This window comes from Chenopodium album, chromosome 8, assembly GCF_948465745.1.
Source record: "Chenopodium album chromosome 8, dcCheAlbu1.1, whole genome shotgun sequence".
Lineage (NCBI taxonomy): Eukaryota > Viridiplantae > Streptophyta > Magnoliopsida > Caryophyllales > Amaranthaceae > Chenopodium > Chenopodium album.
In genome coordinates, this window is record NC_137841.1 from 2,217,943 (window position 1) to 2,289,104 (window position 71,162).

The 71,162-nt window shown below is 33.7% G+C and overlaps 7 protein-coding genes and 1 pseudogene across 9 annotated transcripts; 5 read left to right on the forward strand and 3 right to left on the reverse strand.

The window, feature by feature from the left end:
- Positions 1-2,291: 2,291 nt before the first annotated feature.
- On the reverse strand, positions 2,292-5,658 carry LOC145555614 (photosynthetic NDH subunit of subcomplex B 3, chloroplastic-like). 2 transcript variants are annotated; one of them, XM_081617356.1, is made up of 6 exons: positions 5,330-5,658; positions 5,081-5,194; positions 3,936-3,989; positions 3,570-3,632; positions 3,187-3,249; positions 2,292-2,493 (listed from the first exon to the last, which is right to left on the reverse strand). In XM_081617356.1, exons 1-6 carry the CDS (start codon positions 5,528-5,530, stop codon positions 2,458-2,460), a joined length of 531 nt encoding a protein of 176 aa, XP_081473482.1. In that variant the 5' UTR covers positions 5,531-5,658; the 3' UTR covers positions 2,292-2,457. The 2 variants fall into 2 exon arrangements, with proteins under 2 accessions (XP_081473482.1, XP_081473484.1); XM_081617358.1 differs by having other exon boundaries at positions 5,081-5,184; positions 5,330-5,467.
- Positions 5,659-9,530: 3,872 nt separating this feature from the next.
- Positions 9,531-20,003, forward strand: LOC145555615 (ABC transporter G family member 32-like). The gene is made up of 24 exons (XM_081617359.1): positions 9,531-9,910; positions 10,851-10,971; positions 11,075-11,163; positions 11,273-11,357; positions 11,693-11,852; positions 11,935-12,011; positions 12,101-12,154; positions 12,532-12,622; positions 12,721-13,022; positions 13,124-13,402; positions 13,590-13,906; positions 14,058-14,218; positions 14,290-14,393; positions 14,983-15,139; positions 15,366-15,488; positions 15,567-15,658; positions 15,764-16,096; positions 16,216-16,506; positions 16,959-17,042; positions 17,139-17,272; positions 17,371-17,598; positions 17,679-17,850; positions 18,822-19,076; positions 19,579-20,003. Exons 1-24 carry the CDS (start codon positions 9,618-9,620, stop codon positions 19,849-19,851), a joined length of 4,275 nt encoding a protein of 1,424 aa, XP_081473485.1. The 5' UTR covers positions 9,531-9,617; the 3' UTR covers positions 19,852-20,003.
- A 499-nt stretch (positions 20,004-20,502) lies between these two features.
- LOC145555616 (uncharacterized) lies at positions 20,503-23,069 on the forward strand. Its single transcript, XM_081617360.1, has one exon. It carries the CDS (start codon positions 20,547-20,549, stop codon positions 22,281-22,283), a length of 1,737 nt encoding a protein of 578 aa, XP_081473486.1. The 5' UTR covers positions 20,503-20,546; the 3' UTR covers positions 22,284-23,069.
- A 3,150-nt stretch (positions 23,070-26,219) lies between these two features.
- LOC145555617 (protein TIFY 8-like) lies at positions 26,220-31,358 on the forward strand. 2 transcript variants are annotated; one of them, XM_081617361.1, is made up of 6 exons: positions 26,220-26,470; positions 27,414-27,595; positions 27,687-28,132; positions 28,229-28,319; positions 30,331-30,544; positions 31,023-31,358. In XM_081617361.1, exons 1-6 carry the CDS (start codon positions 26,317-26,319, stop codon positions 31,097-31,099), a joined length of 1,164 nt encoding a protein of 387 aa, XP_081473487.1. In that variant the 5' UTR covers positions 26,220-26,316; the 3' UTR covers positions 31,100-31,358. The 2 variants fall into 2 exon arrangements, with proteins under 2 accessions (XP_081473487.1, XP_081473488.1); XM_081617362.1 differs by having other exon boundaries at positions 26,220-26,428.
- A 7,864-nt stretch (positions 31,359-39,222) lies between these two features.
- Positions 39,223-41,679, forward strand: LOC145642571 (gibberellin 3-beta-dioxygenase 1-like). Its single transcript, XM_081693772.1, has 2 exons — positions 39,223-39,719; positions 41,115-41,679. Exons 1-2 carry the CDS (start codon positions 39,223-39,225, stop codon positions 41,677-41,679), a joined length of 1,062 nt encoding a protein of 353 aa, XP_081549898.1.
- A 732-nt stretch (positions 41,680-42,411) lies between these two features.
- LOC145641554 (uncharacterized) lies at positions 42,412-53,604 on the reverse strand. Its single transcript, XM_081692395.1, has 11 exons — positions 53,477-53,604; positions 52,910-53,030; positions 51,545-51,658; positions 50,851-51,009; positions 49,669-49,748; positions 49,314-49,353; positions 49,113-49,220; positions 47,576-47,656; positions 46,632-46,754; positions 44,675-44,787; positions 42,412-43,028 (listed from the first exon to the last, which is right to left on the reverse strand). Exons 1-10 carry the CDS (start codon positions 53,479-53,481, stop codon positions 44,704-44,706), a joined length of 915 nt encoding a protein of 304 aa, XP_081548521.1. The 5' UTR covers positions 53,482-53,604; the 3' UTR covers positions 42,412-43,028; positions 44,675-44,703.
- Positions 53,605-55,732: 2,128 nt separating this feature from the next.
- On the forward strand, positions 55,733-63,569 carry LOC145641555 (U-box domain-containing protein 4-like). Its single transcript, XM_081692396.1, has 5 exons — positions 55,733-55,871; positions 56,365-56,645; positions 60,588-60,704; positions 60,903-62,939; positions 63,025-63,569. The coding sequence occupies exons 2-5, from the start codon at positions 56,370-56,372 to the stop codon at positions 63,079-63,081; spliced, it is 2,487 nt and encodes an 828-aa protein (XP_081548522.1). The 5' UTR covers positions 55,733-55,871; positions 56,365-56,369; the 3' UTR covers positions 63,082-63,569.
- Positions 63,570-65,011: 1,442 nt separating this feature from the next.
- The window catches only part of LOC145642572 (uncharacterized), an 8,413-nt pseudogene continuing 2,262 nt past the window's right edge, over positions 65,012-71,162 (reverse strand).

The following is a 71,162-nucleotide window of genomic DNA, read 5'->3' on the forward strand; positions in this document are numbered from 1 at the left end:
CGATAATCCAACATAAAATAAGTGGGTTTGGGTCAGAATTCTCGACCCGTTTACATAATTGGGTCGACACAAACACGACATGAAATTAAACAGGTTAGGTTTGGGTTGAAATTTTCAACCCAAAACCGACACGCATAATCTGATTATACAAATGGGTTGAACGACAACTCGTCAATCTAAACCCAACACGCTTAATCTATTAATTAAGTAGTATAAAAAAAAACTGATTTTTTTTTTTAATTCAAAACTTATAATTTTGTAAATTACCCTTACTCCATTAATACATTTTGGTAATTTTTGGCGGTTAATTTGGCGAAAAGCTTTAAACGCTTGTGGTATCTTTTTCTAAACACTAGCTTTAAACTGTTGTAGTATTATTAATGATGTTAGACTTTTTATTTTTGAATTGAATATTAATTAGTTTATTACAATATGTGGGTAAAAGGTTACACGGTAACCCATTTAACAAAAGGGTTAGGTTTGGGTCAAGGGTTTTTAACCCGTTTAATAAACTGGTTAGGTTTGGGTCAAGGATTTTCCAACCTGTTTAACATCGACACGAACACAAACCCGACACGACACGATCCGTTTGACAGTCCTATAACTACTACTATTTTTTTTAAAAAAAAAACAAAAAATAATAAACAAAACAAAAACTACCATCCTTTTTACAAGTAATTTGTTTGTTAGGGAACTCGTATCCTACTATAGCCTTTGACTTCATCAATTTATTTATTATTTTTTTATTAGAATAATGTAGATAGTATTTCTTTTTTTAATTTGAAAATAATGTAGATAATATTTCAATAAAAATAAAAAGAATTGAGGTGGTAGCATGTTTCATGCTTAGATAGGTTGTATCAAAATAGATCAAAAAGTATTGTGTTGGACTTGTGCTATCTTTTTTAATAAGCCCATAAAAAATTTTGGCCCACATGTAACACTGTTTATCTTTAATTGCAAAATTTGATTTTTGACAATTTTCATAAACACTAATATCTGTTTTAATTTATAGTTGCAATAAAATAAATTCATGTGATATTTTTTAAATCGTCTCAACATTTTTTTTTTTTTTTTTTTGGTGTTTAGAGAGCCACAAGGGCGGGAGTGAGAATCGATCCCAAGATTTCCTGGAATCGAGAGAGAAGCTCTGACCACTTGAGTTATTCCTCCCTCTCAATATAGTTATAAGAAATTTTCATACTCTGTATATGTGTGGAGTCAGTTAATACGGGTATATCAAATACATAAAAAAAAATAAAAATTAATTCTTTAATCTAATATATAGAAATAAAGTAGACATTTTTGGAAAGCATTGGGAGCTCCACATAAGAAAAGGTATATTTTCGAAAATTAGATTTCTATTTTATTTTAGAATTAAAAAAATCACTCGCCACCTAATTATGGAGGACAAAGGCACCTTTTCATTTTCTTTTATGTTCCTTTTATTTTGTTATATTGTTGGTTTCATTTGCATTCACCCTCTTGATACCCCTTTGAGCTTATTTAACAAAAATGACGAATGAAATTTTAAATTTTTGCCACGTAGGTAAAAACGACGAATAGTAATTTATTAGAATTTTAATTATTTAAGAACACTAAATTTTATCATTTTTATTTGTTACAAAACTATAAAATATCTTTAGATATTAGGATTTATATTATTTAAAAAACTAAAAATTATATTTTGATATTTAAAAAATATAAATTATCATTTGATGTTAATGATTTTATGTAAATATCTGACGATATGATACTTTCATACAAAATTGAAAATTTTAAAACTTATAATGCAAGAAAAAAATTAAGTGATCACAAAAAAAATATTTATATACAAAATGTATATAAAAATTCGTGCATCGCACGCCACATAAGCAAAAGTAATATTTCGACCAATGAAAAATTAGATTTATATATTAGTTTAGAATTTTAATTTTCAGTCGCCATTTAAGAAAAAATTAACAAATTAAATTTGAGAATTGAAAACAAAAAATAGTAATTTAAGGTTTAAATTGTGAAAAAAAAAATTATTTTTTATATTGTCTTTTACATTAGGATTTATATTATTTTAACAAATAATTAGAAATTAAAAAATATATTTTTATTTAATGATTTTATCTAACTATCCGATGAATGAGATAATATTTATTTCAATTTATAAATTTAAGTTCTATATACGTAAAATTTGAATAAGAATAATTTAAAACTTAACAAAATATTTTACCTTAAATTAATGTTAAAATAATAGAATAGAAAATAAAAACAAAAAATATTAAGAAATTACAAAAAAATATACAAAATGAAATATTTAAAAACCGTGTATCGCACGGGCTTACATCTAGTTTATATTACAATAAGAAAAAATAATACATAGTACAGGAAGATTAGCTATTTGGAATTTTGGATGTGTGCATGCGCAGCACGTGAGAAGTAGACCGTTGAGTTTGCTTGTTATTGTCATTTTTTCCATTGAGGCAAACGTTGAACTACAACCTGAAATAATATAAAATAGTACCAAACTTAGGTAAAATATGACTTAATAACAATAATGTACAAAATTTAAGTTATAAAATGCAATATGAATTTTCACCCCTTCTAAAAATTAAATAAGGTTATACTTCCTCCGATTTGGTTTTTTTTATGGTTGCAACAGTTTGAATTTCACACTATTCATGTGTTTCACTTTGACTAACTTTGACGATTTATACATAAATAAAGATAGTCACGCGGGATCTTGTTAGATTCGTCTCGATTTGTACAATTTTAATACTATCTTCGATTTTATTTAGTTGCAATTTTGGAATATTTTATATCTCTTAAATAATACCCCAAACTTGCAACTAAAAAAAATTGAAGGTGGTATCTAAAATTTATAATTTTACATATTGGTAATCAAAGATATTTAACGATACAAAACATGCATTAACAAGCGTGAAAAGAGAAGTACATTGTAAAATATATATATATATATATATATATATATATATATATATATATATATATATATATATATATATATATATATATATATATATATATATATATATTATACAAAGTTTAGTGAGACAATCTCATATAAAACTAGTCCCACGTTTTAAAATTTTATGATAAATGTAATCTGTACATAAAAATATACCCATTACAGTAGGAAAAAAAAAAAAAAGAAATGAAGAAAGAGAGCCGTACCTTTCCAGAATTCTCTTTATTTCCAACAATTGTTTGGCAAGCGAGCCTCCAAGATTCAGGTTTCTAAACCATATAGTGAGTTCAAACATTTACATTATACGCACAATCAAAATGAAAGACATTTAAAAGCGAAGGGATTATTATATACTCCGTATTATTAATAAAAACATTTAAAAATGAAGGAATTATTATATATTATTAACAAAAATATCATCAAGAACAATTGATTGTTATACTAAGTAGATATTATTCGTTGTTATTCATTATTCATGCAAATTATAAAATTGACATTTCGATAAAACAACCAAATAAAAGTGAAAAAGAGCCATAAAAATATACAATTAATTAATGAGGAAATAGCTAGTAGAAATTAGAAAACTTGCCTTTTTCAAGTATCGGAGTTCAGCATTTGTTCTTTCATTGAGAAGATCACTTCCATCAAGTATCTACAAAATACTTCGTATATTTTTAAGATCAAGTTTATAACAAAATAATTTATTCGAGATAAAAAAATAAAACAGATCAGTAAACAATACCTACAAAATAATTCACAAAATGTGCTTTGCGGTAGGATAAGTAGAGTTGTATAACATAAGAAAACCTATTGTAGGAATAAATAGATATTTATATATAGTATCTTTTACGTAGGTACCTCCTCTGTTCCACAAATAAAGTTCTTCCTAAATTTCATAGAATGAAACACTGAAACACGTATTAATAGATCTTAAGAGTGAGCAATATGTACGTACCTCAACAATGCAAGTTCCACAACTTCCAACACCTCCACAGTTCATTACTTTCCCCTGATGCATGCATAAATTAAATTTGGAAGGAAGATCAATTTAGCAAGACAACATATTCATATTCCTAAGAAAATTTCCAATAATGAGTAGAAACTCATAAATTCAGCTTTATTTGTAACATGGTTTAAAATCTCCTTAGGTTAAGAGATGTATATTTCCTATTGTTCATCATTTTCGTGAAAATTGAGTGAGAGATTAATTGAGTAGGGACATATTCATTGGTCATTTATTTCCTAAAATTGTCATTAGAATTAGTGTATGCTGTTTTTTTGTGTCCAAAAAAAAAAAGAAACCAAATAACTTGGTTAAAGTAATGGATTAGTGCAATTGAATTTCGTCTACTATGTCATTATTTGTCTTTTGTAACTTGCTCTATATATAACAATTACGTAGTAGTATTATACTATATGATTTTCTATTGAGCCAAGGATGATGTAATAACCATAATCCATGATATCAATTAGATTAAATGGTTAAAATTTTATGGTTTCAAAAAAAAAAAAAAATGGTTAAAATTTTAAGGATTTTTTTGACTTTTATCACAAAAAAAATAAAAAAATTGCTTTTTACCACAAAGACTTCTAAAACTTTTATTTTACCATTAAATAAAAATACAGCAAATCACAATTTTTTTTTTTTTTTTTTTTTTGGATAAACCTATGCGACAAAATTACGTCGTTTAAGGTAATGGTTGGAAAAAATAGTTATCAAAAGCTACTAAACAGTACGAGTAATAAACAACTTAATTACCCCAAATTGCAAATTTATTCATCACCAATTTTTTTTTTTTTTACACATTATTCATCACCAATTTAAACACAACATTGTATGTGCTAATTAACTAAAGTAAACAATAATCATGCATCAATCCAAAGCTAAAATGAGTCGAGGCATATACTCCGTAATAACAAACTAGATAAATACTCCGTAATGCATACAATACGGGCCTCACATTTATTTTTAAATATTTATAAAGTTTAAAAATGTATTATATAAAAGTGAGAGTATAAATAATTTTAGGTAGACATAAAACTTCTCAAGAATTAATTTATGCTCGTAATCGAGCCAATTGTAACTTGACAGTAACTTACATAGGTGGCATATAGCTCAATCTTGTTATCCGTCATAATATTCCTAAGCAACTTCTCACCACTCACTTCTCTTGCTCTATCCACTGGATATGATCCATCATTTCCTGCTTTAGGCTTCACACATTTTATCAACCACCCCAAAAAAAAAAAACTTAATTTAATCAATTATATGTGTAACATACACTAAGAAAATAACATACGTACGTATCAAATGAAAATTTAAATAAGTGTATGTATGTATGTACGTACCCCGATAAATTCTAGTTCAATTTCGGGCTTCTTGAGCTCCGATGAGGAAGATGGTTCCGAGGAAATCGAGGCGAAGGAGACCGGTAGAGGCTTCTTTTTGTGTAGTGTTATGGTGGTTGGACCGTAGCGATTACGGTGGCTATGTGTGGTTTCCGGTGGTTTGAATATAGAGGGTCGTGAAATATGCATTGGTGTAGCCATATTACTTCTATTCTTTTTTGTGGTTAGCTGAATTTTGTGTGACGTTTATGTTTTTGGTTATATTTTGAGGTGAACAATAATCAATAGATTGAAGTATAACGACCAAGAAATGTCTAGACCTCACTTTAAAAAAAAAGAAAAAGAAAAAAAGAAAAAAAAAAAAAAAAAAAAGGGTAAGAGTGTAGGACTAGGACCCTAATGCTTATTGTCATATTTGGGCTTTTGGGCCTTAAGCCCTTATCTAAGGGAATCCAAATATTCAATCATCATCAATAATAGTATAATTTTAATTTGTAAAAACAAGTTAACATACTACCTAATTTGATTTACACATATTTTAGTTTAGTAATTATTGTTGTATGCACCCGAGTGCACAATGCTCACTTTGCACTCGATGATGAACGTGTAAAATCATGAAACATAAAAGCTTTAGCAAATGAGTTCAATTGAATGAATATGAACCCCAAAAGCAACAAATGAAAAAAGAATACGCATTGTAGGTGGTTTAAACCCAAAACAAATATTCATTTTTTATCTAAAAATTTAAAGAACATGTTTGTCATTTTGAAAAAGAGTATAAATTAAAAGAACATATAGATTAAAACTAAATGACTTATGTAGTTCAAAATTAAATACCAAATAATTTGTGAGGTTGTTTGGGTAAAGACAACTAGTTTAGATATTGAGGTTTCGCCGTTTCGAGATATTTAAATGCTTGACTTGGTTAACATTAAAATTGACACTTGACGCACAAATTAACATTTTTAAAAGTTTATAGCTAATTTTATATTCTAGTTAGAAAATGAGCATGGCATATGAAGGGGATATTTGATGCATGGCATGGTTAATTAAAGTTGGCACTTGATGCATGCATTAATTTTTTCAAAATTATTATAACTAGATTTATATTCAATACTCTACTCGTAGTATAATGCTAACTACGAATATAACTAGATTTTTTTACTACGTATAAATATTTTTTTTTTTTTTTGAAAAAATTACTATGTATAAATATTTATTATAACTAGATCTATATTCTACTAGTAAATTAAAAAAAAAATAAAAAATTACGAAAATTTTGCTATAGTATATGACTTAATATATAGTTCATACTAGGCAATTCCTTCACTGATCACTTACCCTACCAAACAATGCGCACAATTAATTAAGAGTTAGTTAGAATGATGTACAAGTTAACTAAGTAATTGGACATTTTTGGAAAAAACTCCACTTAATTTTCAACAATAAGATGCTCTGTAATTAGACTACCATTTTAGACGCAAATGATAATTGGTAAACTGAGATTTGGCAGGTAAATGTTAGTTGAAGAGAAGAAATTACATAAACCAATGCTTTATTTAATGTACCTTTTGTAGGTTTATACCTAGTGATATTACATATACAAATTATATGTACTTATTAATGTTGATTAGATTTTTAAGAATTTGCAAGTTAAGGAGACATGTACAAATATTATTTTAAATACTATTGATGAGAGATATACTACCTTAACAAACTCTAAAACTTTAGTTATTGTTAAACAAGATGTTATCTACATTTTCATATGTGTCATTAAGATCATGTTGGATTGTGGTCAAACTTGTGTATTTAAGCATTCTACTCTATATGCCCTAGCTAGTAAGGGTTAATTTAAGCTAAATTGAACTGGGGTATTTATTTATTTACTTGTATACTCCGTATTTTAATACGGAGTATAAATTATATTAGCACAAACTTTATTAACCCTCAAGTTAATTTAGTACTTAACGTTAATTCAATCTAGGTTACTAAATGTACATATGAAACTCAAATATCAGTTCAAGTAATTATGTCCCTGTCTATTATATTTTATATGTCTTGTGTTTAATACAAAATTTATGTTAAATTTTACATATTTTTAAAGATTATCATTGAAATTCAATTAATAAAATGAAGTTAGCCTAATCTCAAAACAGTTTGAATACTATTAAAGTAAGGTTAGAGTCTTAGAGAGGTGTGAGTTAATTATCCAACATTCTCTTGTTTTGAGCTAGTGAAAGAGAGGGAGAGGGGGAAGGGCCGAAGAGGTGCCAACGAGGGAGTAGGATATGAAGTAACTCACATAATACTTTATTTTTAATGGACACTTTAACCGTAACTTGAGGAAGGTTTAACACTTCAAAATTAAGTATATATAAACATCTATTGTATACTTCAATTCATTCAATCGTTTCTTTAGTATTGCTATATGAGAGGGAGTTAATATTTCCTAAAAACCGCATTCAATAATAACCTAACTTTATAAAACTCAAACACTTGAAATTAAAGCTAACTAATTTAGCCAATGCAACTTGGCCTAAGGGTCTTAAGACTCAAAACTTCATGAAAAAGACATGATTAGAAAGTTACACTGTGATAATTTCAGCACTTTGAAGAAGAAAAACAACATACTTTAATTCTGTGGCATGTTTTTTTTTTCCTCATGTTTGGTAAGAAATTAAAAAAGAGTGTACCATAAAAGTAGTAAAATCATTCACTTTAGTTGATGAAAAACCCATAAATCATCCCATTTATTAGCCTCTTCTTTACTTTTATTAAGTGATGTTTGAATTCTTGTTTTTGGGATGGAAAATTGACTTACGTTTCATGTTTATTATAGGTGGTCCATTGCTACTATTTTTTGTTCACTAATCGTTACAAACACATCCAAATTTGACTATGTGTGTTATTCAATGTCTATTTACATGCACAAAAAAAAAAAAAAAAAAAAAAAAAAAGAAGCTTTTGCTACAAGTATATATATATATAGTTAAATTAGATGTTAGATCTCAATTTTTGGGATGTTTCTTGTCGAATTGCTTGGGTAGTAAGATTCTTAACCATACTTATATACGTAGTAATGAATTTATGTATTACTCTTAAGCTGTTTAATATGAGACTTTTATTATTTAATATGCTTATGAATGAACCTCAAGCTTAATTACTTTGTAAAGTAATCTTGTAAGTTTGTACCTAAAATTTGAGACTGAATCTCTTTTAAATCATTGTGGCTTCTTTTTATATATACACTTGAAATTTGTGTGAAGGAACATTCTCAACATACATGGTTAAAGTTCGAAGAACAATAATGACTTCGTGTCTATGGCCTCTCAACCTCATCCCACTCTATAACCACAAGTCCACTGTCCACAATTACCCACTATGTTACAAGCATGGACTTAGGTATCTATGTTTGACACGGGTATGTGCGTGTCTAAGCCTCTAACTTAGCTATTTTGGAAAAGATTTTATGATTTTGAACTAAAATGAAGTGTCCATTTGTCACGACATGGGTACTTGAGATGAAATGGAGATTTCATAATGTAAAATTACTAACAAAGAGTGCCCATTCTCATGATTCGCATCCCATAAGCTAGCTAGGGTAGATTAAATTTACATATGAGATTTAAATGAATACCATGTAAGTACTTGTGTACTAATTAGAGAGAGAGAATTTTTCTACCCCTAAAGGAAAATGTCTAGAAATATTGTGACGAATGCAAAAATATGTAACGATTAAAAACATAAAAACACACAAATTAACATTATTCAATAACAATGAATTGCAGAAGTTCTTACAATACAATAAAGTCCATTTTTATTTATTTATTTTTTATTTTTTTTTATATATATATAAGTATTGATATAATTAGCAAAAACTAACCCAAAATATGTCATTACAACATCGAAAACATAAGTGGAATAAGTCCCAAAAACAAGCCAAACTAAAAAAACCATGTTCACATACCGCATAAAAATAAAATTGTACATACTATGTATTAGGTTATTCGTATGTAGCAAACCGATTCAAGACACATTCCGACATATCGGGTCTATTCTTGACTACCTGATGACTAACTGCATTTCCCGCAGGTTTGAAAGTCCCACCAAATCTTCCCACTTCTCAACGGTCTCTCCTTCTTTTCCCCTGTTTCCAGTACCAAAGAGTACCTCAATCTCACATAAATGCAAGAACCTTTAATTCAATCTTCATTCTCAATGAATCAACTCTACTTTTCTTCCAACCCCATTTCTTCTTCATCTTCTTTAACCCCTTTTCCCAATAAAAATGATGCGAAATTACTCAGAATCAGAAAACCCAATTGCAGAATCAAGCTTAGAATCCCAGAATAATCATGCTCAAGAAGATGATGATTCTCACAAATGGGCTGTTTTACAGCAATCACCCACTTATAATCAAGCTAGAATTTCCCTTTTTAAGAGTGTTTCTGGGGATGTTTCTGCAGTTGATATTACTAAACTTGGAAAAGATGAGCGAAATCTTGTGTTAGATCGTCTTTTTAATGATGTTAGTCATGATCCTGAGGTGTTTTTTAACAGATTAAGACAAAGATTTATTGCGTAAGTTTTGAAATTTGTTTGTTTTGATAATGAACTCTAACTGTTTGTGTTTATTCCCCTGAGAAATATATGTTTCTTTTCTGTTTTTGTTTTGAAATTCTGTAATGCTTCATGTTTTACTGCATGGATGTTCATGGTATGTTATTACTGGTACATAAAAGTAGAAACATTGAATATTATTGTCATGAATTCAAAAATAATACTATCTTTGAAATTTTTTTAATGTTATGCTTAGCCTTAGAGATACAAAGTACTTCAATGCAAAAAGTTTTGGGTGATATAACATAGGATGGAGCGCCTCCACAGAATTTTCTCCGATATAGCTATAAAACAAAGGTGAAAAAAAGATTCTACTTATGTCTTTCAATAGGTTGTTAATTACTAGTACATCACCCGAGACAACAAATTGTCATATAGCTCCAACCCATATTATAATATGACATGAATTTGATATTATTAAAAAGATCATATCAATAGTTGTTCCATTCCTGCTCTTGATCATATTAGGGATATGTGGGAAAGTTCAATCATAATCCATTTATTGTTATTTCAGAAAAGCTAGCAAAAGTATTATGAATAACAAACATAGCATATGCGATTGTCATTTCTAGATGGAGGGAGTGTTTTGATGGGATATTGATTCTTGTGATTCTTTAATAATAACATCATGTATTTACATCTTCTGTATTTGTGTAGCTCTCAAAGGAATTGTTGGGGGAGGGGAGGTAGTTTCCGCATTTTTCTACAATTTTGCAGGCAACACTTTAGTTAGATCAAGTGTTGAAAAGATGTTATGTTTGTCATGGTGCATCTCTTCCTTTGGTGTTGATTTTTTTTATGCTAATATAACATTAATAAGTGGCGTACATCAGTAAATATGTAATTTTTTTCTATTGTATTGAAATTTTATAGATATCGGCTTTCTTATTGTGGTTTGTAGTGTAGGTTTGGAATTTCCTAAGGTTGAGGTGCGATTTCAGAATTTGAAAGTGAATGCTTTTGTCCATGTTGGAAACCGAGCATTGCCTACAATTCCCAATGTTATCTTCAATATGAGCGAGGTAGGCTTTCTGGCTACACCTTCTAATAGTTGATGGTTATCGTCCTAGATTTAAATGTTTCAGCCATTTGAAGATTAACTTTCATTGCAACAAACTACTTTAGGCTTTCTTGGGAAGGATAGGCATATTCCGTGGAAAAAGGGTGAATTTGCCAGTCTTGAACGATGTTAGTGGCATTATAAGGCCTTCAAGGTGCAATTTTTAACCATTCAGCATTGTTATTGAGATGGCCATGTGTTATATTAGGATCCTCCTTTCACTGCTCCAATACAATTTTTTTTTTTTTTTCCTTGCTTTTTAGGTTGACACTGCTTTTGGGACCTCCAAGCTCTGGGAAGACCACTCTTCTTTTGGCTCTTGCCGGACGTCTTGGATGTGGATTAAAGGTATTATTAGCATTGCTTTTCAGTGAGACTGGAACTCAGCATTTTCTATTTTGTAAAATCATTAAAAGGAAAATTTAAATGGAAAAACATAGACTAATCGAGCAAGGAAACGCTTGAAGTAGTTTTTGAACACCATTTTCAGAAATTCAAATCCATTTCTCATCATTTATACAAAAAAATATGGAAAAAAGTTTTTTTTTTTTTAAAATAAAATCACCATGCAGGTCATAGTGATTTTTGGTCTGGAGAGATGGCTGAAAACTTAAGTTTACCATAATACTGTGGAATCTGTTGTTCTATCTTTTCTAACCAATGCAATGTCAACTTTTTTGAAGACATCGGGGAAAATAAGCTATAATGGCTATGAACTAAACGAGTTCATCCCTCAGAGGACTTCTTCTTACGTCAGTCAAAGAGATTGGCACATGGCAGAGATGACAGTTAGAGAAACTTTAGAGTTTTCTGGACGCTGCCAAGGAGTTGGATTTAACCATGGTAACCTGGATACAATCCATATCTTAATAATATGTAATTTTAAATTGCATTATGATTGAAGTATCTATGTTTAATTTCACAGATATGATTTTGGAACTTCTGCGGAGAGAAAAGAGATCTAGGACACAACCTGATGAAGATCTTGATATACTGATTAAGGTTTGTGGCAACAATTTGAAGCTCATGCCCCTTCTATCTTCATGCTTAAATGCTTACATTGACAACAACAATGTGATGCCATTCTGTAGGCCCTTGCTCTAGGAGAACAGAAAACAAGTCTATATGCAGAATATATAATGAAGGTATGGCATTGGTTAATTAATGGTTTCTGTATCTCACTATGCCTTGTTTTCATAACAACATTTTTCTTTGTCATTACTGTTAAGAGTGAGCAATATAGATCCTGTTTCTACAATCTAATTAGACTATAAATAATCAGTTAGTCATTGTGAATTAGTGACAATTCGAATTGAGAAAGCATGCGTACCTACACCAGTCCACGACATTGCCATTTTATTCTGATCATCTGTCAGACTGGAGTCACTGGACTTTGAAAGTTTCTGGTCACTTTATATCTCTATGCTTTTGTAAAATCACTTTATAGTTCCTTATTTGCAATGGAAATATGCATTAAAAGAGGAAGGTGTGTATTCATAAAATTGATGACTTGTGTACAAAGATTTTAGGACTTGACACATGTGCGGATACACTGGTGGGAGATGAAATGCTCAAAGGAATCTCTGGAGGGCAAAAGAAGAGACTGACTACAGGTAGCACTACTTAAAAAGTTTTATTATCTTATCAACCTGGGTATGTGGCTTCAAGTAATAATAATATTGACGCTTAGTCGCTTATGCTAAATTTTCAGGAGAATTGCTTGTGGGTACACCCAGAGTGCTTTTAATGGATGAAATTTCCACGGGCTTGGATAGTTCAACCACTCATCAAATCATTAGATATCTCAGGCATTCTACCCGTGCTCTAGAAGGGACCACTGTCATCTCTTTACTTCAGCCAGATCCTGAAACATATGCGTTATTCGATGATATTATTTTATTGTGTGAAGGCCAGATTGTTTATCAAGGACCACGTGAGGATGCTCTTGAATTTTTCACATATATGGGGTTTAGATGTCCAGAAAGAAAGAATGTTGCCGATTTTCTACAAGAAGTATGCATTATCTACATAACTCTGGAGTGATAAACCATCTTGAATATGTTATCATCATGCATATGGATCGAAATAGCCTTTTAATACCTATTCTGATACAGGTAACATCTGTTAAAGACCAAAGACAGTACTGGTACCCTGATTGTTACTACCAATATGTGCCTGTGGCAAAGTTTGCAGAAGCTTTTAGATCATTTCGTCTTGGTTGTAGATTGTCCCGGGAGCTTGCTATCCCTTTTGATAAACGTTACAATCACCCAGCTGCTCTATCAACTTCTTCATATGGTGTTGGGAAGATTGAGCTTCTGAAGATTGGTTTTTCCTGGCAATTGTTACTCATGAAACGAAATTTGTCTCTATACATATTTAAATACACACAGGTTTAGTCTCTTCTTATGTGTCATTTCTCATGTGATCACTACATCCATCTGGCTTATCAGTTTCATGACAGTTTTAACACATAACCTCAATGCTACAGAAGGATAATACTATGGGTGTAGTGATATTTATATAATTGTTATTGATGTTTTCATTATTCTAATATGGGGTATGATTTATATGTTGCAGCTTCTTTTGGTTCTTTTCATCATTGTCACTGTATTTTTCCGGAAAACTATGCATCATAACACTCTTGAGGATGGGGGTATCTATCTCGGGGCTATCTACTTTACAATATGTATGAATCTATTCAATGGTTTCATGGAGGTTCCTATGCTGATACAAAAACTTCCAGTTCTGTACAAGCATAGAGATTTGCACTTCTATCCTTCCTTGGTTTACACACTCCCATCTTGGATCTTGAGCATTCCATCCTCGTTTCTTGAGAGCGCTGTTTGGGTAGGAATTACTTATTATTTGGTTGGATTTGATCCTGAAATTACAAGGTAAATTTTCCGTTTTAGTATATCTAAAAGATGGTCAAAATGACCAAACATGCTTGGTGTCAAAGCTACTTGAATATGGTTAATAGCTTGGTAAATCCTGTTTATATGACTCCAGATTAATCTCATCTTCTCTTCTTCTGAATTTATGCAGATGCCTGAAGCAGTTCCTTTTAGTTTTTCTTTTGAACCAGATGTCTATGGGCCTCTTTCGAGTAATGGCATCCTTAGGAAGAAATCTAGTAGTTGCTAATACTTTTGGGTCTTTTGCAATGCTGGTTGTTATGGCTCTCGGAGGATTTATCCTATCAAGAGGTGAGATTTAGTTGTTGGTAAACTACATTTTTACGTCACCTTCTGTACACTTACATTACCTAATGTGACAGACAGCATCCCTAAGTGGTGGATTTGGGGGTATTGGGTTTCACCACTGATGTATGCTCAGAATGCAGCTTCTGTCAATGAATTTCTGGGCCATTCTTGGGATAAGGTAGCTACTTTATGCCAATCTTTCCCTTATTTATTACTTATGTACATCACTATAGGATCTTATAATTTGGATGTTGATGAAAACAAAGGTTGGTTCACCCGAATACCAAAATAAAGTTTGTAAAAGAATTGAGTGAAGTGAAAATGAAATTTATTTATCAATTAGATCTCAGGCTGGTTTTTACCAGATCAAGAGATAAATCTTATATGGTTTACTTATTTTGGTTTTGTAAAACAATCTATTTTTCTCCATCTTTGTACTTGCAACACTTTGATTTATGGACTATTCATATACTCTACTTTGACTAGCTTTGATAATTCATAATTAAAGAAAGATACAGTGTAACAGAGATGTGGATCTTGTTAGATTCACCTCGATTTATACTTTCATATTATATATTTTTCTTAAATTATACATATTGGTAATCAATGATGAATAATGATTGGAATAATGTATTGACAACCGTGAACTGAGAAGTGTTGTAAGAAAAAAATAAAAAATAAAAAAGGAAGTTTTATTATAATAATTGGATAATGAAATTGAAAGTAACTGCTTGGCATATTCCTGAATATATGTTTAATAACTGCAGAATGCTGAAAACAGCACCTTATCTTTGGGCGAGATGCTCTTGAAGGCAAGGAGCTTGTTTCCCGAGAGTTATTGGTATTGGATCGGTGCTGGTGCATTATTAGGATATATGATTCTTTTCAACATCCTGTTGACGCTTTTCTTGACATACTTGAACCGTAAGTTGAACATCTTCTAACCTTAGTGCCATTTATGATGTGTCTAGAGTGAGCTAGACAAAATTTCATCTCTAAGGCATGATTCCGTAGATGTGCTAAAATTCCAAATATGCTTACTTTATGTAGACATTTGCACTTTTGTTTCCATCTAAAGTAAAAGTGCATGTCTGTGATTTAATACTAAATGGCAGTAAGATATAACATTTTTGTAAAATGTTCAATGAAGCCCTTGGGATAAGTCAAGCTGTCATTTCAAAGGATAAGCATCAACATCAAAACCAGGAAGAGGAGCAAGAAATTTCTGCTATTGAATTAGGAGATTTTTTGCAGCAATCATTCTCATTTACTGGTCAGTCTTGCTCCGTATATATTCTCTGCTTCAATATTCTATATCTTATTCATTGCTTGCATTTTTGCTGTGTTGCAGGAAGAGATATGAAAAAGAGAGGCATGGTTCTTCCATTTCAACCTCTTTCTATGGCTTTTAGAAACATCAGTTACTATGTAGACGTCCCTGTGGTATAACCATTCTTTTCTCCGTAACTAATGATGCCCTTACATTTTCCTCTTTTAGGACACAGCCTTTATTGTTTTATTTATTTACTGTTTTATTTATTCTTGCAGGAACTTAAACAGCAAGGTGTAACTAGGGACAAGCTGCAGCTGTTGGATGACATCACCGGAGCATTTAGACCAGGAATCCTCACTGCATTGGTTGGTGTAAGTGGTGCTGGGAAAACAACTCTCATGGATGTTCTATCAGGTAGAAAAACTGGTGGAACTATAAAAGGGAGTATATATATTGATGGTTACCCTAAAAAGCAAGAAACATTTGCAAGGATTTCTGGTTACTGTGAACAGTTCGACAATCATTCCCCATGCTTAACAGTGCGTGAATCATTGCTTTTTTCTGCTTGGCTCCGGCTTCCTTTGCATGCTGACCAAATAACACAGAGGGTGAGATTCAATTCTAAGAGTATTTTCTATTAAGCATGCCAAACTGCACAAAACAACTCATTACTGTTAACCTTTTTGTCTAATATGGTGTTTGAATGACTTACTGGTGTGATGTGCAGAGATTTGTGGATGAAGTTATGGAACTTGTGGAGCTAACCTCATTAAGTGGAGCTTTAGTTGGGATACCTGGTGTTGATGGACTATCCACTGAACAAAGAAAACGGTTGACAATTGCTGTTGAACTTGTAGCAAATCCTTCTATTGTATTCATGGATGAACCCACTTCAGGGCTTGATGCCAGAGCTGCTGCTATTGTCATGAGAACAGTACGAAATATTGTTGATACAGAGAGGACAATTGTTTGCACTATCCATCAACCCAGCATAGATATTTTTGAATCCTTCGATGAGGTCTCTAGTTTCTCTTCTTATGCTCACTCTTTTCTTTGTCTTCCTTGTCTACTTACGATCTTAGGTCAATTATTCCGAGTCTCATTTATGCAACTCTTAGAACATACAAGGAAAAATAAATGTTTGCTTTGATAGAAATGTTGAAACCAATTAATTGATGTTGTCAACAACTGTCTATTGCTCCGATGAAGATTGTAGTTTGGGTTTCATGATATCTTAGGAAATTCTGGCTGTTTATCCACTTGAATTTTTCTTAGATAGCCTTGTTCAAAATTTAGTATAAACTCAAAAGTGTTGCTGTATTTGCATTGATTTTATATTCTAGACTCGGCTTCACTCTTCTGGATATCTTATAGTCTCTAGATCAATATTACTAATATGTAGTCAAAATTGAAAGTGAGTAAGCTTCTTGTGGCAAGTTTTGTCACCTAATTTTTTGTAATCACTTGCAGCTCATTTTGATGAAATATGGAGGCAAATTGATTTATGCTGGACCTCTTGGGAACAGATCTCGCGAGCTCATCAAGTATTTTGAGGTAAAGTTAACTTATTTGTCATTTAATGTACCATTTGGGTTTCAAGCATCTGTAAGTATGGCATGCTTATTTCTTGTGTTGCCTTCATTTTAATAGGCCGTTCAAGGAGTTCCCAGAATCCAACCTGGCTACAACCCTGCTGCATGGATTCTGGATGTATCATCTCCTGCAGAAGAAAGTCGCCTAGGAATTGACTTTGCAGAAGTTTATCGATCTTCACCTCTGTTTTGGTGAGTGAAAATAATCCTGCCTGATTATTCTTAAGATGATTTTCCTCATATTTACCATTTATTATTATTATCATATTTGAAACATTTTTGTGTTTCAGGCGAAACAAACAAATGGTTGAACGTCTCAGCAAACCTGACTTGGATTCTCTGGAACTGTGCTTCCCTACTGAATACTCTCGGTCGTTCTTCTCTCAGTTTTTAGCTTGTCTCTGGAAACAAAATCTCTCCTACTGGAGAAACCCACAGTACACTGCTGTTCGCTTTTTCTACACCATCATCATCTCATTAATGTTTGGAACAATGTGTTGGAAGTTTGGTTCGAAAAGGTTTATTCCACTTTGATTTTAACATTGTTGTGCACGATATTCATATGTACATATGGTAAAAATTGGATTGTTTTTTGCAGGGATACTCAACAAGATATATCAAATGCCATGGGATCAATGTATGCAGCAGTTCTTTTTATTGGAATTACAAATGCCACAGCTGTGCAACCAGTTGTCTCGGTTGAACGATTTGTTTCATACAGAGAGAGAGCAGCAAGGATGTATTCTCCTCTAGCATTTGCATTTTCCCAGGTGTGCAGTCTTCCATTATTCTACATTGTTTTGTAAATTTCTTGCATGTCTTATTTTGATCAAGGTCTGAATCTTTTCAACGAAAAAAAAAATTCATTAGAAAATAGTTTTAATCAGTAATTGCATTTGATCAAATAACACAATGGTATCTTTCAAAAACACACACACACACACACACACACTGGTAAAGTAAAAATCACGTTTCAATCAATCAATCAATCAATCAAAGCCTTAATCCCAAAAGTGGGGTCGGCTAACATGAACCAAATATGATTATTCCGTGTAGTCATCAACATAAATCTTTCTCCTCCATCCCTTACGATCCAAAACTTCATCCTCACGTAAATCCATGCACTTCATATCCTTCCTCACTCCTTCCAACCAAGTCATTTTTGGTCTCCCTCTTCCTCGTTTAATCCCTCCATGATCCCACTCTTCCACTCTTCGCACCGGTGCACCCACGGGTCTCCGTCTTACATGTCCAAACCAACGCAGACGATTTTCCCTTAATTTATCTGCAATGTCTGCCACACCTACTTTCTTGCGAATAACCTCATTTCTGATTCTATCTCTTAAAGTGTTTCCACACATCCACCTTAACATGCGCATTTCCGTAACCTCCATCTTTTTAATATGCTCTTTCTTAGAAGCCCAACATTCTGTACCATAGAGCAACACTGGTCTTATGGCAGTCCTGTAGAATTTTCCCTTCAACTGTAGGGGAATGCTGCGGTCGCATAACACTCCCGTGGCCGCTCTCCATTTAAGCCACCCTGACTTAATTCTGTGGGTTACGTCTTGATCAATGTCACCATTCTTCTGGATGATCGACCCAAGATACTTAAAACATTCACTCATGGTCAAAGTAAAAATCACGTTTAATTAGTAAAATTATTTCCAGTTAATACAAAAAGGATGAGGAGTGGAGAGCATAAGTTAAGGAGAAAAAGCTCATATTCATTTTGAAACAGGTAGCAATTGAGTTCCCGTATGTATTCGCACAATCAGTCATCTACAGTGGTATCTTCTACTATATGGCATCATTCGAGTGGAGTTTCATGAAGTTTTTCTGCTACTTGTACTTCATGTATTTCACATTATTGTACTTCACCTTCTTTGGGATGATGAGTATTGCAATTACACCTAACCACAATGCTGCTGCCATCGTTTCTGCTCCATTTTACATGATGTGGAACCTCTTCAGTGGATTCATGATCCCCCAGATGGTAATACTTGTTCACATACTGCTGTTAAATCTTACTTTTTGTTAAAGGTGTAGAAGAACCATTTGCATCATCTCTGGTCCAGTAACTATGAATTTGAGAGCATAGCCATGTGATATTAGTTAAGAAAAGATAAATAAGCCACTGAAATCCCTGGATTTCTCATATGGGGATCAAGCATGATTGTTCCATGTGGCTTCACATAATATCATATGCATCAGAATACTTTGAAATGTGCAAGTAGTGTCATGATTTAACTGTTCTTGAGCCTAGACTTTGAACTTTCAATATGTATGCTAGCAATTTCCTATACGCTTAATTATAAGAGCATGTGATAAAAGAAGCGAATCTATTGTTAGTTTTTGGATGTATATGTTGGTTTCAGTGCTGCATTTCTATAAGTTGGTATGATGATGAGTTGATGATAACCTTGACCTAAGTTTTGTTTTGTATCTCTGCAATGTTTGGTTATGAAATCAAAACTAACACTTTCTTCTTGATCCAGAGGATCCCGGTGTGGTGGAGGTGGTATTATTGGGCAAATCCGATAGCATGGAGTTTATATGGCCTTCTAACATCTCAATACGGGACCATAGATGACCCAGTGATGCTCGCAGATGGTATTCGATCAGTGCCTGTGAGGCAGTTGCTAAAAGATCAATATGGGTACAGGCATGATTTTCTGGTTATTGCTGCAATCGTTGTACCCAGTTTCTGTGTGGTCTTTGCCATCACTTTTGGTTTCGCCATTAAATCCTTTAACTTCCAAAGGAGATGAAGGAGATTAACTTTCCCAAGAAAGATCAAGATATTATTGTTCTTGGTTGTAATTACATGTATGAGACTAACAGGTCTGACACATTAATAAACTGTAGTTTTACGACCCCTCCTTGTCAACAAGGAATGGAGGGAAGATTTATTTATAACTTTTAATTGAACCTATATTAATACTACATATAAAAGTTTCATTCAATTTATACAATTTATATGCTAATATAAGTGGAGCTTTTCTATTTCTAGGCTTAAAGATTGACACCAAGAACATTTCCCCTGTGAGAAGATGCACAAGGTCAAATTAAATTATGATTTAGATCATGTTGAACAAAAAGAATTGTTTTCAAAATGACACTTAAATATCTAAATACAGATAAGAATGTTGTTTTTTTTAACTTGTAACCACACTCCTCCTAACATTTATATATCTTGTGCATTAACACGGGTACAATCTAGTATTTATAATAAAGAGTTAAAACTCATGAATTTTTTAATCTAGGTAAAGAAATCAACCACATCTTACAATGTAGTTCTCCATAGTATAAATTTGTGAGATACGAGCAACTTGGACAACGCACGGGTTTAACATCAGGATTGATACTTAATTTTATGCTTATAAAAAATAGGTCTAACTATAAATAAGATTTCTAACGAACTTCAACGGTAATCTGGAAGCTGGCGGGAATTCATGAATACAGAATGTCTCCATTTCTCATCTTTCTCTCTCCAAAATTAATCCGTTTCCTCTCAAATTCAAACCCAAAAATCCCTAATTTCACCCCCAAATTACCCTTTAATTCATCGTCATTTTGCAATCAAGCTAAATTCGTAATACCCAGGTTCCGATTTCTTCATTCTATCTCCTCTCCGATAAACCCTAACCCTAATTTTTCAGAGAGGGATTTCAATACTCTCTGCACCATCCTCAAAAATCCCGATTTTTTGACCAGGTCAGACTTTGAAAATGCTCTTCAAGAAGCTAAAGTTGAACCCTCTTCGTCTTTATTGCTGGCAATCTTCAAGAAGTTTGATTCGTCGCCGAATCGGGTTTTCTCAGTCTTCAAATGGGTAGATAATCAACCTGGGTATCATATTTCTGCTCCAATCTTTAATTCAATGGTAAATATCCTTGCAAAATTAGGTGAATTTAAGTGGGTATTGATGATTATGATGGATAAGATTAAGAGGGGTGATGGGTCTGAATTAGTTTCTGCTGAAAATTTAGGGGTTTTGATTAGACATTATGCTCGTTTAGGTAAAGTATTAAATGCTATTCATGTGTTTGATTTTTCTAATACTTTGGAAATTGATGTGTTTGAATTGTTGTTAAATGCTTTGTGTAGACATGGTCATGTTAGGGTGGCTTCTGATCTTATAGACAGGAAAATGTGTTTGGATCCCAGTTGGGTTCCGTCGATTACTGTGTATAATATGCTACTCGAAGGGTGGTTTCGAGTGCAGAACGTAAAACAGGTGGAGCGGCTTTGGTTGCGAATGAGGGGAGAGGAATTGGTTCCGGAGGTTGTTACTTATGGTATAGTTGTTGATGGTTATTGTAAGATGGGTTTTGTTGATAGGGCACTAGAGCTAGTCGGTGACATGAGGAAATACGGTGTTTCCCCTAACAAGGCGGTGTATGATCCTTTGGTGGATGCATTAGTAGAAGCAGGAAGGTTGAAGGAGGCCTTAGGGGTGTTGGAGAGGTTTCTAGTTCTAGAGGCAGGTCCGACTTTTTCGACCTATAATTCATTGATTAGAGGGTTTTGTAAGGCAGGGGATCTCATCGGGGCAGGTAAGATTCTTAGGATGATGATTAGTAGAGATGTTGTGCCCACTGCTATGACATATAACTGGTTCTTTAGGTATTACTTAAAACATGGGAAAGTCGAAGAGGGATTGAATCTTTATAGAAAGATGATAGAGTCTGGTTATGAGCCGGATGGTCTGACATTTCACTTGTTATTGAAGATGATGTGTGAGGAAGAGAGGTTGGAATTGGCTTTGCAAATAAGGAAGGATATGAGGTCTAAGGGTTATGTTTTAGACTCGGATTTAAGCACTGTGTTAATCGACTCACTGTGTAAAATGAACAGGTCGGAAGAAGCTGTGGTGGAATTTGAGGAATTGATCCAAAGAGGCTGTGTTCCCAAGTATCTTACTTACCAGAATCTGCATTGTGAGCTCAAACAGAAGGGATTGCATGAAATGGCTCTAAAAATTTCAGAATTAGTGGCTACTATTCGGTCCTCAACAACTTTGCCAAATGAATTTGGAGCTGTAGACACCTTCCATGATAGGAGAAAATCCATCATCCAAAAAGCCAAGGATATGTCCAATGTACTGAAGAAATGCTCAGACCTTGGGGAATCAGCCAATCATGGTAGATCTTGTAAGAGGTCTTCAGTCGGCAAGAGAAGAAAACTAAAGAAATGGTGAACTAAAATTTTTAAATGTAACTATGTAAGGCTGGATTTGCTTGATACTTGTGTGTTATATTTCGAGCATTCACTACCATGTCGTTCCCAAAGAGGCAAACCTGGACTTCGTGAGATATAGAGAACTTTTCAAATCGAGCATGTCAAACAGTTCAGAAGCAGTGAATTATTACTTACATAGAACCAAAGTTCAATCCGGGAGAAATACATCATCACATTGTTTTTCATGAGCTAAGACTAAGTCAGCAAAGGTGTAGTGTTTGGGAAAAAATATTAAGAATATTTATTGGTATTCGTCATGCAAAGTATCAATGTACAAGAAAATATATTCAAGGGAATAAATGTATTAAGCTGAAGGGTCTACTTTACTTAGACGGCCTAGCCGGGGTGTTTGGTTTGTGGGATAAAAAGGTGCGTGTTTTCTCCTGTTTGATACGGAGTATGACTGTATGAGTTGGGAATAAGATTGAGATAAATGACAAAGTTGGATTAAATATCCGTGCAATATCGTGTCATTCGTGTGCATGGTCAAGCGGTTCTAGCCTGTATTTGCATATTTGCCTGATACAAATGATTCCAATAATTTCATTTTTCATGGGGAAACAAAACGGTAAAAAGGCTAAAAAAAATTTGAATTTCAAAAACACCCATTCCCTATAAATTCCATTCATGGCTCAACTTCTATAAACCCAATCACTTCCTACATATCTCACCTTGACTCTTCCATATAAGGGCAAGGTTTTGCTGCACTTTACTTGGAACCACGAGTAGACGGCCTCGGTGCCGACTGGGGACGGCCTCGGTGCCGACTGGGGACGGCCTCAGCAGCACCGCACACTGGCACTGCCTCTTAATTCATAAGGACTAAGCTCAGTAAGTCATTTTCTTAACCTTACAGTTTGGAAGTTCTTACATCACATAGTTTGTGTTTCATTTTCATAATTTGTGTATATTATCGGTATTATTTTATTAGTAATCAAGTTAAATCTGATTATGAAATTGAATTATGATTATTACTATCAGTCAGTTTGTGTGGTATGCTTAACGTGAAGAAAAAAAAAAAAAAAAAGAGGATTGCTTATGGAAATAATCAGTGTCGTCTTGGACATTTTTGTGGCTCGGATAGAAAATTAAATAATGCTCCTAAACAATGAAGTTGTGTTTCATAAATAAAGCATCCATGAAATTCTTCACGAATTTTATATTAAAAATAATTTTATCAAAATTACGAATATATTAGTCATCAAAAGCTTAAACTAATACCTAAAAATCTAAAATAAATAATACCTATTTGCAACAATTTGACATAAAGTGTAAGTGAAAAGTAATGTATGGTTGGTGCACGCGGCATGGTGCACCCGCATGGTGCACCCGGAAAGAACATAAGGTATATTTAAAAGAACATGGGCAAAAAAAGAACATTATATATATTTATAAAGAACATGAGCATAATATGTTTTTAAGTTTGATGATTATGTTCTTTGAGTTTGAACCATATGTTCTTTATATTATACAATATATTCTTTAATGCATGTACATTAAATAAAAAAAAAAAAATAAAAAATAAAAATAAAAAAAAAAAACCCAACCAATCACTCGAGTAACCAGAAAAAAGAACATGTTCTTTTTGTAAAGACTTTATGTTCTTTGGCTAGAGGTGATCAAAGTTAGAACGGCCCGACCCGATTTTGCACGGGTTTTGGGCAGAATTTTTTTCGCCCCCAAAATCGGGTCGGACCCGGCCCTTAAAGTTAATTTTTTGGGCGGGTTTGGGAATGCATTTTAGTTGATTTTTTACTCAACCCGAAAAGCCCGCACGGCCGGACAATTTTGGGCACAAAAACTTCGGCCCAAAATTTGGCCCAACCCGGGAAGTGAGCTGATTTTTTAACCTTGGCCCGGCCCACCCAATGATCACCTACATCTTTGTCAAACACGAACATGTTCTTTTTTGTCAAATATAATGTTCTTTTTCAAACACGTTCAACACCTAAATAACCATGAAAAATAATATGTTCTTTTTGTAAAGACTTTATGTTCTTTGTAATGTCATGTTCTTGTCAAACACAAACATGTTCTTTTGTCAAACATAGGTATGTTCTTTTTCTAACACTAGCATGTTCTTTTTTTTTTTGCCCATTTTTTTTTTTGCCCATGTTCTTTAAAATATGTCTAATGTTCTTTCCGGTTGCACCATGCGCATGGTGCACCCGGGTGCACTATACTATTTTCAAGTGAAAAGTATCTAGTAGTGCAAATAATATGAGGCAGCACTACTATAATTTTCAATTTGTGATCTATTTACTACGAGAGAGCCCCAGTTAATCTCCGAGATTAACATTTCAAGTTAATCTCCTCTCACAACTTTATGCATATGTTTTCGTGCCACTTTACTATTTCACTTTTATTATTTAAAAAGTAAAAGTAAAACAATATATTGTGAGAGTTTTCTTTGGTCTAGTGATAACATATTTCTATGTCACCACTTTGATCCCGACTAGAGACACTTAATAGGTGTATTACAACCCCCCCCCCCCCTCCCCCCCTCCCTCCCTCTCCCACTCTTACGGAACCTAGGATGTTTAGCTGGGTTTAGGCTGACTTGTGCGCGGTTTTGGTCTTTTGGGGAACCTCTTATCTAATATTTTATCACTTAACATGTTTAAACTATTTTAATTATGAGGAGGTGCACCCTTCCTGTTTTTAACTACTGTTTTGTTTTCTTATTTTGTGCAGATTCTGTTTCATCTGTGAGTATCACTTAGTATTATTACCTTTGGTTCTGGTTTGTGATAATGGCTAATACTCCTTCGGCTCCCTATTTGCCTGGCCATGCTACTGATCTTGGCCCTGAGCTGCGCCGAATCTTGGAGCCTCTTCGAGTTCAGACCTTCTAGATTGACGGCTGGACTAAAGAGGAGCTGATCCAGAGCTTCCTTACTGTCAAGGGGTTCATTAAGGCCGTTGAACACTTTACTCTGATTCCTGATGAATCTGTGCGACGTAGTGTTGTGCACACAGCTATCACCAGTTTGCTGATGTGTGCACCTGCAGACAGTTTTACCGGTTTTGCATTTGGTTAGAGACTTCAGAAGGTAGGGACTAGGGATGTTCTGAATGCTGCATGGAAAACTCGCAAGCTTGAGAAGCAAGCCCGTCCTGGAAAATCTGTAGCCAATGTTTCCGAGCTTAAGCAGGCCATCAAGGAGGCTAAGGCCAAGTGTGATGCTAAAATTCTAGAGCTTCAGGAGCTGTTCGATTCTATGGAGGATGAACTCCACCACACACCTGTTTTTTAACATCTTTCTTGCATCAATGTTTTGGTTATTACTACTAGTAGATATTTGAATGGTAGTAACGAAAAGACTCAAGAAACTGTAAATTATGTTTTGCTATTATGACTTTTTCTATTGCAATCATTCTTGTGTTTATGGTTCTTTTTTTAAAGTTAAAATTAAGTTCAATTATTGACATAAACTTGATATTGTGATTAAAAACAAACCTCATTTAACTTTTTCACTCAATTGATCAAATATTTCCTCCATTGCCTTTAGCATCATGTGTATCAAGTACCATAACCCGAGACCTATCATAGGTCCACCAAACCCGTGTTCCTAAAACACTTGTTATTGGTTGATGAGTATGATAGCTTTTCCTATTTGTATTGTTGTACTAAATTCTAATATTGTGTATAGACGATAGAGTAATTACATACTTTGTGTTTTGTCATTAATACTATAATGTCAAGTTCGTGTCAATGATCAAAACCCGCTTAAAATTAAGAGCGTCGTCACGGTATTGCAACCGTAGATCACAACATAACCCCAGTGACCACAGTAGTAGACATCAAAGAACAGCAACTTTGCCTTTATAACACTTGACTACTTGGACTCATCTCTTTCTATCTCTCTACTTCGTCACTCTCTTCTGGGTTCACTCTCTTTGAGTCTTTGCCCTTTTACATCACATCAAATCAACCCCTTCTCTTTCTCTCTCTACAATTTCTGTATTAATTATGGGAGGATGAACATGAAATGCCAACAATGGCGATGATGGTGACAGGTGACCCCACTAAAATCACCGCTTCTGACAGCAACCCAACACCAACACAAACTCCTGCTGCTGTTTTTCATGACTTTCTTGGTGGTAAAGCTCCCACCTTTCCCGCTGTCTCTCTTCCTCTCTCTGGTATTCTTCCATCTTTTGGTTTTAATTTTTTAAATTTTGATTTATTGGCATTTTGCAGATTTTGATGTTTCTAGATTTTTTTAGCTTAATTTCTGCTTCTGTATGCTATTTGTTGAATGCATTTTGGTGGGCATTTTGCAGAATTTGTTTTTTCTAGAGTTTTTTTTGGCTTAATTTCTGGTTCTATCTGCTACTGTATTTATTGAATGCATTTGGTGGGCAATTTCAGATTTTGATATTTCTTGATTTTTGTAGTTTAATTTCTGTTTCTATCTGCTATTTGTTGAATGTATTTTGTTGGGTATGTTGCAGAATTTTATCTTTTATTGATTTCATCTTTAGTTAGCTTGATTTCATTTTTCCTGCTATTTGTTGAAGGCATTTTTGTGGGCAACTTTTTTACATTTTGATTTCTGTTTTCAACTTGGTTTATGGGCGTTTTTCTGTATTTTTAAGAAATTTGAAGTTAATTTATGGCTCTACATTTTTTAAAATTTTGTCCCTTTTAAATTCAAGAAATTATAGTACTTGCTTGTTGTTCCTCTAAATAGTGTATTTATTATAATCCGATTTCAAGCTGAGAGACCTTGTTTTATACCAGTGTCAAGTTTTGGATCACTATGATGTATAATACTCCATTCGTCTAAATTTAGTTGTCACATTACTAGTTCGAAGTTCGAATTTTCAATGTGCCTATTAGTTCCAGACAAATAGATTGAGTAATGTGGTTGGTTGTTGGTAGCTACCCCACCCTTAAAAAAGAGGTATGTGATTTGTGCACTTGGTTGGTGTCGTCTCTTGGGACTGTTTTCTTTTGGTAAGCTGAGGTATATTGAATATGTGCACAAATTAAAAAGTGGGTGGCCTTTGATTTTTTTCAATAACTTGGGCACTATCATTGTTTTCTAAGATAACTGAATTAGATTCCCACTATCAATGGCAGAGAAACAGGCGGGTAGTCAGTTGGAGAGAATTTCAAGTTATGGTCCAAAAAGTGATCTATCCGTGTCTGAGGTAAGTAATAGGTTTGTGGGAAGCAAGCGGAGTCATTCGGATTCTGGTTTTACCGGATCTTCAAGAGAGGGAATTCCACAAATGATTCCTGAGAGTTCTCATGTGATGAAGGTATATGTCGTCATTTCTTTGTTCGAAATGTATACAAATACCTATCTTATTGCTCCAATTTATGTGAATATATGCCTATGTTTGAATCCAGATGCTTCGTAGTGCAAGTGGTGGGGATAGACTCAAATTTTCACCTTTTGACGGGCCTCTTCATGGTGTACCTCAAAATATTAGGCCACTATCTTCTTTTGTGTCTCAGACAACTAATGCCAATTTTGTGAACTCTGAGAGGCTGAATCCGATGAATGTTGGAGGGAGTAGCATGCAGTATAATGCTTGTGTCATGAAGTCTTCTTCTCTCATGTATCAAGCACCCTTAAGCAGATTGAGGGATATCAGCTCTGGTCCACCAGTCTTGTCTCAGCTGGCTGCGGATGAAGGGTCTAGAACTGGGAATAAAGGCTCTGGTATCTTCAATTCGATCACTGCTGGTAGCAATCCAGTTACTGAGAGAAACCCTTCCGGGTTGCTTCCAAGTGGTTGCAACATAAAGCCTGCTACTCATATTTCTGATCCAGAACCATCTAACCCTCCAATGTAAGGGGAAAAGCCTTTTTACTTTCTCATTCAATCTTTAATCGTGTTTTGTCACCTTCCACTTTTGTATCATGCATATTTCTTTGATAATTGCAGTTCACGGGGACTAAGTACGTCTGGCAGCAGACAAATGACTATAATCTATGGTGGTCAAGTCCATGTATTCGATGATGTTAATCCAAACAAGGTTTGTGACCATTTCTTTGCTTAAAATGGGTTACATTCTTCAGTAAACTATTCTGGTTATGAGAATGTATTCAGTACACTAATAACAGTAACTATCATCAATTAATAGGACATAAAATTGTTGGTGCCCTATAGCTATTTAATGAACTTGCAAAGTGATTCAATTTTTCTTAGCAGTACCTATTTAGACTTCGGAAAGTGTACAAGCTTTGAGGAAGATTAACCGTCTTTGAGGTTAGGGAAAAATGTTCTTTTTTATTCAATGAGTATTGTAAGAGTATTTGCATAGGAAAACCTTGTTGCGGAGACGTGGACTTGATGTGTGCGCTGTAGAGCTGCTGAATTTAATGTGTTTTTGCTGTTGTGATGATGTTAATGTTGACACTCATGCTGCTGCATGTATACGCAGTTAATTTTTATAAATTCTTTGATGTACAGTTGGACAAGTATTGAGTGTAAACTTTGAAATGAAAATATACTTCTATACTGTTGAGAATCATAGATTAGCTTTTGATTTACATGTGTCAAATACTTTAAAAGAAAGACTTTTTTGGGGAGTCTAATTCACCAATTATCCGCTATTCAGAGAAGGATATCTTTTCATTTCAACCTTCTATTCCATTTATTAGGTAAAATAATCCTGCTTTTCTTCTTTGTAATTTTTATAAAGATAATTATAATTACCAGAAGATGAAATGATGGAGGTTTGGAATTAATATGCTTGCAGTTGAATGAAACGTTAAGCTTAAATCTTCACTACTTCAGGGTTCAAACATTGGGTTTCATCTATCAAAATCAATTGCCTATGCAAAAAACCAATTTGTGAATTGCCTTCTCTGTCTGACGTGGTGGATGCTTTTTCTTGTAAACAAAGTTGTTGCACATAATATTTCTCCAAATTCTTAGCTTGCAGGGTGTTGGGAATTTTGTCTATTCATACCTTATTATGCTACAATTTTTATGTCGTCGGAAGGTTCGGATTTTATACAAAGACGTTAGAAATATGGAATTCCTAGTCTTTTCTTTTTTTTTGTACTTCTGCGTCTTTATTGTTGTTTAGGTCTTATTCTTCTCACCTTGAAACTTTTTTTCTTAATTTCGCTTGCAAGATCATAATAATTCATACAAGTTCAGTTAGTTTAGTATCGGTAAGTTTTACCCAGAGTAAAGAAAACAAGCCTCCGGTGGCATAGCCGCATAGGAACAAGTGTTGTTGTATCTAATATTCTAATCTACTATAGTTTTATTCTTCCTTTCTTTAAATTGGATATCACAGTTCATAAGTAGATAGCACGTGTAATGTTGTATGGATACGAGGAATTAGTAGATGAAAAAGTAATGTACTTTTCTTTGTTTGTATGCTTACAATTGATGAAAACATTTGACACCAGAAGATTCCAGAATCTGGGGTGAGGTGCTCTGCTATCCCTAAAGAGAAGTATGACAGACGTCTTACAATCGATTCATTATTTTCTTTTTATTCTAGTGTAATGGTTTTAGAAAGTGCTGTTGTCCCTTGTAGATGTTATCGAATTTGGATATAGGAAAAGTCAATGTCATTTGTCTGCAAAAATGCGTAAAAATAGTATGTGGATCTAATCTGAGTGAAATAAGTCCTTCGTCCCATAAGAACTATACACTGGGGAATTGCGGGGTGGTTGAGGAGAGTGAAAAAGTTGAGACAAAAAGTGGATAGGTGGGTGTGGGGCGCAACTCTAGAGAAACATTAGAGAGAAAGCGTTTAGTATATGAGAGATAATATAGATTGATATGGCCAATCCGAAGTAGTTTAATGGGGCAGAGCCGCAGAGGTGGTAGAAATGTTTCATTTCTTCCCCAGAGCTTTAAAAGTGATAAATTGAGAAATTGAGAAAGGAAAAACAATTTATATGCGAAGGACATTACCACATTGCATTCATATGATAGTATGGTTGATGGTTATGTTGTCAATTTGTGTCAGAGGCCTGTATAATTGCTTCAGCTGATGGTTTGCTTGTGATAAATTGTTACAGGCAGATGTTATCATGGCTATGGCCCCATCAAATGGAGGATCTTGGTCGACTAATTTACCGAAAGCTTCACCCAGGACAACCACAAACGAATATTGTTTACCCAGAGGAGAGCATGAAACAAATCCACCTGCTGACCGTTCTTTTGTGCAGAAGTATCGCAACCTATTATCAGTCGGTGCAAATTCCATCCATGGATTGGACCCTATCAACCAAGGTAATTATATTAAGTTTTCATCAAGTTGAAGATGGTTGAAATGTAGGTTTATTTGCTGTGTACAAAGCCTATCTTTGATGATTTTGTTTGGTATTATCATGGCAATCGGTTCAAATTGGCTTTGCTTCAATATGTTCACCGTTTCTAATTTCTAGCAATTCTCTTTTGTACCGTCATAAAAATCCAATTTTTATCTCTTATTATTTAACTATATATTTGCCTCTTACATCGACACATCAAAATTCACTAGTGACAACGTAGCATATTGTAGGTTATATATGACTATATTGTGCTGAAATTGATGCTTTATAATGGCCCTTTAAATACTCAATCCTTGTGCCATTATCTCAGTATCTTGAATGGCTGGAGAAGATAATGGATATGAATTATTATTCATAAGAATATAATAATTCTTGAAGATGTACTCCAGATTCAAACTGTTTCCATAGATCCATAATTTTCTTTCATTTTATGGCAGGTGGGATGATTGCCAAACCTGCAGGAACTTCAGGTCAGGCAACAGAACCTAGCCTCGAAACAAAGCAGGAGATATGACGAGGATATATATGGGCGCAACAGCAACAAATCTTGCTAGTAGATGAGCAGATAGTAGGTCTAACCTTGCTAGTTTTACTAACTCTTGTTCAAGGTTTTCGCTGAGTAGATTTTAGCTGACTATAATTCTGGTATTTAGATAAGTGGATTAGTAATAGCAAACTATGTACATGGTCTTATGTAATCAGATTAAGTACCTTAAATCGTCTTCTCGGGAACTCAATGCAAATCGAGCATCTGACTAATTCCATCTTGCTCATGTATTAATTTCTGTAAGCTAACTGTTACTGATTACCTCGTATCATGGTGATGAATTTCTCAGTGTAACAACTAATATTTACTCAGTACTCGGTAGTCCCCTTGTGCAGTTGTTTGTAATTAGTTGTCACATTGTGTCATGACCTAGTATCTAAGACATGCTGCCATTTCTTTCTGCAGAGTTAAGCCCAAATTGTCTTGAGGTACCATAATATATTTGATATTGGATGATGATATAAAGTGTTAGTGTTAAAACGACCTCTGTGCAATCGAGGTAATGGCTCCATACTACTAAAAATTCAAATCGATGAACACCACTGATTTTCTTAGTACTTGGTATTCCTAAGTCCAAACTTTTAGATGTACTTGCTGAGGCTAGTTCTATTAAAATCTGTCATTGAACAATATGACTGATAACCTCCGTCAAGTCTGAATGTCTGATGCTGTTTATACTGTTATTATTGTGGTTGTTTGTATGTTTGGCAGGTAAGGTTGACAAGGCTATTGCTGATTTAGCAAATCTGGCTAAAATTACCTAGTGAAGAATAGCCATTGGCAAGGCCAGAGGCATCCCTGCAAATGTAAACGCCGTTGGAGCTAGTTTCAAAAAGAGCCAAAGGAACTGCAGCTTCTGCACAACTGCAGCAGTTTTGTACCTTCAGCAACAGATTTGGCGCGGCTATGATTCAGGAAAGCCATTGTGCCTCTGTTAGTGTCTCCTTCACTCTCAATATAAGGCCCCCTAGAACAAAAGAGAAGTTAAGACATAGTTTATTGTCCTACATTAGAAGCTCTTAAGTAGATAAGAAGATTTCTCTTTTTCAATGCTGTACCATGTTTTACACTGATTGTTTGTGTCTTCTCAAGTGCTCAGTTAAAGCAGAAGTCAGCAATGTTTTTAGTTGCATCTGAAATCACTGATTCTTATTCATAGCATATGCCTGCTTGATTTCGCTGTGGTAGAAGATTCGAGTTTGTGAATCAAGTGCTTGAGATGATGTATATGATCTTGATGATGGGCAGAACAATCAAAACTCGTGGTAAATTATTCACAATATGAGCAATATGGTGATAGAATGATGCAGCTGCTAAAGATTGAATTGATTCTTCTCATGAAAAAATGTGTTTATGACCTCACAACTTATAAAGTCTCAACTAATTGATCAAATATGAGTATGTGATTGACTAAGTGATGTTTGGTTGGGTTTAAAAAATGGCGGAAGGGAAAAATCACGAGAATACAATCTTGGGTTGTTAGGTAACTTTGATTAGTTATAAAGAGAAAAGATTAGAGAAACCTAGGAAATATGACTTCCACATAACACAAGAATCAAATTACCCAACTTCCCCTTCTCAATAGTTTTCATGCAAATTAAATACTCCGTTTTTATCGATCAAACATGTCATGACCATTTTTCACGAAACATTTACCCTAGGAGAATCCATTTAGCAAATCCAAGTGAAAGTCTATCAAGATTGAAACATACATATGGAGAGTATATGACAAAATTCCATCATATAGTTCAATTATATTCCAATTTCTCTTTAAAATGTATGATTATGTTTCTAGTTCATGCAATTGATAGGCCAAATAGATATTTCATTTTATGCCAAACTTTAATTTTTTTTTCATGGTTGCTAATCTTGTTATGTTGCACTTTTGTAGGCGAAGTGGACAACACAAGTTGTGCTAACATTTTATTGGTCCACCTTAGCTTCATTAATTTTGCCTTTTGTAGAATTAGCATTATCCAATAATAATCTTAGGGTCCACAAAATCATTCTATTCAACTTTATACTAAGAAAATTCCTTAATAATATCCAAAGTATTGACTAGTCAACCTAATACTTGAGCAATGTGACAAAAATGAAATGATAGCAAATGGGGATAATCCACCTTCATTTGTATCACAATTTTTTGTCATCATAGTCTCTTGCTTGTATTCACTTTCCTTAATCTTTTAACCAAATGTGGTCAATTTTGAGGTTAAATGTCACATTCATATTCTATACCAACAAACCCCCCTCTTTTTCAATAATATGGAGTAGAAATTAATGTTAAAAAGGTATAATTCATTTGAAGTCGAGTTGATGATCAAAGCCGCAAAAATTCTTGCGGCAAATATATATAATATGTAGTATTTGGTGGAGAATATGTATTATTTGATAGAGGACATATGTACAACATGTTGGAGGATATGTGTTATTTGATAGAGGATACATCATACATACAGCTTGTTGGAGGATATATATTATTTATTGGAGGATACATACAGTTTGTTGCTGCACAAAATATTGGGTACCCAATGCTTTGTGTTACATACATGTTCAGACTTGATCAACACAAATTATATTTGTTGCAAAAGAAAAAAAAAAGGTATTATTAATTTTGCATGGAAATAATTACTTAAGAAAATAAAGAAGTAATAGTAGAAATATAATTGAGGATTACATCTAAACGAGATGTAGGTTGATCAATAATGACTTTTTTTTTTTTTTTTTTTTTTTTTTTTTTTTTTTTTGACAAAGATCAATAATGACTTTAATGAGATATGCAGGGAATAAATGTGGCATTTGAAATTAGTTATGTTATGACTTGATCAACATAATGAAAAGATGTTCCTACAACAATATTATTATGTGTTTTTAATATGTTTTACGATTATATGTCAATTGCAGCAAGCATTTTATTATGTGAAGTAATAATTTGAAGCCTTGTTTGGAAAAATAGAGGTGACGGGTAGCTCTAAGCAGTCATATAGACATGGATAGCTGTAAAAGTAACGAACGATAATATGAAGGTTTGGAAAAGTAGCGGTTGAAATAATAAAATACATACTTATTGTTTAAAAAAGTAACCAAAATTCAATGCTACTCGCTACATCTTACGCTACTAAGAGCAACTCCAATGGCAAGTTAATTTGAATCTTTTTAGCTACTTTTCGCTCCAATGGCTAGCTATTACCTTAGTAATAGTTAATGGATAGAAAATGCATGGAAAGAGCTTAATTGGTGCAATGAGCATTTTATTTTGACAAGTTTAATTCAAGCTAATTTGCTTAGCCAAGCTAATTGGGTTTCTAGATCCAATGGTCAAGCTAATAACTAAGGAATTATTGAAATTGCAAGCAAGTCCTTAGCTTTTACCATTGGAGATGCTCTTATCCAAACGTTATATTAATTAACGGCCACCCTAACCATCACCTTACCCAACACTCTTAATTTTTCCAATTCAAGTATTGTTTTGACTTGGTCAAAATGCTAACCATTATATCAAGCGCTACCACCGAACAACAACAACAACAACAAAGCCTTATCCAAAATTGATTTGGGGTCGGATAACACGAATCGTCATAAGAAATAATCCTGACAAGAAAAAAGGACATATATAACAAGATAACTTTAAAAAAATGTGTAAAATAAATTGGGAAAAACAAAGAGCATCCAAGTAAATTTAAGAAAGCTTTAAATAGAATATCAAGAACAAAATTTATGAAAGTTTTAAAGGAGTAGTCATCGCATTTTATATACACCCAAGTGCACATTGAAATAGGTGCATCCAAAGGTATTTTTAACTCATTTAATATTTTTGAGCAGAAAATACCTCTGGGTGCACCTTGCACCCGGGTGTATATAATTATTTTTTTAAGGAGTGGTGAAAACGTGTGAGTTAAAAAATAATAATAATAATAATAATAATAATGGTTTGAGAAAACTCTATAGCAAAGGAATTCAATTAACTAAACACAAATTGAGTAAATGAATAAAAGTAAATACGTAGTACTAAGATTAAATGAACAAAAGTGTAAATGAGTTTTTGCCTCCACACCCCTTATCCAACACCATGTTTTTCTCAATCCTCAAACACTCATATCATCCTCAAGTCTTAATCACCCTCTACCAAGTTTACTTAGGGGTCCTTTGGTTCAACAAAGAAAAAAAGAATGAGCTTAAAAAAGGGAAATAAGAGAATGAAAACAAAAACCTATATATACATATACTAAGGTTTTTTTTTTTTTTTTTTTTTTTTTTTTTAAATAAGAAAGGGAAAAATGGCCACCATACAGCCACCTCTAGCCTTCTCTTTCCTTCCTTTTCTAGCCACCAAGCTAAGAAGACCCCCATCACCCCTCCTTATAACCCCTTCTCTAGGCCTTCCCCTTGGTTCACCGACAAAAATATCTCCCCTCCTTCAAAACCCCTCCTCTTCCCCTCTAAAAATCCTAGAAATCCCCCCTATTCGAAAAACTATTGATCACCGTACCTCTCCCTCTACCCTCGAAACCTTCAAACACTGGGGATTCAAGTATAGGGTAAGGGCGGTTGACAATTTTACGCATAGGTGACTAGTTTGTAGGGTTTTTCGAAGGAGGGGGGGTTTGAGGGGATGAAATTTTTTTCATTCCCAGGAGGCGTATTCACGATGCTTCGTGCATGCAAAATTTTTTTTAAAGGTGGAACGAACATATAGTTGTTATGTAATAGACATATGGCTGTTTTGTAAAGAACATATAGTTGTTTTATAAAGAAAATCCAGCTTTATGTTCTTTATATATATATATATATCTAAAGAGCATCCGTAATATTAATAAAGAACATAATAATATAAGGTAATAAAAATTATTTTTATTCAGCCACTGCACCATAATCTAAAGACAAAATTCAAAGAACATTTTAAAATAAACAATGAACATAATGATACTTTGGAATTTATACTTGAGGCTGCTAGTTTTAAACCTTGTCTTTCAATCCGAGTTGTTGAGGGGAAGGGCTGAGGGAAGAGATGGTGGCCTGGGGTGGTTGGGCTTTCTGTGAATAAAATAATTTATATCTAGTAAGAATTATTCCAGTTAAAAAAAATGGTGTAAATACGCTCAGTATAAAAAATGTTTAATCGGTAAACATCAAGGAGAAAAAAAAATAGTAAAAAAAACTAATAAGTTTTAATCACTAAAAATAATTTAAGTTTAGTAGGATAAATTAATTTCATCAGCAAATATTATATGAAGAGAACATGGCCTAAGGGCCTGTTCTCTTACGTTGAAATTCAGTTCAGTTCATTTCAGCTCAGTTCAATTCAGTTCAGCTCAGTTCAGTTCACTTCAGTTCAGTTCAGTTCAGCTCAGCTCCTAATTTCCTTCTCTTATAAAATATTCAGTTCAGTTCAGTTCAGTTCAGTTCAGTTCAGCTCAGTTCAGTTCAGTTCAGTTCAGTTCAGCTCAGTTCAGTTCAGTTCAGCTGAGTTCAGTCAATGAGAACAGGCCCTAAGTGGATTCTATTCCAAGATGGTCAGGCACGTAAATAAGTTTCACTTTCAATTTTGATGGGCCAAAAAAATTATCTTGAATGCGTTATTTAATTTTACTTTGATTGGGTGAATTATATAAATTCACCATCTATTCGGTAAGACAATTGATAAGATATTTCCTTTACTACCCTTTTTTTTTAACAAAATCCTTTGCTACCAATTTTATACGAAATATATGTTAATTTAAGTGTTGTACTTAAATATTGTTTATAATCCAAGTGTCATGTGGTGCTCTCATCATTCAATGGGTCTTTTTTTTTTTCATTTATTGAAAGTCAAGGTTTGAAACTGTGGCCTCAAGTACAAATTCCAAAGTATCTTCTTTCATAATAAAGAAGAAAATAAATTAAATAAAATTGAATTTACTCCTGCCATTTGTGCAATAACCCGAGGCATTTCTTAGCGACCAAAAAACTAATTTGTTGCAACAAATTAATTTTACTTTGCGATTTTTGCGCAAATAGATGAATCGGTTATAATTTTATCATGATGTCATGCCTTAAATCCTGTTCTTTTTCTTATTTGCTCATTTATTGTAGCAACAAATCAAAAAATAATAACATCATTGAACATATGTCCATTTATTATTTATAATTTAATTTTTGAGTAGGAAAAAAATAAAGTTGCTTAATTAGAAATATGAGTATTGTTAAATTGTATGAATGGATTCATATGGTGTGCTATGATGAAAAGGTGTAATATGGAAGATAAAAAGCACCCCCTTGTCTTAAAATGATGTTTTTACTTTGACTTTTTATTTTAAAACTTAAAATATCAAAAAATTAAAAAAAAAATAATATTATATGTCACAATGTATTGGGTGAGTCAATTTCACCATAAGTCAAATTCGAAAAAATGACTTATATGTCCAATATGCTATATGAAATTTTCAAAAGTTTAATTTATATGAAATATTTAAATTAAAGACTTTTACTTCCAAGTCGAGATTTAATTAGATTGAATTAAATTTCAAATTTTTTATAAAGTTATTTAAATGGGATGTTCAAAAAAATACGAGGTATAACTTATTATATCTGTCTTATCGTGAGTTTGGACTCACATAATACGTTAGTTGTGTAATATATTGTTATATTTATCTCAATGTTAGTTTTATAATATCATATCATCATTTTTTTTTTTTTTTTGACACATAATTAAAAATATTGATGATCAAAATTATGATTTAAAATATTGCATAATAGAAATGAGAACAATACAATTAAAAGTAGAAAAATCAAAACAAGATAGGAAAAATAAGATACTTTCTCATAAGCTTTAAAGTGCTTACCTAGTCATTTGTAAGATTTTGTATACGTGTATAGTTTTGATGGACTAGGAGCCTTAGGAAGATGACAATTATCATTGAGAATAATTTTATAAGCATTAAATGGCTACTCTATCTATCACATATAAAGATTAGCTGGATTTTTTATCCAAAAGATCATCTTGGATAGATGTACTCCCTCCATTTCATAATATTAGTCTCATATGCAATCAATTACATAAAATAAGAAAACAAATATATTTGGAATCTAACATTAAAGTACAACAGATTTCATAATTAGTTTACCTTATTTAACTTTTTTTTATTTTTCATTAGGAAAGCACAAGTCATAATTGCATAATTTAAAGTAAAAATTTCCCTACTTAGAGTTATGTCATCAATCCACAATCAATTAAAGTAAAAAAAAAATCAAGTCATAAATGAAATATATTCAATATGGGTAAAACTTTTTGAAACGCCCAAAATAGTATATGGGACTAACATTATGAAACGGAGGGAGTATTATTTAATTTACATCAAATAATTACATAATGTAATTAAGCTCCAATTCATCTATTCATTGAACAATATCAATACAGATATCTCCTATTTAATGTATACAATCAAAATTGTTGATATCTTACCTTATTTAGTTATTTACAGATTTATTGATACATTTAAAGATTATAAAATGAGATCTTTATCTATCCAGATAACAAAATCTAAATTAATCTATTACAGTTAATTATATTATTATACTTTCCTATTTTTTGCTTGACACATACAATGTTCTATCCAGTCTATTATAAGCTTCTATACGTGGCGATTTTTTTTATTTTTTTTTTTTGTAAAAAAAAAAAAAAAAAAAAAAAAAAAAAAAAAAAAAAAACAGGATGTGTATCAGTACAAATTTTTACATGATTGCCCAAATCCCTATAAATACATGTTTTCAGAGATTCACTTTTGTCCAAAAATAGAGACACTATTTGTCTCTCAAAGCCTCCATTGACATTTGTCTCATGTTTTGTCAAAAATTCTCATTATCTCCACTTTCTTCCAAAGCTCACTATACGACATAGACTACCTCCTACCGCCACCCTTTCAACCCACATGTTCCTTATTAATCAACCCCTTCTTCTTTTCAAGAGATACATTTGTTAATCCAAGCTTAAATTTTTCTCACAATTTTTTTTTTTTTTTTTTTATTTTTAAAAAAGTACTCAAAATTTCTAGTGATCATCTAGGTGTTTTTCTTTTTCTTCTTTTATAACCAAAAAAAAAAAAATGGTCAAAATGCCTATCCTTTCAGAGGCTTACAAGGATCATCCTGTGAAACAAAATCTTATCGTTCCTCTTGACTTTACATCAGTCAAAAGTGTTCCCGAATCTCATGCATGGGCACGATGTTACGATGATCCAAAAATCAACCCTAGTGACATTGACAAATCGTGGTCTTCAATCTCTGTCCCAGTGATTGATCTCGACGATCCTAATGTTGTAAACCTTATTTTTAAGGCGTGTGAGACTTGGGGTATGTTCCAAGTCACGAATCATGGGATTTCAAAACAAGTACTCGACCAAGTCGAGTCTCAAGCCAAAAATTTATTCAATCTCCCATTCGAGCAAAAGATGAAGGTTGTACGACCCCTCGACGGAGCTACCGGCTACGGATATCCTCGAATCACTCCTTTCTTTAACAAGCTAATGTGGAATGAAGGGTTCACTATCATGGGTGACTCCTTGAATAACGATGCTAAGATACTTTGGCCTAATGATTTCCAAGATTTTTGGTAAGCTTATTATTATTATTAAAATCTATTTTTATAACAATTTTAACATGCATGCACCTTTGCTAATATAAGTTACTAACTACGTTGTTAAATTTTCATGCATGCATGCACTTATTTATTATTATATTAATTATAAATTTATAATATCTATTTCTAGCCACCTGTTGCATACTTGGACAGTCCATATATGTACACTTGGAAAAGACAATATATAATTAATTTCAAGTTTCAATTTTAATGTTTTGTTGTGCATATATTATTATAGTGTAGAAATAATATGACATAGATATTTTATTTTTCAAAGTTTAGATTAATTATGTATCTTGGATATGATGTTACGTCTTACGTAAATACACTACAAGTTAGGCTTTCACCGATTCACAATTTTCACTACATAGGCCGGCTTAGTAATTAAGGCATGCATACTATTGAGTGTGAATTTATTTTTATATGTTTCTCATATTTTATTATTTCTCAAAATAACCTTAACAAATACGAGTATTTATTTATTTTTACTTGTGTTCACACTACTTTATTTCGTATGTTCACATTGAATTTCTCTTTCTTATTCGACCTTAATAAAATTGTTAAGTTACTCCGTAAAATTTATTGGTTATCGAGAACAGAATGAGTTATGTTTTTTGTTACACTCACTTTAAATAAAAGGTAAATCGTCAGCAAAATTAGGATATTTATTAAATGTCATGCACTTAATAAGTTTTGATGATGTGAAAAGGTTGAGCGGGGATAATCTTGATTATTATTTGACATTATTGTTTATTTTTTCCCCTAGTGCTCATATATGGCCTATATAAATAGATACTATGACATAAAAAGTATAATAAGTTTTTTTTTTTTTTTTTTTTTTTTTTTCAATGTATCAATACTTTGGATACACTCCAATCCATTTGTCTTTAAAATATTTTTATTTGAATGATATTTATCTTTAAAAAATAAATAAATAAATTAGATACAAAATACATACAATAATTAATGACAATAATTTTGAAATAGATTAGAAACAATTTAAAGGAGTCCTTCCTAAATATTAAAATTGTCATATTAAGTGTAGAGTCTAATTAACTAGCTTAGTATTTCTACTTTGAATTAATTAGCACGCATGTTGTTAATGATACTATTTATAAATTTTTAATAACAAATTAAAACTTTATTAATGGACCTATTCTTTAAGAGAGATTGTTTTCACACTTTCAATAATTATTAATGGCATTCTCACTTATTTGGGTTTACATTTATACCTCTAGTGTGAGTACTAATAAAAGAAGTGTGAAACCAGGATATTGGATAGTCAAATGTTCTTTTGCATTACAAATTGTTTATATCATTAATTTTTGCTAACAAAACCTTAATAATTGTTTATGTTGTTTTATGTAGTGAAGTGATATCAGAGTACCAAACAAGGATGAAGGACCTCGGTAACAAACTCATGGATCTACTTCTCAAATCACTCAACATACCCGAACCCATTTTAGAAGGAAAAGATCAAGACCCTTGTACTGCATTGCAACTCAACTCATATCCGACATGCCCTGACCCGACCCAAACAATGGGTCTAGCCCAACACACCGACACCTTTCTCTTTACAATCCTCCACCAAAGTGGCAATACAAGTGGGCTCCAAGTACTAAAAGATGGGCTCGGATGGGTCTCGGTTGACCCGCATCCAGGTGCTTTAGTGGTGAATGTGGGAGATCTTTTGCACATAATTTCAAATGCAAGATTCTCAAGTGCAATTCATAGGGCAGTTGTCAACAATGAAAAACAAAGGCTATCCTTTGCATATTTCATCGGCCCTCCTTTAGACTTTGAAGTCTCTCCCTTTTTGGATTATCCAAATTGTGACGGTCCTTATTTCAGGTCTTTGAAGGTGAAGGAATATGTTAGCATTAAGTCTAAGTACCTTGATTTGGCACTCTCCATTGTTAAGAAAAGTGGCTAATTAGTATAAATTAGAGTAAAAGACATGTTTAAGTTTTCCTTCCTTGGTTTTATTTGGAATTACAATTAAAGGGTTGGAAAACCTAAATTTGTACTTTGGTAAAGTAAATGAGTATGCCATTGCGTCTTGTCAAAAAAAAATATATAAATAAATAAATAAATAAAAATTGAGTATGCCATTGATTATCCTTACATTACTTGTTTAATTATATTATTATATGTTCTAATAATTTATGCTTATCCAATGTGTTGAAACCATGCTCAAAAAATGATTTTTGTAGTTTATCCCCCGCAATCATAAAATCTTGAATCATTTACTAATTTCTTCGTCTCTAAATGTTGTTCCTAATTTGACTTATTTTCGTAAGCACTAGGAACAATATTTAGTAGGTACATGTTTTAATTACTTTGACAAAAATAAAATAAAAATAAAATAAAATAAAAACGTAAAAATTAAACTAAAACAAAAGGGAAAAAAAAATCAGAAACAACATAACAGAAACACGTCTACGGCAATAATGAAATTACCAACATAAACGTAATATTTGACACAAAATGGGACATAAGTTAGACCTATATTGGCTTGTTATTTAACTTGTGAAAATAAGTACTCAATATTTTGGAAATAAAAGAAAATTTGACTAGTAATGTAGGAATAACTTAAATTCATCATACAACACAGTCAACATTAATCCAACTAATAAAATATCATATAAAAAAGAAAGAAAGAAAAGAAAAAAAGGATCTGATACCAAGCAGACAATCAATTACTCCGTAATGATTTTATGGTTTTAAAGCAAACAAACAAGTTATATTAGAAACAAAAGATGAGATTATTATATACTTCGTATATAAAAAGGAGGCCTTGTACTGTACACAAACAAATCAACTAAATAAGGTTAGGTTGTAGTCTTGAAAGAAGACGGACCTAATATTTTTGTATCTCTTAAATAATCAGGCCGGCTATTCAAAAAAAAAAAGTAAAAAAAAAAAAAAAAAAAAAACAGACCAGCTAAATTGGGTTGAATATTCCAATCATTCCAAGTAAGCCAAAGATGAAGCCACTATCAAGCTTGCGTCTCATCAATGCATCTTCACCAAATTATATCCTTTCATCTCCAGTAGACTGACTCAGCGTTTCAACCTATTCAATAGCTTTCAAAATTTAAATGATGGGACAAATAACGAATCAGACTCACATAGCTCTTTGATCTTCTGTCAAACTTATTACTACAAACATATGATCTTGCAGTCGTATTTCCAACAGCCATTCATGTTCTATCGAAATCAGGCACACAAGATACTTAGCATAAGGATGTCGCTTGTCTTTTGGTCTGCCAACTACCTGAGCTGAGTACAAAAAAGAAAACATTACATAATGGATGAGCTAACAAGAAAAGATCAAAGTTTTAGTCATGAAAAACTTTCATTACGATGCTTAAATTTGTTTCCAAATGCTCAAAATAACAATGACAGTTACAACAAAGCATCAACCCGCCTTTTCAGGCTTTGGCCAGTCCATGTGCACCTTACACTCAAAGCATTTCTGGCTAATGGAGAGGTTGTTGCCAAAGAATTCACAAGAAAATATCAGATATAAGAATGAATGTTGTTTCTTCATGTCAACTTAAGTGCCTATATCGGATCCTCAATATTACAACATGAGTATGTACACTTGACACTTCATTTTGAACCAAAAATATAAAATCTACATAACATAGCCAAATCTGAGAAATGGACTCATACTCATATTTGATACCGGTATCCAAATTCGATTTACAAAGAAAATTCACACGGAAAGAATAATTCAACTGGATTAAAGATTTTATTTTATTTTTTTAAAGTGAAAAGCATATATGAGAATAAGTTCAACATCGATCTTCAGTAACTATAACAAACAAGGCTCTCCCAAATCCCAAGTAGGATTACCAACAGAAACTAAATTCAGAAAATGGCTTGACTATGTGTTATGTTTTAAAAATAAACATAATCAACATGGTGATTTTTTTTTTTTTTTTTTTTTTGAAGACAATTAATTCTAGAGGAAATAATTATAAGCTCGCATCACCCTTGCCAATGATTGGAAGCATCAAGATTCAAGAATTTATGACAATGACACAATGTGCAGGATTGTCAGTGGTGTGGTTCTGTAGTCTAGTGACAGGCAAGGGAAATGCATTTGAACTCTGAACCTTTGTGAACTATCTACAACAAGAAATACATGATCGTGGTGGCTGTACTATTTACAAATTACAACTTCTACTTTTGGAGACATGACACAAGTCCCAATCACAATGAAGCATAAATTCCAACTTTCCAGCATTATTCAAGGATGCAGTAATTTATGACAAAAGCACAATCAGCACTGTGACCCTAGAGAATTCCAACAAAAGGAGAGAATATGACCGGAGAGAATATAGTAAGAACACTGAACAGGGAACTGTTTATTGTTCTGTCTTTGTCCTCATATAAAGACAAACAAAAAATATATAGCAAGTATAATACAAAGTGGAATTTTCAAGGAGTAATCGTGCTTATCCAAAATTAGCTCAACTTTTTCTTCATTCATAATCCACATTACATCAAAACTAACACTAATAGATAGCAAGTGCTACATGCACACACAAAATGAAACCATGTAGTAGCTCAAATCAAAGAAACAAATGTATCAAATGTGAAATGGACAATGCAAAAACTGTGGGAGAAGTTGAGAAATACAACAAATTATTGCAGATTGGAAATTTTATTTGTATACTGGCCTTGACACCAACAACAACAAAACCTCAATCCCAATATTAATTGGGGTGATGGGGTCAGCTAACATGAATCGTTATTAAAAAAAAAAAATTCACCCGCAAATCATAGAACAAAAGAAGGAAACTGATAAAATGAAAATAGGCAAAAGAGAATATAAAGTGAAATTGGCGAAAGTTTGTACACATGTCTTGATAAATTCAAAAATAAAAGTATAAATAAATATATAATGAGACATTTACCTTGCTTCTGGAATGCAAATTATAAAATTTCAACACAAAGAGGAAGTTTGGCCCCCTTGCTTTTCATGTAGAGCAAATTCCATCTTGAGCCTCTCATTCTTTCTACATTCTTCCTGAGGAAAAGGAAACAAATAGCCCAGAGCATTAAAAATAGCCAGACAGAGTACAAGCCTACATGTATTACAGTAACATAGTGATCACCTAGTTTCTTATTCTCTTAGCTAACAACAGCATAAGCATTCATTACAAACCGTTTGTTTTCAGTAATGTGACACAAAACTTTTGAAGCTGTAGAAGTTGTAGGATGCACTGTGTCAGGCTGGGAACATATGCTTTTTCCCCCCAACATACAAAAAGTTATCATCAAAATTATTCCCGGCAATTTTTTACTTAGAAGGTTTTTACTAAAGCTGGGAAGACCAACATGAACACGCCTGAGCGTTGAATGTTCAGTCAAATCAAGAAAAAGAATTCAAGATACTTCACAAAGATTACAATAAAAATCACAATAATAAGAAGACAGATTTCTATCCAGGGAAAAGAAGACAAACTCAGAAAGCCAACAATCTACTAAATTTCCAAATTTGTTGTCATCTCTATAATTGCATAGAAACATGACAATAAGATCACACTGATAAACAGATAGTCATCCATCTAATTATCCAGGAAATAGACAAATTATGAAGCCAACAAAAGAGAAGTCATAATTCTAATTCATTTTGTCTTTTCTTAAGAAGTAAAAGGACTGCTAAATTGGAAGTAGTGAAGAAGGCCTCTGAAGAAGATAGGAAAAAAGAGAAAAAAACAAGGCTTATCAATCTAAAATGTACCAAACTTACATGTTGGATAAGTATTAAGTAGTCCTTCCTGAATGACACCAAAGCTAAGTCTACATTCCCTCAATATATCCAATTTCCTACTTTCCTTCACCCCCCCTCCCCCCGGCGGGATCTGACACGTCCAGCAGAGGGAAGCAATGTTTCATATTATTTGCAACAAAAGGTTATTATTTGTGAGATATAAAAAATTCCTTCATTGCAAATAATAAGAAACGGGGGTAGTAGTTAAGTTATACCAAGCGGGTGTTTATTGTACTTTTTTTATTTGTTCTTTGTTAAGTTCTACTAAATGATGTCTAGAAGGTAAATTATTCAATAAAACCAAAATAAATTAGATAAAGACATTTAAAATGATTAAGTACATAAAACGTATAAATAGAAAGTCAAATTCACCTATCAAATACCTAAAACATTATTATATAATACGGAGTGGGGGCAAACACTAGTAACCAGGTTATTTATGCTATGTCCAGTTCAACTTAATTAAGCAAATATTAATTTCAAAAATGGTAAGGTCAAATCAGACCAGATCAGAGCTAATCAGCTAATTTTTTCGTTCGCATTTACTTATCTTAAGGATCTATAATTCTATACTCAGGGGGAAAAAAATTACATATTTGAAAAGAACATATTAATACGAAACTGATGACATCTCATTTGAAGATTTTATATCTTAAGCAATTAGGTGAATTAGTGTACAAATAAGGCTGAGCTTGGTCAACACCAAACATAGCCTTAGTTTCCATTTTCAAGATGGAGTTAGAAAAAAGAAAATTTAGGTATAAACATAGGCCTAAGGATGTGTAATGAAGGGGGAGTGTAACAAGAGGTTCTTTAGTTAACTAGTATCTTAAGTTGTTTGCTTATTGCTTAAATCTTCCTCAGCCGGCTACAGATCACCTGATTTGTATATACATTTTTTATTTTAGGCCTAGCTCTAAGTCTCTCACCTTCAATAGCCCATATGACATATGACACATATTGATTACTCCAAAATACAACTATGAACTCTTCAAGCAATAGATTCCCCTGTGATTGACCCAAATGAGTAGGAAACAGACGTTCATCAATTCCCATAAACAAAATAGAAAATACACGAGAGAATAAGTATATCTTACCTGAAAATCCTTTAAGAGGACAGAACAATGGCGTTGATCCACAATGGCTGCACTGTATTGCTCCCTAAGGGTATCAAGAGTTTTTTGCTCCACTTGTAGTCCAAATTGCACCTTCTCAAGCTTCTAAAGAATGAACCAGGAAATGTGGCCATATGTCAAGAAAACAGAGTCAGCCTGTTAAGTACTGTATACTAAACTTGTGACAACCAGGAACAGATAAATTCAGTAGTTCCTGGCTAGAAATTTAGCAGTGATAACAAATATACTTAAAGTCCCATGACATCCTTGGGGAGTTATAGTCATCAGTTCCCCAATGCACATAAAGTAGGCCAAACAATTTCATGACAAGATTCAGAAGTTGATTTGTATCATCATTCATCCAAAATCATTTACTAATAAACTTGAGGTAGCATTCATGGACCCAAGTAACCCAGCACTTGATTTGGGTCAGCCACCAGTACGAGTCTACGTTCGAAGGCAAAACAAGACCAAGGGGACAAGAGTATAAACAGCAGAATAGCCAAATCAGCAAAGGAACAGAACAAAGGTGATTAATGATGCACTTGTGGGAGGGGTGACTGAATCTCTGAGCATGTGATACTTTTTGTCAGCAGAAGACAAATGTAACTAAGAGTAGGTTTAAAACTTGTAATAGAGCTTGAGTATAAAAAGGCAGAAGTAGTAGAATAGCAGTTATCCAGAAATTGAGAGAAAACACTTGTTGAGAGAGTTGTAGCCTAAAGCTACTAAGTGAGAGTTGAGACTGTAAGAGTAATAGCCTAGAGCTATTTATCCTTGTAAACATTTCGCCATTATCAATCAATTAATCAAGCTTCCTACTCCAATATTAGCCTAAATTCTGTCTTATTAATACTTCCCAGAGGTACTCTATAACATATTATCTAATTAACATAGATAAGAGACCAGTGAAAGACCCAAATTACCTGCTGAATTCCCTTCATAATAGCTTCCATTGAATCAATGAGTTTTGTACGGCCAGCAGGGTCCCCTATCGCATCTGCAAACTTTGATGCAATTGTTAAAATATGCAAATATTCAGTAAATCTGCCACAACACATAATTTCTCTGTTTTCTTATTTTTCCTTGCAACAATATAACCTATGCAGTATTTACATATTCACCTCGATTTATACTTTCATGATACCAGATCCTTATAATTTTTATTTGATTAGAGGCTAGATCTATACTCTCATGATATTAAATCTTTATAGTTTCTACTTATTGATATTGAAAGACATTAGTGATTGAAATAATGCATTGGCAAGCATGAAATTAGATGTGTTGCAAGTAAAAAAACACAGAGGAAGTATCAAGGTACTCTAGAGAATATTCTTAACTTCCCAAGCAGTCAAGCATGAATGAAGACCGCCATCCAACATTTTATGATCATCAAAGTTAAACATTATGTTAGATACAGTAGTATATTAAGATTCATGACCATAGCAAGCTTGGAACAAATCAGTATACAAGAATGAAGCAACCTACAGTAACAGAGACATGAAATATTCTCAATAATCACCTCTTTTACACATTAGTCTTTCAACTTCCCCTTTATCATATGTTAATCTACCCTAAAGTCAGGATATGGAAGGAGGTTAATTCATATTTGACCCAATCCAAGGGAAAAAAAACTATACCTAAATCCAAACCACGTAATTGACATAACTAGTCCAAATCCAAATTCGATTTAGGGACTAAAGGTTGTTCATTAAACCACCACGTGAGGTTCTGCCTTTTTTTTTTTTTAAGAATTCATAAAAAGAGAACTTTCTAGTTTCTTTACTTTCTCATCTCCCTTCTCTGTATCATAGTATGTTATAGCATCATTGCTCACCATACTGCAGCAATAAACTAGAATAACAATGCATAACTGATATTCTGTGAAGTAGCTCCCTAAATAAGGGACTGGGCATAGCAATTAAAGCAAAGTTAGAAACCCCTGCTACCTAAATATTCTTTAGCTTAAGCCAACCCCCCCCCCCCCCCCCCCCCCAAAAAAAAAAAAAAAAAAAAAAAACAAACAAAAATATGCATTTTAAAGGGTCAACCTCACCCCTACAAAGTCCACCCCACACATTGAGTTAAAGCCTTTGACATACACTAACGGAAGCATCATGTAGATCGCCAAGCAATCCATAACAAATGGATTCTACAGTAGCACCTGCATGATTATATGCATAATTGCATAACATCCACATTTCATACTCACAGTGTAAGGATTGCTTGCTCAAAAGAAAAAGTTAAACCAAGTTAGCGTAGGGAATAAGCATTGATGGTCAATAATTAGAATATTAATCACTTTGTGAGGTCTTAACTAAAGCGAAAACATTGAAAAAACAAGTTTATTTTTCATTCCTAATAACCATCATATAAACACTTAGTAATACAAGTAGTACAAGAAGGATACTAAAGTAGGGAAAAGGCATAGTGAAATATTTGTGGAGCTTATTTAATACTTACTTGTGAATCTACTGAATTCAGTAAAGATGTCTCCTTCAGCATCAAGTCCTTTATCTCAAGAAGAGCATTATAGGTTTCATAATACTTACGAGTTTGACAAAATCTATCCTACACTTAAAAAAAGAACCAAAAAGTTATTCAAACTTTGGATTGCTAAGATAAAAAGTAAAAACAAAGAGCAACAGAAGATCAAAAAAAAACCTGCATGTGAACATTCAATTCTGAAAAGCGGCGTTCGTACCTGCAGTCAGTAGTATTCAGTATGTAGTCAAAAAAATAGCAAAGAAAAATAGCATTTTTCAAAGCCTTTAGTGCCATGAGAAACAGAATTCAACAGTCATTTATGCATCTAGTCAGCAAGAAACTCTCTGCCCCCCTAAATGTATTAGAGCAAGCAAAGTTACCTAAATAACTACAATATATATATATATATATATATATATATATATATATATATATATATATATATATATATATATATATATATAAATATATATATGACCAGGATTCATTGGGAAGACTTAAGAACTTAAAGAATGGAGACTGGAGAGCATACTGAACAAGTTCAGCTTCGATTGGAAGTTCATCAAGCTGCCTCTTCAAAGAGACCAATTCCCTCAACTTAATAGAAAGTTCCTGGCACGATATATAGATTAATACATTTTGTATACAGAATGAAAGAAATTAATACAACAGATCAAACAAATAGGAATACAAAGAAAGCTTTGCAATAAAAAGATTAATATGACACACTGGATGAAGAGTTCACTTTCAAATGCAATTCATCCCACATTATTTTGATAAGAAGAGAAATAACTTATAGAGTGCAATGGTATCCATTTAAGCAGCATGTAACTTCTTCATTTCTAATCGTTTTTAGATTCATAATCAATATTTGAAAGCTTATTGAACAAACTTTACGTACATGAAGAGGAGATAAATCATGGAAATTATGAACACTGCAAGCTTGGAAATTGAAACTTTGCGTAAAAAGAGACCATCTAAATTTCAATTCTAAGCTTGATTTTGGACATTTGGGCTTGGTAATCAATGCCTTGTCTAACCTGATAAGCATCTATGACTTTCTACTTCAATTGTGGGCTGAATGTAACCCACTTCTAAAGATTTAAATTAAGCATTGGGCTTAGAAATCAATCTCAACCCTAAAATTTAAGGTTCATTACACACTGTAATGGGGCTACAAAAATTCTAGACATGTATCTACACCTGGCCATCTAATGCATCCTATAAAATGTTCATTGGCAAAAAAAACCATTACCATCCACAAAAGGATATTTGCAACAGAAAATTGGTCAAAACATTAAGCAAAATCTGGTGCATAAATACAACAGAATAAAAAAGGAATACATTCATCCATTAAAATATGATTAGATTATCCAGACAAAATGCAAATCCTATTCTTTAAACAGTTTGAAGTTAAAGTCGACAACAACAACAACAACAACAACAAAGACTTAGTCTCAAAATAATTTGGGTCGGCTAACATGAATTGTCATAAGGAATCGTACACCCTACACTAGCATACTGTTTTTTAAAGTTTAACTTAACTATAAACACCCTACACTACAATACTATTCTTTAACATCTAACTCAACAGCTCAACTATAAACACTCAACACTACAATACATTTTTTAAAGTTTAACTTGACTTTAAACACTGACTATACAGTATACACTACCATCCATATCCAAGACCATCAGAATGGCTTAATCTTACCTTTTTTGCATATTCTAACTTCTTAGATAAGTCAGAAATAGAACATTCAAGAAAATCATGTGGATCATTATCACCATTGCCATTCCTCAAATCTTCCTGCAATTGAGTGATCTCAGAATTGCAGTCAGACTGAAACTCATTTTCTTGCCTCTCCCGAGCCTGATTACATAAAAGAAAACGACAATCCATTTGAAAAGTAAAAAAATAAAAAATAAAAAATTGCACAAAATCATTCAAAAAAAATCATAAATAAACCAAACTAGTTGCATTGAGCTAAACAACTGAGAAAATCAAAAGGCAGCCTAGATGCTGAGACATCTATGGTAGAAAAATACAAACATATAATACCTCTTTCTTTCCCTATAGGGAGGAGGGATTGAACAGCCATGGCTATATGGGATTCCCTCTTAGAGTTCTTTCTCCATAGCTTATTTTTGCTTAATTTAACTTATTTTTGTAGGACTTTTGCTTAGCATAGCTTATTTTTTTCTCCAACTTAACTTATAACATAACTTATTCTTGATAAACTTAGCTTACTATTGCTGAAATTAACCTTTTTTTATAAAGCTAATGAGAACAAAGCCTTCATAGATGAGAAATGCAGAATCAAATCCATACAACATCCTAGAATCATAGCCAATAAGTACCTTAATTACTAATTTGCCACAAGATCAAATGAACTTTAACAATGTACCTTAGATTTCATCAGCAAGGAAACCAATTTTTGCACCTTACTACCAATACCAGTCTCCTCAATTTTTTCTTTTAGAAGTTGCAACTCTGTCAAGACATAAGCCCTTCTCTCATTCTGTAAGCAGAGAACGCAAAACTTAAAGGAATACTCACTTCAACTAGGCATTAGACACAAGCCATTTATTACTTCAGAGAGTTCAGACGAAGATGTATAGCATCGAAATTTTGGAATAATTATTGTTGCTCAGCGACAAACAAAATATGCCACCTATAATCACAAAATATAAAAGTAAAAAAGCCAAATGAGGAGTTGTTAAGAGTTGGTCTCATTCCCTCAACTCAATTTGCTTTTACTATAATCCTATTCAAGATACTCAACTGTATAGAAGTTATTCTATGAATCCAAAACAATTTAAAACATTCTTAATACCAACTACGAAGAATCATAATATTCTAGAAAGAGTAAAAATTGTATGATAGGTACTTCATATAGATCCCAATCCAAATCTGAATTAAGAAATACACGTTTTGACTTTCGACACTATTTAACATTTGTGGTTTATTGATATGATATGAAAATAAATAATCATGTGGGATCATGTTGATCAGTTTCAATATGTACTTAACCAAATTCAATTTTTAGTAATTTAAACAATAGCATAACAAAAGATGTTTTTGATTAAATTTTCGCATAAACAATCGTGATAAAAGAAACATGTCAACTAATTTGGAACGGAGGAAATCATGCTATTCAATTAGACCAACACCTCATTCCTAAGAGTCAAAGATTTCAATTTATAAGGAATTACATTTTGAAGTACATGGATACAGGCACAAAGGAATTCATACAATAAAGAGAAATAAATCCACATCACTGATATATACTATTGCCAAAAGCTTTCAGCCAAATGGTGGAAATTCTAAACCCTATGAGTGATAGTTGTGCCTTCAACACATCAAAAAAAGGTCAATTATGCATTAAAAGAACATTCAAAGAAAAGCAGCCAAGACTAGAGGAAACATTACAGTAACCACTACCGCCTGTTGAAAGAATTTTTCTATTTTAATTAAGGGCAGATCTATAAACAACAAGATACTTGCACCCCCTTATCCCAGGCAGAGAGGTTGACTGTTTCCAAAAGACAAGTCCAAACTAGCAGTGTCAATAAGTAGCAATAATTAGGCATGGGTACTTCCAACATTTATGAAATACTTTTAAATTTCTTGAAAATGTCGGCAGATAATTCATATCTTGATTAAATTACATTTATGGAACTCCAATTGACCAACTAATTAAAGAAGCTCGATAGATAACAAGGAATATTGTAATTGGGAAGTGGAAGCAATAACCACACTCTAATAAGACCTCATAATTGCTATCATGCTGATGTGTCTTGACAGTCCATTGCGCAGCAGGATTGATGCCAGCATAGTCACTATCGTCAACCTGAGTAGCCTTGGGAGACCCCATCAACTTAAAAATAGAGCTACAGCAGTCAAATACATTAGCATTTATAAGAAAAGAGCATTTTTGTACCATTACAATAACTGCAAAAAAAAAGTACTTGAGAGACTTGCTCTTAGACTGCCAACATAACAAATAGTTGTAAGGAACTAAGGATTATGCGAAAAATTGGGAGTGATATTTTGTATTGACCCTTTTCACGGTGATAACCTCAACTTATCGACTTATCCCTATGATTCTATAAAGCTGGAGAAGAATTGAGCGATTAGCAACACATTATCGACTTATCCCTATGATTCAATTCAACGAAATCGCTCAATATTATTATTCATAATTTCAGGAATCAAGACCAATAATTCAATATTCCACCTTAGAGGAACCCTAAATTCACTGTACTGACGAATAAATTAATGATTAACACTATATTGTCAAATTAATATTCAATCATTTAATACAAAGAGATTTTACCTCATAAGCTGCTTCAATGGAGAATTCAGAGTAGCTTCAATGGAGGAGAGAGGAAGGGAGGGTACTAGTACACTTGATATCTTAGATGTTTCATTAGTTAATGGTATTTTCTTAAAATAATAATAATAACTTTTCGTATTATTTACAGTGATTTCCCAAAATAATGTAAAAAGATAAACTAATTCTTTATATAAATTAGTTTTAAAACTATTTTTCACAAGGGTAATGTTATACATAGCCATATATAAGCATTAAAAATTTACCAATTGGTTGTTGGTGTAGTGGTGATTGGGACTACACTTGGTAGGGAGGACTCGTGTTCGATCCCCCGCAACAACAATCGGGAGGGGACTGGAACCTAACCACCCAGAAGTGATCCCCGAATCCGGATTAGCCCAAAGTCCCATGCTCACCCCTAGTAATTAGAGGTTCTATGCATAGAACAGTTGATTTAAAACCGCCTAATGGCATTAGAGGTTCTACGCATGGAACCTCTAATGGTATTAGCGGTTCAATATATAGAACCGCCAACATTGTTAGCGGTTTTATACTACCAAATTCCAAACCTATAAATGATGTAGATGGTATTGTGGAAATTAGTTTTTAAACCGACTTATATAAGGATTTAATTTGTATTTTAGCATTATTTAGCAAAAACGCTAATTTAATAAAATTAGTTTCAGTAAAATTAATTTCTTAACATTTCTTAAAAATAATTTTAGCATAATAAACCATTAATATTGTGGAAGCTCAGTAATTAAAATAATTATCGTTATTAATTAAATATTGATTCTGTTCACTTTCACTTATTCCAGGTTAAATAAGTCCAATTAAGTTTATGTAGGCTCAATTAAAAAAAATATGTCTTGGTAAGGGTTACCTAAGTTCAAATTACAAATTAAAATAAGTTTTAATAAATTATATATTGAGGTAAGTTCATATAAGAATAAGATCATATAAGTAAAATGAGGTGAATTGAACACACCCTAGATTAATGGGTTCCTTTTTTTTTAACTTTGTACAATCATACGAACCTATGAAAGATTTTTTTTTAAAAGTATTGTATAGTACAAGTTATTGAGTGTATTTAAAAGTTACATGTTAAATTTCAATCAAATGGAAAATTCAATAAAATTCATATGTAAAAATTATATTTTGGTTGTTATTTCTCTCACATGGACTTAAAGGTTGTACATGTGATTTTATTATCAATCATTCTACATAAATAATTGTAAACTACGGCCCTATTCAATTCACCTTTTAAAAAAAATTTAGTAATTTTTTTTTTTAATTCCGTAAATATAAGTTTATTTAATCAATAACTTAAATATGGTGTAAGAAATATAATAAAAAAATCAATAAAAATAATTTCATTTTATTAAAAATAAGGCGGAGTGAATAGTGCCTAAGAATGCAATTGAATTTCAACCTATGCATTGTGAAAGATGGATATTTGGTATGTGAAAGTTATGGTGGGAATGAGACTTTTTATTTTCAAATGGATAAAACTCCATGTTTGTTTATCGGGTTTGGGAATAAAGTTTGACTTTATTTTTAAATTTTTTTTTAGAGAGGTGAGAATTGAAGTGTGCATATAGACTTACATAACAATGTCAAGTTTGGGAATGAGTTTAAGATTATATGTCCTCTATTATCAATATCATTAAGAGCAGGTAATACTAAGAAACTAGGAATGATGGAAAAAAGTAAAAAAAACAAAACAAAAAAAAGGACTATAGTGTCGCTTTGATTATATGTTTTTATAAAAAACGACTATACGGAGTGTCAGAGTATAATTTAATTACCCTCACGGACGTGTTATTGAAAAACACAACTTTTATGTTTTAAAGTACTTATGAAAATCTATTTAGTACTCAATACTCCATTTCTCCCAATTAGTATTAGCTTTTTTTTTTTTTTTTTTTTTTTTTTTTTACTATTTAAAGTATATAAAATTTTAGAAAAAAGTATAAAAAAACAAAACCAGCCATTAGGATGGAAGAGACTAATTAAGGGTTAATTTCACTTAAGTTAAGTTCAGTTCATTTCAGCTTGAATTCAATTCATTTTCGTTACTAATTTCCTTCTCTCATAAATAATTCATTTAAGCTCTATTCAATTCAATTCAGATTCAATCAGTTTAATTTAATTCATTTCCGTTCAATTTAAAAAATAAAAAAAACGGAAATTCAATTGATTTTTCCAATAGAATTAAGAGCAGTAGTTGATGTTTATAATTTGGGGGTTTTGGTAGTTTTGGAGCCTTTTCACATGTACGCCTGCCTCGCTGCGTTCCCTCTCCTTTTCTCTCTCCTCCATTGAAGCGCGTACTCTCAATCCTCCATTGAAGCACCTACTTCTCGCCTTTCTTTCCCCCATTCAATCAGCTCATTAGGTCAGATTTCTTCTTCTCATTCTTAATTATGGAATATCAATTTCACAATCTGTGTTAATCTCTAAATTAATTAATTGTCATTTTAATCAATTTAGGGTTCTTCTATGCTGAATTATTGGTTATTAATTGCTGAATGATTGATTATAACCTGCGATTTCGTTGCTAGAATTTGCAATTTTCGTATTTTCAAGCGAGAAGAATTTAATTTTATGATTGAGTCAAATTTGGTTGCTAATGTTGTGTAGAATTTTGTTTTGTATAATTGTTTAATGTTAGGATGGAACTATGAAAATGGAATTGTTCTCCCCGAGCCGACGGGGCGGGGATGAGGATGGGGATGGGTGTGATTGTTTGACCAATTTACCTTGTTGAAGTTTGGCTTCTTGTTTGATCGGATTGTGATGAGTATGTGTTTGGTAGGCCTAATGCTTGTTGGCAGATTCGGAGTGTACAGTTTTTCTTGACATGTTTCGAGTTTTGCCTTGCTATGCAGGTGTAATGGAGGTCTCCATTTGGAGGGCTCTTCTTCAAAATATATCATCTTTTTTAAGTTTATCATCACGTGACGGCTTTGACTCAGAACCGGTGCGAAAATGCTACCAGAAGATGGAAGAGATATTGAAGTTGTTAAAGCCGATAATTGATGCAATTGTGGATACTGAAGTAGCCTCTGATGAGGTACTTAATAAGGCACTACAAGAACTTGGATTGTCTATTGACGAGTCACAAGATCTCTTTGAGAGCTGGCATCCTTTGGCAAGCAGAGTTGATCTCGTATGTTTTTGAATTTTGTTTGATTATGTATTTTCTCCATTATTTAATACTTGTGACATGGAGGTGTGGCCTGTGGGGGTGGGGGGGGGGGACTTCGAAGGGTGGAGGCTCAAAGATTATGAAGTTCATGTGCTAAGGAGTGAGGAGATATGGAGTGATAAAAAAGAGCCCGTGTGATGAGGTGAGACATAGAGAGAACCTACTAGCAAAAAAAGGTGATGATGCATATTTTTTTAAAATTAGAAGTGTTATAATTATCAAAGAACAAAGGAACTATATCTAAGAGCTTTATGTTAAATTTCACATCTTGCCATAATACTTTGTAGTTGACCAGCTTGACCTCGTCCTACTCTTCATAAGTTTGGCTGAATTTGAAAAAAGTTCCTGAGATACTTGTAGTCTCGTACTATCTGCGGTGCTTGGAGAATAATTATCTCATCACCCTGTATACAAAGTACTTTGTTTGTGTGAATTTCTAAATCCCCCACTTAAACTACGTTTCATTTCTAAAAATATCCTAACCCACCATCTCACTCCTTTTAAAAACTGTATATACCTCATTCCTTATATGTGCCTATTTGCCAAACAAAATCATTCCTTATATGTGCCTATTTGCCAAACAAAATCAAGACCAAGAATTCTCCCTCGCTTCCCCTATGATCCTGATCCTCTTGGCACCTTTTTTTATGAATTGTCTTGAGGTCTAGCAGAATGGACCTTTGAAACAATGACATTAGAAATGTTGGGGACAGAGGGAGGGGGTATTCGGTACTGTTTTGATTTTGTCAAAACAGGTTATTAATACTCCTTATATTTGTAAAGATGTCAGGAAAATGTGACTATTATCTGCAGTTTATATGATCATGAGATCTTGCTATGCCTGCTAAAAGTTTGACATTTACTATGTCTAACAAGACTGTCCATTTTGTTTGGTTGAAAATTTTATGTTATGCTTATTACCTTAAGAAGTTGACATTGAATTATGTCTAAGATGGTTATCTATATTCTCATATGATTATGTTCGCACATATCCTGTAATTACTGTCAAAAATGAAACTGATGGTTCCCATTTCACGTATGAGTTTGAAGACTTCGACATACTCCCATTATTGATATTTTAGGACAGATTGATCAGTTACATAATCCTTTTTGTCATGTGTGATTTCGTCTAATTAATTTAAATAGAAGGAAAAATACTAGATTAGAGTGAGTATATTGGCTGTCAATCTATGCTGTACATTTAAACTAGATGATTAACAAAATACACGAAAACTTATTAGACTGGTGATGAGGATCTAGGAAAAGGATTGTGACCAATGTTCAAAAAACCTAAGGTTTTGGAGTCAGGAGTCTTAGAACCTAGGGAAAAGCATGGTGTTAGTTGCAGTTAATAAGAATCTAAAACTTTTGGTGCTAAATGTTGTATTTTATAGGTGTACCTTTGCACCTCTCTATGTTCCCATTTAGCTACTCTTTGCCTAGCCTAATATAAGCGTTTAAGCCATATTGCCTTAGGCTTCAAAGCCTAGGTATGAATATTTTTTTTAATACACTGATTGTCAGTGTGGAACTGCAGATTACAGTTAGAACATCTCCTCCTTGACCTTCTATTATTTAGTTAGCATTCGGCTAACATCTGTCTCTTATTCCTGTAGGCTGTAGTCCTATTGCTATGGCGCAGAGCTTAAAAACAATCTGTTAACACTATTTCATCAGGAAAGAAAAAGAAGAATAGCTTACTAAAGAAACTCGAGCTGTCTTTTAAAATCATCCTTTCTAATTATTACAATAACTGGCACAACTCAGGGTGAAAATCATTATAACCAAGAATACCATGAAATCCTAATCCTTGTTCTGCTGGGGCACAAGGCGCACAATTCGAGGCCAACATAGGTTATAAAGTCTTACAAGGATAACCAATTTCTTGTGACTTCATTATGTCATTCTTTGTGAGAAGCATACTAAATAAGGAGGAAAGTAAATACTTTTAAGCAAGTAAAGTAGCAGTCCATAGCTTGGATACCATGATTAGTATTTAAAAAAGAAAAAAGAGAGATGGCCAAACGTTTAAAGAAAGAAAAACCAGAGCACCAATTGCTTGCAAATGAAGTACACTGATAGAACCTTGTTTGGTAGTTTTTCAAACAAAGGTGTTGTCCTTGGAATATTGATGATATTATAAGCAGTTTTAGGTGTGTTGATTCTGTTGTTTGGTTGGCTCTGCAACCTTGTTTCCTGGGTAGACATTCCAATAGAATTCTCATTTAGCTGTTGGGGAAAAAAACTGGGAAGACTCATGGCCAGTACTTTATGGATCGGCTTCAATATATTGAAGACGAGCACAAAATCAGTATCAAGCTATCAACATAGACGGTGAATTTTCAATGTAAATCACTGGCTTTGAGATTTGACAAATGCCACTAGTCGACAACAATTAGCAAGGGCCAGCAAGAACCAGAATTAGCAGCAAATATTTAGACTATTATGGCAGGACTCTGCCTTAGCAGCAAATTTGGCTAAAGATTAAGGCAAAGTTGGAATGAATCCAAACATGTTATATTCCTTCCGTTCTAAAAACTCGCAACACTTGCCTCTTTAGGCAGTTTCTTAATACGTGCAGTATGTTCTATTTTGACATATGATTGTTATTTTTATATTGTTTCTTTCTCTCTTTAACCCCACTTGTACTAATCATTTATTGTTTCTCTCTTCAATAACTATTAAAATACTCCCAGTAGCCCCACTTGCATATTAAATATCACTTTTCATGTACTACCCACTTATACTCCAAAAACTTCATTCAAATACAAGTGTTGCATATATCTAACAGAGGGGGTATCATTTTTAATTGTTATCATAAAACCCATATGTCTTAGATATAATTGTTATACATTAGAGTTCCATGCAATCTTGGAAAAAATATCCATAGCTAGGTTGGAAACTAGAAAAATTAGTTGTATCACAAAAGTACAATTTTTTTTAAAAAAAAAAAATAATTTTATCGATATTTCCCTTTATAGAAGTAATTAAAGATTTTAAGGGGGTGTTTGATTTGAGAAGGGGAAAGAGAAAGAGGTTAATTAAGGGAAACAAGGACAATGGAAACTGGAAAGAGAAGCCCTTAGATTTACAAGGTTGTTTGTTTAGAGACAACAAATGTAAAGCCTAACTTATAGCCACCAGTCACCACTCCTTCCCTCTCAACCACCCCTTGCCTTCACCACAGCTGCCACTCTGTTGCCCTTCTCCCCTCTTTCTCGCTCTTTCTCTCTCTCTCTTTTTTTTTTTTTTTTTTTTTTGGGTGGGGTGTATTTCATGTTTTTAGAGGTGGTTAGGCGATGTTCGTGGTGGAACAAATTTTGTGGTTTTAGGGGTGGTGTGTAGATGGGTTTATGGGTGACTTTTTCGATTTCCATGTTTTTTTCGGGCTGGGTGCAATTGTTCGGGTTTGGGGTGGCTAGTATTGGGTAAGATGGAAGATCGGTGCTGGGGTGGTTGAGTCAGTGGTGGCCATGGTGGGTGGTTGTAAATGGTTGGTGCAAGTGGTTGAAGGTAGTGGTGTTGGTTGGTAGAGTGGAGCCATTTCCTTTGATGAAACTTTTGTGGAAATGGGTAATCAATGTAGAGTAAAATGGGGTAAACTATAGGAAGGGAATGGAAAAAATGAACTAATAAACAACTAAGGGAATTACGAGAGTTCATTGACCCTTTTTTGGAATTCCTGTACCAAATGCCACCTAAGTGTTTTGAAATTGATTTTTGAATAGCTACTTTTACATTCAGACTAAAGTAACTGAATATTAAACCCATGTATACTTATACTGTGGATCATTCTCCCACTTCTAAGGCAGGTTAGATTGAAGTAATGTCATGGCATTTGACCTCTCTAAAATTTTGCCTTATGCTTTACTTTAGCTTTGCCCTGACTTGCCTTATTTATAGGTGTTCCGAGCTGAATCGTTGACAGCAAGGATCCGGGATTGTGTTTTGGAATTCTTCTGGCTGCTTAAAGATTCACATCAGTCCCTCCCTGTGGAGCTGAGCTCATCATCTCTTGAGGTACCTCTGGCTGTCTTACTGATATTTTTGTTTATTAGATATTAGAATATTTGAGATACCATTTACGAAGTAAAATCATATGGGTTATCTCATCTTTGCATCAGGGGGCGCTATATTTTTAGTACTTTTGTGATTTGTAACCTACCAATGAGTTGTGTAATGGAATCTCTAATAGTCTTCCCGGTCTCTGTTTGACAGCACTGTATACAAAAAGTTAAAAACATAGGATGTGATACTACATCTACAATCATCAGTGATGCTGTGAAGGATCAAGCAGGCGACCACGGGCCAAGTCCAGAGCGACTTGTAAAAATTGCTGATTGTCTGGGCCTAAGGTCAAATCAAGAAATCCTCATTGAGGCCGTGGCTCTTGAATCACTGAAGGAGCTTGCTGAGCAGGCTGAAAAGAATGCAGAGGTTGATGATTATGAACAGTTGATTTCTCTTGTCACACGCATGCATGAACGCCTTGTAATGTTGAAACAGTCCCAGAGCTGTACACCTGTCCCTATACCAGCTGATTTTTGTTGTCCTCTTTCCCTTGAACTTATGACAGACCCTGTCATTGTATCTTCAGGCCAAACATATGAACGTGCTTTCATTAGGAAATGGCTTGATCTTGGTCTTACTGTTTGTCCAAAGACAAGGCAGTCATTAGTTCACACCAATCTGATACCTAATTATACTGTTAAAGCACTGATTGCGAATTGGTGTGAGATAAACGATGTGAAGCTGCCTGACCCTATGAAGTCTATTGATAGAGATCAACAATTGGCCCTACTTTCTCATAACGATTCCGGTTCTGTAAAGGATACTCACATGCAGTCTCATTCTAGAGGTAACCAGCTTGCATCGCCTGAGTCAATACGGTCTGCAGTTTCCAGTCATTCAAGTGACCTTCGCCGTGAAGGGGCTTCCCCATTACATCCACGTTCTTCATCAGATAGCTCTATGTTTCGTATTGTTGATAAAGAGCATGGATTGGATGTTGGGAGGATTTCTTTAGAAGACAGGCTGAGCAATTCGGAAAGAAAAAGTGTAGATTCAAATGGTCAGTTCCCTGGGTCGCCAGCGCGTAGAGATTATGCTAATGCTATCAATACTCATGAACAGCCATCTGAAAGAAATGATGGAATGTCCTTAGGTGGAAACAGAGTATCGGACATGAATTTTGCTCGACGACTATCTGGAGATGCCAATCAGATTTCACAGAGTTCAGATGTTGATAGCCGTGATGCTTCTGGAGAACTATCAGAAGAACCACATACTGCTGTCCCTGAGAGCACTTCCCATAGGGAACATGAGTTCCCACCTAGAATAATGGATACGAGATCCCGTAGTCAAAATATTTGGCGCCGTCCATCAGATAGGCTTGTACCCCGGATGATATCTTCATCGACCACAGAAACAAGACCCGATCTCTCTGAAACTGAAGCTGTAGTTAAGAAGTTGGTTGAGGACTTACATAGTGAGTCAGTAGAAACACAAAGAGATGCAACAACACAACTGCGTCTACTTGCAAAACACAACATGGATAATCGTATTGTGATTGCCAATTGTGGGGCCATAAGATTGTTGGTTGATCTGCTTCAATCGACAGATCCAAAGACACAGGAGAGTGCCGTGACTGCTCTCTTGAATTTATCAATTAATGATAATAATAAAATTGCTATCGCAGATGCAGACGCAATAGAACCCCTGATCCATGTTCTTCGGACCGGCACTGAAGAGGCTCGGGAGAACTCAGCTGCCACACTTTTTAGCCTCTCAGTAATTGAGGAAAATAAATCTAAAATAGGCAGGTCTGGGGCTATTGGTCCTTTGGTTGAATTGTTAGGAAATGGGACTCCTCGGGGAAAAAAAGACGCTGCCACTGCGTTGTTTAATTTATCTATATATCATGAGAACAAACTTAGAATTGTGCAGGCTGGTGCTGTAAGGCATCTAGTTGAGTTGATGGATCCAGCTGCAGGTATGGTTGATAAGGCTGTTGCTGTTTTGGCAAATCTTGCTACGATTCCTGAGGGAAGGACAGCCATTGGCCAGGCAGGAGGGATTTCTGTTCTTGTAGAGGTTGTAGAACTGGGCTCTGCGAGGGGGAAGGAGAATGCTGCTGCTGCACTTCTACAGCTTTGTACTTTCAGCTCCAGATTTTGCAATAATGTACTCCAAGAAGGAGCTGTACCACCTTTGGTTGCTTTATCACAATCCGGGACTCCCAGAGCCAGAGAGAAGGTACAATTGCTCTGCATCCAAAAATTACCATGCGTGATTACTGGAAATATACTCTTATATTTATAGGACATTTTTCTTTTTGCAGGCTCAAAGTCTTCTAAGTTACTTTAGAAGCCAACGTCATGCTAATTCCCGAGGATGAAACGGAAACCAAAACTTTTTAAGGTCTATGATTGTTTGTAAGTTCTATACGATGTAAATTTGAGATGCAAATAATGCTTATGATTTTTTTGCATGACGTATTGTTGGGCATTGTTTGTTGATTGCAAGTGTGATCATTATTTCTGTGTAAGTTTTTATTTTTTGTCTCCCACTGTACTCCAGGATTGTGCGGTATAATGACAGAGGAGTGGATAGTTTGCCTGCTTTGTCATTATAGAAGTTTAGCATCATATTGTAATGCTGTCAGCCTGGTTCTTCCTTATTCTTGTTCGAACATAAGCCCTTTCTATCATCATTCACCATTCTTTAAAGCTTCTGTCATGTCTAACTTGATTGAGGTGCTACTAGTATAATTTTTGAGCAATTGTATTGATTTAGGATTTTTAAAGTAGATTTATAATTCTTATATTACTTTATACTATGTACATCATAGTTATCGTTATGAAATTTGATGTTGATCTTGTTCAACCTTGATGTATTTTCTTAACGTATGATAAATTGATAATTAGATGTTTCAGTAATCCATCTATCTGAACCAATATGATCCGGCCTCCTATATAGTATTGAGCATATATATTTTACTGTGCAGTTTTTTTTTCTTCATATATGTAAGTAGCATATGAAAGCATTACATATAGCAAGTAGTGCCGTATCTGAGGATTCAGGAAATTGTCAGCACTTTGGTCAAGGCTAATTGCTGCTAGGGCCTTGTTCGTGCATTGAGGACATAGAAGAGGTGATTGGTATGTGTATTGACCTTCTGATGCTGTGCATTAATGGGCTGTATCTGCGATGTTGGTGGTTATTGTCTGTTGAGTTCATACTCGTTATCTGGTTCATTTTGGGGGTAAATACAAATTTTTTCGATTTGCATCAGGAATGATTTTAATCGCTTGCAGGGAATGAAGGAGCAACTAACTTTTCCTCCAAGATTGATTTTGACACTTCTTTTGTGTCTTTGTGAGAGTGCAGTTTATGTGTAGTGTGAATTACATTAAAAGGAGTGGCAAAATCAATTATAGGAGTGTGGAAATCAATTTGAGGAGGCGATTTGCTCTGCAACAATTCTGTAAGACTATTGGTGAATGTATTCTCTTATAGAGGACTAGAGGTGTATAGATTTCGGTCTTGGAAAATATCTTTTACCAAAGAGAAGGGAGAAGTGAAAGCTATGGTTCAGCTTTTCACATTTTGGCTTTCTAAATAACATATCGTTTTAGATCTGTAACAATCATCCCTTTTTAAATTTTACATGGGTAAAGCCCAATGAAAGCAATTAGCTAGGTTTGTTCTTTGTACAATAAAAAAGGTTCTTGATTCAATTTTTTTTTTTTTTTGTTTTTTTTTTTTTTTATTTTTATTCTTTAATTTGACTTAAAATTAATAGCCTAAATAAATACACTTTTCATTGTAATAAAGAACTAAAGGTTACCTCCGTTCAAAAAAAAAATAAAAAAGATAAAGGTTATCTGTATTTTACTGAATTGCAAAGTTTTATCAAAAATATTATGGTGCTCGACTGCCTGGTGCCAAGCATTACTCTAATAAGTGAATGTGCGCCCATCTCCCAAGATTTGAATCGGATATAATAATGTCTTACAATTTACTCTTCCGTCTCTAAAAGATTGTCCCTATGCCATATATATTGCATAATTTTTCCTTTCCTTTGAGCCTACATAACTTGGCTATTCAAGTAAGAGAAAATCTTGGTTAATATGCCATATAAACGAGCTGCGTTTATAAGGTTATGCGCGTCATTTCGCCAGTTATAGTAAGGGTAAAGTCGTCAACATGGAATTGTCACCTTAACTGAAAACTAGCGGCGTTTATTCTTTGCAATCTAATGTCCGTTTAAAATTGTTTGACCCCGTTCATAAGAATATTGACCCCGTTGTTCACCCCTTTGTACTTCAGAGTAATTTCGCCTTTCCAACATCAGCTCCTGTTAATGGAGTTATGGAGGTAGCAGTAACTTGGTGAAGAATTGATGCGAAATCTCTAGGTAATTGTTGAGGCGTCAAATTGCTGTACCGATTATAAAGAGTTGAAGAGGCGGCGATTACATTACCGGTAAACCGTTTTGTTGGACCTCGGGGCCCCAATTAAGACCTTTTCATCCGGGTTTTTGATTGAGTGTGCCTTGAATTGTTCATGTGTTTGAATTGCGCAATGATTGCTAAGAATTGAATTGATATGGGCATAACTATGTTTAATTGTTGATGTATTTGTTGTGGATTAATTTGCGCAATTGATATATTAAATTGCGCAATATGATGGTGTAAAGGGATTCCATGCATTCTTCAGTCGCAATGACTATTGTTGCAATTAAGATTGAAATAGTATGTTGATAATGTAGTAGTTTGATTGTGCCTAGTATTGTTGACAAAAACATGGTGATAATGTACCATAATAGAACTTTCTGCTTCAATGGTTTCCTAGACCTTGTAGCTAGATCTACAATCTCACATTCTTCAACGACAGAATGAACATGCAAGACTGCCTTGTAGCTAGCAGTAAAAATAGCCTAAGAAGCAAAAGTAATCAAGACACCAAAAAAGCTTTATTGTTAACAATGAAACAGGCTGAGAACAACACATGCTGCCTTCTCATTCTATGATTCTCAAAATTCAAGAGGAAAGCTGAAAAAGATAAAATCAGAAGAAATATTCTCACATACATTATCAAGTAATTCAAGGACCTGCAACTGAGCTATAAACTCATTAACAGCTGGAATCGGCTTGGCTGCACAAAGGAAGAATAATCATCAAAAGCCAAGTATCACCAATCAGTGCAATCACATTAGATATGAGAAAGCAGTCCTGTAGAATGCCGCATTGTTTAATTATAATTTTACAGATGACAGATGATAAGAGCATTGCCACCGATGAGCATTTTTTTGGTTGCCCAATATCTCTCTAACGACTTTCTCACTCCTCCTCCCTATGGACATTTTCTTGGTCATTTTTTTTCTACACCAATGGTCAAAAATTATAATCCCCACCATTCTCTCTCCTATTTTTAACCCTATACCCCACCAATATTTATCTCTCCTACACATCATTAAATTTGTAATTTAGTATTTCTTAATTTTATTGTTAACAAAATTTTGTATTGATTAAATTATTTATGAGTACAATATTAATTATTTTTATTATTAATTTATGCGAAATGTATTTTTTAATAAAATAATAATATTTATTCTTAACTAAATTTTTTTATTGATGAAATTATTTATGAGTACAATATTAATTATTTATATAATTATTTTATGCGAAATTTCATTTTTCATTATTATTAGTACAACATTAACGATTACAAGATTGGAACATAATAATCGTACACCTATCATACAAAAACCAAATAAATTAACGATTACAAAACTATTTATTCATTTGTACGATCGTATTTTTGCCAAATATGCTCAACTAAATCATCTTTCAAAGAAAAATGTGTTTGGCTATCACGCAGGGTAATTCTTCTTTGAATATACGCGTCAAAATCAACGTTTGTTGGTCGGCCAACGTCAAATTCGAAAGGCTCGTTGTTATTCACTGTGGCACTTGTACTCGGACCGGACCTTGCTCTATGAAGCTGAGGGCGATCTTCTTCATAATACCTTCTCAAAACTTCGGCACGAGTGTAATTGTGTCGTTCATCCTCGACAATCATGTTGTGCATAATGATACAAACTTTCATTATGTCGCTCAAAATGTCTTCGTCGAAAGCAAGTGAGGGTTGTCGTAATATGGCAAACCTAGCCTGTAGAACTCCAAACGCACGTTCAACGTCTTTCCGAGCTGCAGCTTGTTTATCTGCAAATAACTTGTCCTTCTAGAGTTGAGGATATGTGATACCTTGTATAAATGTTGCCCAGTTCGGATATATACCATCTGTTAAGTAGTATCCCATGTTGTACTCATGGTCGTTTACCATAAAACTAATTGGTGGTGCCCGACCTTTCAAAACATCGTCAAACACCGGAGAGCGGTATAGGACGTTAAGATCATTACAAGAGCCGGGTATTCCAAAAAATGCATGCCAAATCCATAAATATTGATCCACAACAGCTTCGAGGATAAGGGTTGCGTTCTTGCTACGACCTGCGTATTGTGCTTTCCAAGCCATAGGACAGTTCTTCCACTCCCAGTGCATGCAGTCGATGCTACCGATCATGCCCGGGAATCCACGCATTTCATTTTGGTGAAGGATTCTCCTTAAATCTTCATCTGTTGGACTTCTTAAGTACTCGGCCTCAAAATGCTTGATCACCCCTTGAGTAAAATGTTGCATTGATTTTCTAGATGTTGTTTGACCCATGCGTATGTATTCATCTACGGCATCCGGAGCAACACCGTACGCTAACATTCTTATTGCAGCGGTGCATTTCTGCAGAGGTGATAAGCCAAGCCTACCAGCTGCATTCCTACGCTGCTGGAAGAACGGATTGCCCTCAACCACTTTATTCATAATCCGACAGAATAAAGGTTTGTGCATTCGAAATCGACGACGAAACTGATTTTCGGAATACACAGAATTTATTGCGAAGTAATCATTGTACAATTGCAAATGCCCTTTCTCCCTTTCTCTATCTCCCCTACGCTGCGGGACTGTTTCATCTTCATTTACAATTTCGATCTCGGATGGAGGTGGTTGAGGAAGCATTATGTTAGGTAAGTGATTTGTGACAAATTCGTCAACTAGATTATCAAATTCCGCATATTGATCTGAATCAGAAGAATTTGAGCTTGAGGTTGAGCTTATGGAAAACATTTTCTGTGTTTGGTTTTTGAATGTTTTGGTGTTGTGGATCAATTTATGGATTTCACCCTTTAAATAGGAAATGTTATCAGTGCATGTCCTTCAACTGAGTGTGAACAGACTACCCAATGTATAGTAAAAAAAAAGTACATGACTACTCAATTCTTAATAATCAATACCAATGCTTGTCATACGGTTCAAGTTATGTATGAAATGACTACTCAATGCTTGTATAAAACAAAAACTACAATTGGACTTGACTACTTTTTGGGATTTGAAAGTTCAATGGTTGATAAAACCAACCACTTGACTCATCATTGTATAAGACAAAATCTACACACACTAGCTAGTACTTGACTCATAATTGAACAAAATATATGAAAATGTAATATAATTTGATTAATTTTTGGATACAATTAATAATAAAAATTAATTCATTGCAACATAAAATAAACAAAATACTTGAAATCATAATGCATAATAAACTAATCTACTTTCCACCATACACTTCTTGAATTAGTTCCTCCTTCCACGCTTCTTCAGCTGGTGTAAGTGGCGTCGTTTTTGACATAATGGCTTGCAACATATCAAATTTCATCTTCTTCTCTTGTAATTCGACCTGTTTGTTTTTCCTCTTTTCCTTTTCCCTTTCAAGCTCCAACCTTTGTTGCCGTAAATTTTCCTCAAAGCTTCTAACTTCAGTACAAGCCTATATCTGTTCACCAATACTTAAAATTGCACTATCATGAGCAATAGCTTTTCCCTTACGCTTAGCCTTTGCTTTTTTTACCCCGTCGGGTCTGGGTATACCTCCTGATGAAAACCCACCAACGGGAACATCTCCTTCAGCTTCACTGTCAGTTCTCGATCTCTTTCCACTTCCACTGCTATCCTCGGTGTCCCATTCCAAACGCAGTTGACAATCCTGTCGTTCCTTTAGTGACAATGCCCATCTGAGTTTCGGCCTCCACTTTGGGTCATTCTTTATCATTTCCCAAGCGTGGGGAAAAACAAAATTGTGTGGTGGTTTGGATGATATATGGAACAACTTCGAGGCCTTTTGAATTCGATCAACTTCTTTGAATCCACTTCCAGTTAACGAACCCGCTTCATCATAACAACTTGTCCATAACAGTACATCTGCCGCCATCCTTCTCCAACGGTTCTCCAAACTCTTCGCATTTCTGGGTGGTAGTATTTCTGGTTGCCTAGCTTGAACCATGGCGTACGCCACAGATATTTGTCGCCAAAGTTCAGCTGCTTTCATGCTCGTACCCACTATCGCTTTTAAGACATGGAAATTAAGGTAGGAGCTATTAACGGCGGTGGTACCTTCAAGTCAAGCATACAAGCAAATGAAGAAATAGATGGAGGACATGGTCACATGGTTTATATATTAAAGCTAAGCGGATAGAATGGGGAAGTTCATCTAAAATTTTATGGGCCAAGACAGGGGTCTTTCTTCTATGGGGTGGAACATTAGTCAATTATGCAAGGCCAAGTGAACATTTTTAGGTAAATTCTGACATAAGAAATCATATAAAATAACTTCCCAAATGTTGTAAATCCGATAAAAGAACGTCAAAGAAAGTAAAGACATTACAGGTTAATGCACAAGAACACGGACTAATAGAAGCAAACTATGTTATCAAATAAAAAATAAAATCATGTAATCAAGAACCAACATGGGTTTTACAGTGCTCAAGACGAACTTACAAATGCTTGACAAGACAAAGCCAGGCAATATATCTTCTTCTTCAATACCAGACAATTTAACCCGCAAATTTTCACCAGGGCACATTTAACTTTATTTTCATCAATATATATAGCAACAGCTTTCACATTTACTTGCAAACCACATTTTTAATTTATCAATAACGGTGTCAGCCAGTCAAGTACTTAATCAGATTCACTTGTCAGAACCATACCTTGTTTGGTATCAATAACGGTGTCAGCCAGATTCTACTTTCCCCATGACCACAGTTCCCAGGTCCTTGAATTTGTCTAGAATGGGCATCCTGCAGTTACAACAATTGATTAAAAGCACAGAAAAATAAACTTAGTGGTAGATTCAGGCACCTTATCTGCTCGAAGGATCAAAGTTTTAAATATATATAAGTTACTTACATGATCTAAGAGTGGTTCAAGATAGCAACATAATTTACCTAAAGGGACCATTAGGATCTTGTGAAGGGACTTCAACGGCATCTAGCACTTCGAAAAGACATGGACCATTCCACCATGGACAAATACTTTTGCCTGCTCTTTTTTTTTAATGTATGATCCAACCAAACCTGATATTGGAAGAAATTGGACATCTGCAAATAATCCACAATAACAACATTGAAGAATATTAGATACAATCAACCAGCTAGATAGCCTACATTCCTCAACATGGAGCTCATAAGACATGTTCAGCACAAATTCCAACTTTACTACACAAAGACCAGTTGTAACAATTCTGAGAAAAGACAACTCTGTTGAACCGATAAATGTATTCAAGATAGAGTTAAAAATTAAGCAATTACCTTTCTCAACATTGTAGAGGTGAATAGAAAGGAATCATCTTTTGATTATAGAGGTAATTGAAGGCAGAGCTTTTCAAGAAAGGAATCATCTTTGACTCGATTTCATCATACCTGAGAACAAAAAAGGCCCTCATGAGTAAATAGAAAGAAGCTTTAATGCACATTATAGAGGTAATTCAAGGCTAATGATAGCTCATCAAGTCATCAGGTGTAGTAACAAAAAAAGCTAATGTCAAATCAAACAAAATAGGATTAGTTAAGGAGTTCACAATAGCTAAAACTCTTCACATCTTGAAATTTCTTAGTTGCTTGCCTCTGCTTTCTGCACAACCCATATTTATTTCCGAGCCTAAAAATTCTGCTAGCTTAGAAACAGTAGGTTCATCCATCTTGTTTAACCAGATTACATACCTTTCCTTTGACCAGTTGATGGTAGACTCATCCATCTTGTTTACCACGACTATAAGTTAGAAACACCCAAGGTCTTTGCAAGCAGAACATGCTCTCGAGTCTGTCCTCCTTTCTCATATCCAGTTTCAAACTCACCTTTCCGAGCAGACATCACCTATATAGATGGTATCCCCATTGTAAATAAATATTAAGGGACAATCAGAAATTCAAAGTCAATGTACCTAATGTAAACGACATAACCCCTTAAGGCTTACCAATATGTCAGCTTGTGATGCTCCACCTATTATATTTGGCACATAGCTTTTATGACCCTGCAAAACGAAAAGGTACTGTGCTAGCAACTAGAAAAACAATAAAGCACACA

What these genes read in the sequence shown, in the direction of transcription:
- LOC145555615 (XM_081617359.1), top strand. Translation starts at nt 9,618, where the DNA reads ATGATGCGAAATTACTCAGAATCAGAAAACCCAATTGCAGAATCAAGC. An exon ending in TTGCCGATTTTCTACAAGAA is followed by an intron (nt 13,023 to 13,123) that starts GTATGCATTATC and finishes ATTCTGATACAG; the next exon opens with GTAACATCTGTTAAAGACCA. An exon ending in GATTCATGATCCCCCAGATG is followed by an intron (nt 19,077 to 19,578) that starts GTAATACTTGTT and finishes TTCTTGATCCAG; the next exon opens with AGGATCCCGGTGTGGTGGAG.
- LOC145555617 (XM_081617361.1), top strand. Translation starts at nt 26,317, where the DNA reads ATGCCAACAATGGCGATGATGGTGACAGGTGACCCCACTAAAATCACC. An exon ending in TGTCTCTCTTCCTCTCTCTG is followed by an intron (nt 26,471 to 27,413) that starts GTATTCTTCCAT and finishes TATCAATGGCAG; the next exon opens with AGAAACAGGCGGGTAGTCAG. An exon ending in AGAGTTCTCATGTGATGAAG is followed by an intron (nt 27,596 to 27,686) that starts GTATATGTCGTC and finishes GTTTGAATCCAG; the next exon opens with ATGCTTCGTAGTGCAAGTGG.
- LOC145555614 (XM_081617356.1), bottom strand. Translation starts at nt 5,530, where the DNA reads ATGGCTACACCAATGCATATTTCACGACCCTCTATATTCAAACCACCG. An exon ending in TTGAACTAGAATTTATCGGG is followed by an intron (nt 5,195 to 5,329) that starts GTACGTACATAC and finishes AAATGTGTGAAG; the next exon opens with CCTAAAGCAGGAAATGATGG. An exon ending in ATAAAGAGAATTCTGGAAAG is followed by an intron (nt 2,494 to 3,186) that starts GTACGGCTCTCT and finishes ATATTATTTCAG; the next exon opens with GTTGTAGTTCAACGTTTGCC.
- LOC145641555 (XM_081692396.1), top strand. Translation starts at nt 56,370, where the DNA reads ATGGAGGTCTCCATTTGGAGGGCTCTTCTTCAAAATATATCATCTTTT. An exon ending in TGAGCTCATCATCTCTTGAG is followed by an intron (nt 60,705 to 60,902) that starts GTACCTCTGGCT and finishes TCTGTTTGACAG; the next exon opens with CACTGTATACAAAAAGTTAA. An exon ending in CTCCCAGAGCCAGAGAGAAG is followed by an intron (nt 62,940 to 63,024) that starts GTACAATTGCTC and finishes TTCTTTTTGCAG; the next exon opens with GCTCAAAGTCTTCTAAGTTA.
- LOC145641554 (XM_081692395.1), bottom strand. An exon ending in AGCATGATAGCAATTATGAG is followed by an intron (nt 51,659 to 52,909) that starts GTCTTATTAGAG and finishes CTCTGCTTACAG; the next exon opens with AATGAGAGAAGGGCTTATGT. An exon ending in ATCGAAGCTGAACTTGTTCA is followed by an intron (nt 49,354 to 49,668) that starts GTATGCTCTCCA and finishes TACTGACTGCAG; the next exon opens with GTACGAACGCCGCTTTTCAG.
- LOC145555616 (XM_081617360.1), top strand. Translation starts at nt 20,547, where the DNA reads ATGTCTCCATTTCTCATCTTTCTCTCTCCAAAATTAATCCGTTTCCTC.
- LOC145642571 (XM_081693772.1), top strand. Translation starts at nt 39,223, where the DNA reads ATGCCTATCCTTTCAGAGGCTTACAAGGATCATCCTGTGAAACAAAAT. An exon ending in AATGATTTCCAAGATTTTTG is followed by an intron (nt 39,720 to 41,114) that starts GTAAGCTTATTA and finishes TGTTTTATGTAG; the next exon opens with TGAAGTGATATCAGAGTACC.